Source organism: Vipera ursinii, assembly GCF_947247035.1.
Source record: "Vipera ursinii genome assembly, chromosome: 5".
In the NCBI taxonomy this organism is placed as follows: Eukaryota; Metazoa; Chordata; class Lepidosauria; order Squamata; family Viperidae; genus Vipera; species Vipera ursinii.
Genome location: NC_139518.1, coordinates 58,028,765 through 58,100,853, shown reverse-complemented (window position 1 = coordinate 58,100,853; position 72,089 = coordinate 58,028,765).

Below are 72,089 nucleotides of genomic sequence, written 5' to 3'. Positions count from 1 at the left end.
TTAATGCAGCCTAGCACTGTGTTGGCTTTTTTGGCAGCTACAGCACACTGCTGGCTCATATTTAAGTGATTGTCCACTAGGACTCCAAGATCCCTCTCACAGTTACTACTATTGAGCAAGGTACCACCTATACTATACCTGTGCATTTGGTTTTTCTTGCCTAAATGTAGAACCTTACTTTTTTCACCATTGAATTTCATTTTGTTAGATAGCGCCCAGTGTTCAAGTCTGTCCAGATCCTTCTGTATCTTAAGCCTATCTTCTGGAGTGTTGGCTATTCCTGCCAGCTTGGTGTCGTCTTCAAATTTGATGAGTTCCCCATCTGTCCCTTCTTCCAAATCATTGATGAAGATGTTGAAGAGCCCTGGGGGACCCCACTACATACTTCCCTCCATGTAGATGCAGTTCCATTGAGGACCACACGTTGAGTATGGCTGGTCAGCCAGCTACGAATCCATCAGGTGGTTATGTTGTCTAACCCACATTTTTCTATCTTATCAAGTAGTAGGTTGTGATCTACTTTATCAAATGCCTTACTGATGTCCAAGTAAATTATATCTACAGCATTCTTCTGGTCCACTAATTTTGTCACTTGGTCAAAGGAAGCAATAAGATTTGTCTGGCATAATCTGTTTTTGACAAACCCATGTTGGCTTTTAGTAATGACTTTGTTTGCCTCTAGGTGTTCGCTGATTCGTTTGTTTGATTATCTTTTCCAGAATCCTCCCAGGAATTGAGGTCAGACTGATAGGTTAGTAGTTTCCTGGATCTATTTTTTCCCCTTTTTTAAATATGGGAACTACATCAGCTCTTTTCCAGGCCTCTGGTAGTTCCCCAATGCTCCAGGATCTTTGAAAAATATAGTTCAGTGATTCTGAGATCACATCTGCCAGTTCCTTGAGAACCTTGGGGTGTAATCCATCTGGTCCTGGTGATTTGAACTCGTCTAGGCTGGACAGGTGCTCAGTTACCATTTTCTTGCCTATCTTAACTTGCGTTTCTATTCTGTTTTTATGGCACTGTTTTTGATAGGTTGGACTGTTTTTTCCCTTTGTGTAAAGACAGATGCAAAAAACGAGTTAAATAGTTCTGCTTTCTCCTTGTTGCTTGTCATCTTCTTGCCACTTTCCCCCACTAATGGACCAATCATTTCCTTAACTATATACAGGACTCATACTTACTGTAAGAATTACACATAAGCCAACCCTAACCCTAACCCTAACCCTTCAAAACATCCTAAGTAAACTCAATGCTCTAGCAACCCCAGAAGAAAAAGCAGGAGTCATCTACAACATTCAGTGTAAGAACTACAACAACCACTATGTAGGACAAACTGGCAGAAGACTGGCAGAAGACTATCCATGAACACCAACTGGCAGTCAAAAGGCATGACGAAAATTCTTTAATTTCACAACATAGAGACAGATTTAACCATAGTTTCAATTGGGAACGTGTGACAATCCTAGACCACCAGGCCAAATCTAAAAATGCCAGGGAATTTCTAGAAGCCTGGCATTCTGACAAATCAGCCATCAATAGACACATAGACATTAACAACATCTATAGATTATGCAAAAGAGACAGTCAACCAGCCCAAAAGAGAAAAAGACTCCAGCACCTCTCCACCAGCAATCAGCACTCAGATCAGCACAGATTTACTCCAAGGTCACCTTCAGACCAGCAATCAAGTAAGCAATACTCCAATCAAGAAACTTCCACAAAGCCATTAGTAAACAGCCCAACCAAAGAATCCCTAAGACCGCCCCCACCCACCCAAACAGGCAAGACACCAGAATATAAACAGACAGCAAACAGCACTCCTTACTAGCACTGATGATATTATCTAGTTAGGGTAATGAAATGTCTGCAAGAAAGCAAGAAAGCTCAGAGAGCACCAAGGCCCCTTCATTTCAAGATTTAAATGAGGACCCAGATTGTTGGGGGCAATTAAGCTGACTTTGTAATAATGCCGCTTGTGTGAAAGCCCTAATAAGCAGGCATATACATAGAATGAAGGCTACTGCTAAGCTTGTAAGCCGCCCTGAGTCTTCGGAGAAGGGCGGGATATAAATGGAATTTTAAAAAATCATTGTTTATAGTTATAATATTATTTATTTTTTATTAAATTTAGTATTAATGTGGGCCAAATATATACTACAACCCTTTTTCTTGCTACTTGCTTCCCACGCTGTCTCTACAGAGGAAGCATAAGGGAAAAATGGTGTGAGAAAAAAGAAAATTTATTATAGCAAAAATTCCAATTTTTGTTGATAACGTCATTTTCAAAGAAAAAAGGAAAGGACAATATCTCTTTTTTATTTTTTTTTCTTTGTCTCTTCCAAACAAGGGTACTGCATGTTCACCCCAAACTCTTAGTTAACTGATGGATTTCCCAAATTCTGCCAGCACGAAAGCACTCAAGAGAAACTTCCCAATTGTTTCCTAACCATTAGTTCTCATTGTAGAAACATCAGCCAGTCATTTGGGACTATTAACAAGCAATATGCCTGACAATCGAATGATTGCCCAACAGCTATAACAGTAAGAACAGAGCATGCAACATTCTCAAAAAGGTAATGAAGAAATAAACTTCTCAGCTGAGGGTTTTTATCAATTCAATGACAGAGAGCCAAGATCAGGACACTTCTACCTCCATTCTACTCACACTCGGGACACACAATAGGATCTACAAGTCCTGGGATACTTCCTTCTCATTCTAGGGAGCTAAGTAAGGATTTTCGCTAAATTAAACTGAACAAAGTTGTAGAACAACGTCTACAATTTTGTCAAACGTATTTCATTCAATGGGATGAAACAAGAATTATTTTCAGAAAGATCATTCCCCAGAAGAGTATAGCATTTCAATGAAATTCCTGTAGATAAAATATGACACCTGGACAGTGCCACACTAACACTGTTTCTGTTTGGTTCGAATTGACGAGGACTCAGAGTGGTTAACACTGAACGAGTTTATTGAATACACAAAGTCAACTGTCAAATGTCAAATGTTGCAACCCTTTTATAGAGAAAGCGTTTGAACTGTAACCAATACAAACTGTCTGTTTTCCCGCTCCTTGGTTGTGGCGTCCAATGATTGCACCTTATTTTCCCGCTTTAAACCTTGCAAAGCTGCACAGTGTTTGCAATATCTTCTATGGCTTATTGCTAACTATTTACATACACAACACCCCTTACCCCCCAGTTGGTGTCATTTCTTTACAAAGTCCTTTAGGTATTTTGGTGGCCTATGTATTCTAGAAGGGTATCTGTTACTTTGGCTGCTAGGGGCCCCTTTTCCTGGTTGACTGCTTGGCTGCTGGTTACTATGCTGGTTACTACTGGACCTGGGCTCAGGGTTACTGGCTTCAGATGTACTGCCTTGTGTATTAGGTTGTGTTTGGGATTCAGTTGTCACTGGCCTACTTCGCAGGGGTATTTCCCAATCAATTGGACTGAATTGTTGTTGATGGGCATCTGGAAATATGTCATCTTGCCCCACCACTACACCACTTTCAGGCCTAATGTTATCTGTACTGTTTGCCCTAACTGAGCTTTGGTCCCCCTCAGCTGGCACACACCCACTAGATCTTTTCCTCAGCTGGTCTATGTGTCTTTTACAGACCCTATTCCCTTCCCCCTCAATGATGTATGATAAGGGACCTAAGATTTCAGTTACCACCCCAGGAATCCACTTATCCCCTTGGGCGTAGTTCCTGGCCCAAATCAAGTCCCCCACTTCAAATGTTCTGTTAGGAATGTCAAATTCAATGTTTGGTTGGAGTCGGTCGGGGTGTAGTCTGTCCAACTTGGTCAAGATTTTTCTTCCCCACCTCATTTCAGCTGGACTTTTCCCTGTAGCCGAACAAGGGGTTGTGTGTTGGGCCAACAAGAACTCAGCTAGTCTCTGATGCCAGTCACCTCGAATAATTCTTTTAAGCGCGTCCTTCGTGGTCCTCACGTTCCTTTCAGCCAATCCGTTGGTGGAGGGGTGGAAGGGTGCAGAAGTCTTATGCTTAATCGAGTTGGCCTTGAGGAAATCCTGAAATTCAATAGATGTGAATTGTGGCCCGTTATCAGACACTATTAAATCCGGCAACCCATGAGTGGCAAAGAGGCCCCTTAATGCCTGTATTGTTCTGCCTGCCGTTACTGAACTGACCGGTACTACTTCTAGCCATCTAGAGTAGCTGTCGACCACTACAAGGAACGTTAACCCCTGGAAAGGTCCAGCGAAGTCAATATGAATCCTGGACCAAGGATTCCTAGCTAACTCCCATTTATGTGTGCGGATGTGTTGTTGTTCAGGCCTGGAACGTTGGCACAGATGGCAATTGGCAACGCATTCCTCAATGTCTTGGTCCAATCCTGGCCACCACAAGTGACTCCTAGCTAAGGCCTTCATCCTTACTATTCCAGGGTGTCCTTCATGCAATTCAAATAGAATAGCTGATTTGTGGATTCCTGGGATTACTACACGAGTTCCCCAAAGTAAGCAACCCATATGAACTGATAGTTCATCCTTCCTTCGGAAAAATGGACTGTATTTTACGTCTGGGTTGGCGTTGGGCCAACCGCTCATGACCCAGGCCATTACTCTCCTTAAGATGGGGTCCTTATTGGTTGCCTCCGCTATGTCTTTAGCAGTTAGGGGCAGATCAGGAATATCTTGTAGGGACATTACTTGTCCCACTGGGGCAGGGTCCTCCTCTGTTGTGCTAAGGGGCAATCTGCTAAGAGCGTCTGCATGACCCATGTCTTTACCTGGTCGGTATTGGAGGGAAAATGAATATGCTGAGAGGAAAATGGACCATCTCAGCATCCTGGGAGACATAATTTGGGGAGTCTGTTTATCTGTGGTAAACAGTCCCAGCAGGGGTTTGTGGTCTGTCAGGATTGTAAAGTTCCTGCCATACAGGTAGTCGTGGAACTTTTTAACTCCTGCCACTATGGCTAAAGCTTCCCGGTCAATTTGAGCATAGTTCCGCTCTGCCTTGGTTAGTGTGCGGGAGTAGTAAGCAATGGGTCTTTGCATTCCCTGGGTGTCTAAATGGCTGATTACTGCCCCGACGCCATAAGGCGAAGCATCGCACGCCAGGTAGATTGGTCTATTTTCTATAAAGTGGGTTACAGTTGAGCTACTGGAAAGGATATCTTTTAAGGTCTGGAAACTCACTTTGTGCTTGTCTTGCCAATGCCAAGGGGTCTTCTTATCTAAAAGCCTGTGCAGTGGTTCTGCAATGGCAGCCTTATGTGGCACAAAAGTGTGATAAAAATTTACCAAGCCTAGGAAGGCCTGTAGCTCAGCCTTGTTCCTTGGTTCAGGAGCCCCTTTTATTGCTTTAATTTTTTCAGGGGTAGGGTGGACCCCGCTTTTGTCAATCCTGAACCCCAAAAAATCAGTGGATTTAACCCCTATGCTACATTTTTCCTTTTTTAATTTTAATCCAGCCTTTCTAAATCTACCCAGTACCTGTTCCAGCCGCTCTACTAACATTCCTTCATCTTTTCCAGCTATTAGGACATCATCAAAGTAAGGGCATACTCCAGGTATGCCCTTTAAGGTCCTCTCCATCACTTCTTGGAAGATGCCTGGAGCAGCTGCAATCCCAAATTGCAGTCTGTGGACTCGGAACGCCCCCTTGTGGGTAACAATTGTTTGCGCCTCTGCAGCCTCTTTGGAAACAGTCAACTGTAAGTACGCATGCGCCAAGTCGAGCTTGGCGAAGATGGCGGCGTCCTGGATCGTGGCGAGGACCTGCTTCACCGTCGGGACCGGGTAAGCATGCTTTTTCATTCCAATGTTGAGGGTCGCTTTATAGTCGGCGCAGATCCTCACATCCCCATTGGGTTTGAGGGGTGTGACGATCGGCGTCTCCCATAAACCGCCCTCAACGGGTTCTAAAACTCCGAGGCCTACAAGCCGGTCGAGCTCGGCCTCGATTTTTTCTTTTAAGGCAAAAGGTACCCTCCGGGCCTTTAGCCTGATTGGATTTACTGAGGGGTCTAGGTTAAAATTAATGGGGGGCCCTTTGTACTTGCCTAGAGATCCATCGAATACGTCTGCAAATTCTTTGCAGACGGATTCGAGGGTCTTATTTTTAATCACAGAATTTATTCCCCCTATCCAAATTCCCAGGGCAGGAAACCAATTAAGCCCTATTAAGCTAGTCCTATTCCCCTCCGTAACTACCACATCTAAGACCCCCTTAAATCCCTTAAAATTAACTCTAAGGCTGGTCTTTCCCTTTACGATTATTGGACTTTTTTGGAAGTCCATTAATTGAATATTTGTTGGGCTAAGTGGAATTCTTTTTCCACTTAGTTGTTCAATTTTTTTCAGGGTTTCAGTGGAAATTATCGACACTGAAGCCCCAGAGTCGATTTCCATTCTGCAAGGAACCCCTTGCAGAAGGACTGTGATTTTTAATTTTCCGTCCGGAAAATTGTGCCCCCTTCCCTGCCTTTTCCGATTGACTCGGGCCACCTCCCCTGGGTTTGAAAATTTCGCCCGGGATCTAGGGGTCTCCTTGCCACTAGCATTGGGGGTTACCTTACCCTCTGGCCACACATCGACTTCATTCAGACGGGAGTCCCGGACGCGGTTTCTGCAGATGGCCTGGATGTGGCCGGTCTTGCCACAAGCCCTGCACTTGGCGGTGCGGAATCGGCAGGAAGCGCGGGGATGGTTGCCGCCACAGCTGCCGCATCGGTTCTGGGTGTCGTTGTCGCGCGGTCTGGTTGCGGTGTCCCGCCACGGTCGTTGTGCCCCGGTCGGTGGTCTCTGCGGTGTTGCGGGTTGTTGCCGGCGGCCGGGTTCGGGCCCTTCGCTTCTAAGTTGTCTGGGTGCCATCTTCCCAAATCGCCTGGAGACTTCGGCGATCTCTTCCTCCCACTGCTGATCCACCTCCCCGCAGTCCACATAGCCCTCTTGGTTAATTTCAGGTGCTGTCGCCATGCTACTGCGGGGGGGGTCGCGATACCCGGTAGACTCATACGTTAGGAGTTCGTCGAGCACTTCCTGTAAATCGCCAGTAGGTTTGGCGATTATTCTGTTTTGTAATTGTTCATCGCGTAAGCCTAGCACAACTCTGTCCCGAATCCTAATTTCTAAATTATCGTATTTGCAACGAACTGCGGCTTCCCTAACGGCAGCGACGAATTTCTGTATGGATTCCCCCGGTCTCTGATTTCTCTTCTCGAAGATGCGCCGCCAAAAAAGTTCGGACCTTCGGGGAGTAAAGTGCACCTTTAGTTTTGCAAGGAGGTCGGCATAGGGCACGCTGGAGACTGGTTGTGGCTGGCACAGCCCGACAGCGACTCTGTAGACCGGTGTGCCGCAAATTGTCAAAAGTGCCGCCGCTTTTTTTCGGTCGTCGGTGATTCCGTTCACTAACAGGAATCCTTCGACCTGACCAATATATTCTTCCCAATCTTCGGGGAAGTTAGGGTCAAATTCCTTCAATGACCCGATTTGCGCCATTCGGAGAATTTTTTTCCTATTCTGCCGCGGCCGCTCGGTTGACTGTGACTCGCTCAGACTTTGCCGCCTTCACGACAATTCTTCCTAATCTCTGGTCTTCTGTCAATCCCACCTTCGTCGCCAGTTGTTTGGTTCGAATTGACGAGGACTCAGAGTGGTTAACACTGAACGAGTTTATTGAATACACAAAGTCAACTGTCAAATGTCAAATGTTGCAACCCTTTTATAGAGAAAGCGTTTGAACTGTAACCAATACAAACTGTCTGTTTTCCCGCTCCTTGGTTGTGGCGTCCAATGATTGCACCTTATTTTCCCGCTTTAAACCTTGCAAAGCTGCACAGTGTTTGCAATATCTTCTATGGCTTATTGCTAACTATTTACATACACAACAGTTTCCATTCCATCACAGACTTTCCAAGATGATGAACCTTGATTATCATTATTGCCACTAGCCTCACAATCTTGAGAACAAGAAGCAGAGTGTAGCCACTCTATCCCATGCTGTTAGAGGTCATGGAAAACCAAAAAAGGATCCCTTCGTCTCCACTACAAACAAAAACGAAATACAATAAGTTGCTTGCATTCCTCTTCCGCCCGCCTTCTTATTCCATGCTGTATATGTTTGTCTTATCATAGATTAAATCATACCAAATGGTTGTTCTGAAAGCTGCAAAGCTGTTAAAGCATCTTTCTCCTTGAAAAGAACTATTACAGTGGCAGATACCTAAAAACTCAGGGAAATGCACAAATATTTAAAATTCAGGGAACTTTTGCAAATGGAGAAATGGAACAACCTGGGAACATCCCACAAAGAAAATATAAATTGTACTCTGATTGAAATAAACTGCAATTTTAGCCAGGAGCGTGAGATAGGGATTGCATCTCTGATAAAAGGCAATTGCAGAGATCTGGACAAATTTCCTAACTAAAAGGAAAGTTGGGAGATTGCCATGTGTCATCTTGGGAGGCTACCATATGTCATTTTCACAATTTCCTATTCTATCCAGCGATCTACAGGCTCCTTAACTTCCCATTCTTCCATTAAATCCTGAAAGAAAGGAGCATAAGGCAATTTTTCCTCTGGGGCTTTTTTAGATCAAGAAGCATTATTAGTCAGAGGGATTGAAGAGAAATAAACTCATGTAGCAGAAAATCAATAACAACAAAGGGAGGGGGAAGCATCTTATGTCAGCTTGTCATAACAAAGTAGTCAGTTCAAAATGCCACCCAAAGAAATTAAATAAAAAGACACGTCAAAAGAGATTGAAAACTAGTTCAAAGGCACCATTCTCTTTTGTGCCATCTACAGTTATTGGGAGTTTTGCAGCTCAACTTTGGTAGCCCTACCCAACTCTTAAGAAATAGTTTCATATAAATCTTTACAATGATAAGACTATGATGTGGTACTGCAGATGTAGAGTTGATTCAAGAATGGCATAAATGCTGCATGGCAGGCACCCCTAGAAACCAATTCTGACCAGTTCAAGATAGACTCAGCCTTCCATCTTTCCAAGGTCTATAAAATGAGGATCTAGATTGTTGGGGGCAATATACTGACTCTGTAAAACCCCTTAGAGAGAGCTGTAGAGCACTGTGAAGCAGTATATAAGTCTAAGTGCTATTACTGTTGCTATTCAGTGGAATATTGAAGAGCAAAAGAAATTTGAAAAGAAGTTTTCCTTCCAGTGTTAGGAATAAATTTCAGTGTCTTCATTTTTCACATTTTTCATTGTAATCAAACTATCCTTAGATTAATCAAAATGGGTATATTCTACAATGTCGTGGCAACTAGGAACAATAAATGAAATAAATTTCATATAGTTATTGGTTACATTTTCACAAGGGCTTGTCTGAATAGCACTTTAAGCCCAAAGTGGTTTCTCTCTGACCTAGAAGAAGGGCTTTTTTTCTCATAGAAGGCTCAGAACTGCGTTCCGGCACCTTTTTTTTTTGCAAAAAAAACAACAACCCAGCTCCCTTATTGGTTTTCCTAAGCCTATTATTGCAGGGCTAGCAATCTTGGCTCTTTTTTATGACTCATAGACTTCAACTCCCAGAAATCCTGAGCCAGCTATGCTGAGGGGAAAGGGAGAGGTTTCCAAGCTGAGCCATGCTGGCTCAGGAATTCTGGGAGTTGAAGTCCTTGAGTCATAAAAAAGAGCCAAGATTGCTAGCCTGCACTAGAGGAGGTCGTTATTTACAGGATTACCTCTTTAGGAACTAAACTTTTAGAATCTAAAACAGCTAATTCAGAAAAGCCAACAGGAAAGAACCTCACATTTTTCATCTGCTTCTGTCTTTTGGAAGGTAAAATTAGATAACAAAATATATTTCTTATGTTAACATCTCTGCAATGAAATCAAAGGTAACAGGAAAGAAATGAGAAACATTTTTCTCAATGTAATATGTCTAATTTAGCTGATTCTAAAAAAATAGTATCTTTTGTACACTCTTGAGAACTATTTTGAATCTAAACAATTCTTAAGAATGAAATATTCTTAATTTGGACTTTACTTTTACTGTTTGGACTGTTGTGTGTTTTGAAAAATAGATTATTTAAAATCTAGTTATGTTGCACTTCAGTCTTTAAATAATTAACCTAGTATATACATAACAATATATGATGTTTTCCCTGGTGAGCTTAACATCAATAACAACATTTATTAAAAAGGCTAAAATAATTTCTGGGGGTATTATCTGTATAGTAAAATTTTGGACAAGCAGTGATCATGTTACATATGTGCATAAGCATAGTCAGAAGCATATGCCTTTTTAAAAATATCAAACATGCAAAGAAAGAAAAATAAGTCCAAAATATCTGTATTACATCCAGAAATGCCAACTTTGCAACCAATATTTCTCACTCATAACTATGGCACCCTAAGGATACCTGCATACATGCAAATGTTTCTTTGGGATCAGTAACACAACCGGGATTGCTTTTTCCTTCCAGTAACATATACCTAAAACCAGTTTATTGCATTTGGCAATTTTACTAAAAAAATCTCATTCATTTAATTTGAAATCAAGTGAAAAATTGATTTAAATTATTTTATTAAAACAAATTAATGGCAATTCTTTTATAAAAAGTTGCCTCAAACAAAATGAGTTTGACATGCCTGCTCTAGATAGTTGAATGGTCCAAAATAAATTCTAGACCAGGCCTGTACATGCAGCCTACCAAGCACCCTTGGACAGAGCACAGACTTTTTTTTTAAAGTAATAAAATCACCACCACTGCCCTGAAAGTCATGTTGCCTAGTGCCTCCATGGCTTACCATGACCACAAGCTCCAACACTGTAGATGCTCCTCTAGTCACCAAATCATTGATTAGCCCACCAGCATTCCTTTGCAGACCACAAAGATTTTTAATTCATCAGTGTGGGCCTTTCCTTTCTACAAGTTAATAATAACAATAACAATAATAATAATAATTTGGAAGGGACCTTGGAGGTCATCTAGTCCAACTCCCTGCTCAGGCAGGAAACACTATACCATTTCAGACAAATGGCTGTTCAGTCTCTTCTTAAAAACTTCCAGTGTTGGAGCATTCACCACTTCTGGAGGCAGGTTTTTCCACTGGTTAATTGTTTTAACTGTCAGGAAATTTCTCCTTAGTTCTAGGTTGCTTCTCTCCTTGACTAGTTTCCATCCGTTGCTTCTTGTTTTGCTTTCAGGTGCTTTGGAGAATAGCTTGACTCCCTCTTCTTTCTGGCAGCCCCTGAGATATTGGAACACTGCTATCATGTCACCCCTCACCCTTCTCTTAGTTAAACTACACATACCCAAATCCAGCAACCATTCCCTATACGTTTTAGCCTCCAGTCCCCAAATCATCTTTGTTGCTCTTCTCTGTACTCTTTCTAGAGTCTCGACATCTTTTTTACATCGTGGTGACCAAAACTGGATGCAATATTCCAGGTGTGGCCTTACCAAGGCATTGTAAAGTGGTATTAGTACTTCACGTGATCTTGATTCTATCCCTCTGTTAATGCAGCCTAGCACTGTGTTGGCTTTTTTGGCAGCTGCAGCACACTGCTGGCTCATATTGAAGTGATTGTCCACTAGGACTCCGAGATCTCTCTCACAGTTACTACTATTGAGCAAGGTACCACCTATATTATACCTGTGCATTTGATTTTTCCTGTCTATATGTAGAACCTTACTTTTTTCACCATTGAATTTCATTTTGTTAGATAGTGCCCAGTGTTCGAGTCTGTCCAGATCCTCCTGTATCTTAAGCCTATCTTCTGGAGTATTAGCTATTCCTGCCAGTTTGGTGTTGTCTACAAATTTGATGAGTTCCCCATCTATCCCCTCATCCAAATCGTTGATGAAGATGTTGAAGAGCTGCACAGACCTCTTCTAGATTTTCCTCTTGCCTTTCCAAGTTAACTCCTTGGTCTATCATTGAGCAAGAATTGACTTTGTAGGGAAGCATATTATCATTTGATCTACATTTAACATATGTTCTACCTTTATTTACCAATTATATAATATTTGTATGCAATCCACATGGTGAGGTTTGGGGAAACTTACAATAGAAAAAATATATTTTTAAAATCATCAGATTAAACCATCGCCTGGCCCGTACTGCCTCTGCTGCCCGCATTGCGCAGCCCCACCATATAGAGTGGGCTTTGCTGCTCCCACAGCACCAGCCGTGCCGGCTCCAGCCCCTGGGAGAGGAGCCCGCTGCCAACACCCTTCACACCTGTGACTGCAGCAGCACCGCCCCCCACTCCCCTGCCTCCTGCGCCCGCCAAGATGAGAGTTCCGGCACCTTTTTTTTTAGAAAAAAAGCACTGCCTAGAACAATGAGTAAAACTAGGAATTGTAATTTGTAGATAGTAGTTTATGAGTTAGGAACAAAATATGCAAATTTATCCAGGAACAATGGTGATAAAAACACTTTAGTGTAATGTGAGGATCTAGACAATGTACTTTTTCATAAGTATTCTATTATAAATTTAGTAATTTCCATTATTTATGAGATCATTCTATTTGAAAGCCAGGTGCAAGATCAATATGCAGCATAAATGTGTGTATTTTCATTTTTCAAAATTGGAGAGAAAATATCATTTTTATTATAATATAGAACAATGTAAGATAAGTTTTTAGAGTTGAGTCTGAAAGTTGAAGAGGATAAAAATTCCTTGAATTCAATAAATTATGGATACCGTGGCCATGTTTTTAAACTGTGATTTATTTGTCTCACCATACATCTTTTACAACATTATAAATGTTCTTGGTTTCCTGATAATAAACCAGCAAGATATTACTGTCTGTGTATACCTGAGAAGAATTCAAAAAGGTCAGCATCTTATCTCCAGTGCTTTTACTATAATAAAATCTTGATTAATTTTATCTACACATTAAATAAGTGCTACGGATGTTCTACCCACTTTGATATTCTCTAGAAATATTGGATTACAGTTGCTATCATCCCCAAATGGGGATATATGGAAATCATTATGTAATTCAAATCTATTCTAAAGTTATGTTTTCCTTAAAGATTCACATGAAAGCAGATTGCAAGATATCCATGTTTAAATTCATCATTAAAAAGGAGTTTTGGGAGGCAGAGTTGAAATGTTTAACTATGGCAACCCCCAATCGGCATCTCGGGTTAACCAGATCATTCTACCTTTAACGATGGGGGGTGAGGTGTTACTCCCCGTTGATAGGGCTCGCAACTTGGGCGTCCTCCTTGACTCCCGGCTCAATTTTGAAGACCACATAGGAGCCGTGACCAGGGGGGCTTTTGCTCAGGTTCGCCTGGTGCGCCAGTTGCGACCCTACCTGGACCAAGATGCCCTACGCACAGTCACTCATGCGCTTGTGTCCTCCCGTTTAGACTACTGCAACGCTCTCTACATGGGGCTGCCCTTGAGGACCACTCGGAGGCTTCAGCTGGTGCAGTATATTACTTTATATTATTTGGTAGAGGGGGAGTCACTTTTTCTGTTTCTGCACTAACCCTTTTAAGTACATGTCCAAACATGCACATCAAATTACGTTCCCATATGCTCTAGGTTTCTGTAGTTAATATATTTTCAGTCAGCTGTAGAACAACTGCATTAAAAATTAATATCTACCTTTGAACTGTCTCAAATAGGATGAGTTTAATTGAGGCTATGAATTTAACTTATATTGTTCAACACACTGACTGTATTTCCCACACTGCAAATATTGTAGCACTGAGGAAGCTGGACACTATCATGCATGCAAACCCTATAATGTCCTTTTCAACTCTCACAAAGTTTTTCTTCTCAATTGCAGTACAATTGGCTGACATTGGCAAGTTCTTATGAAATCATTATAGCCCTTCACTCCTAAATATAATGAAAGTAAAGGCACTTCCAACACAGTGTTTTTAATTAAAATTGCTGTTCAGTGGTTGATGATATTACTCTAAACATCAACTTTATCTCAAACTGACTCCTAGACATTGGCTTATCTTAGTCTAAGGCAGGGGTGTCAAACTGCCGGGTGCATCATGGCAAAACTGTGCCACTCCATTCCCGCAATGGAAAAAAAGTCACAATACTTCGCAACACATCACATGACATTGCAAGTTTGACACCCCTAGTCTAAGGTGTGTGAAAGTAAATGTGTTCGCTTTCATTTTTGATTGACATGACAAAAATGTGTGTGTGTGTGTTTATGTGCTTCAAAATATTCAGGATATTTTCCCATCAAAAAGCTACTGTCCCTTCAAATTCTTTTGATAAAGTAATATACTTTTGTAAAAATTATGAGTTCTTACAGCATTCTGATGACTAGTGACATGATTTATCCGGGGCATTGCGCACACCTTGCAGGTCTAATAAATCTCTATAATAGTGAACAAGAATTGTTGAATGGAATAAGCCAGAAAAGTGCAAAATGCAGGCATTTTAAATGTGTAAGTGGGTAAAGTGGATTTCACCACTGGAGCAGAATGTAAAAGGGCAAAAGTCATTTCAATTGGCTGAATAAATAACAACCGCATGACTCTACACACTTAAGCTAAATTAAAAAGATTTGGTTCTCACCCTATGTATATTTTTTCCTAAATTAATTGATTTGGCTTTGCTATGCCTACAACTTAAATAATATTGAAAATCAATCCTTGTTTTAGAAATTGCATTTCTCTAACTTACATACCGGTATTTAAAAAAAATAAACATAACACAGAAAATAGAGAAAAGATATAATACTCCTTTAATGGTGAAAGAAATCCTTGAATTGACTAAGAAAACATATGCATTGCTGGAATTGAAGTATCATATCCCTTCCTAATGGATTATTTTTCCATTAATGACTTACAGCATCTTCTAGATTTTCCATCAGACCTTGAGATGATATAAAGCTGTCCTCATTACTACTATTTAGACACAGTAATTATTGGTTATTGAGGGCAATAGAAGAAGGGGACGACAGAGAATGAGGTGGCTGGATGGAGTCACTGAAGCAGTAGGCGTGAGCTTAAATGGACTCCAGAAGATGGTAGAGGACAGGAAAGCCTGGAGGAACATTGTCCATAGGGTCGCGATGGGTCGGACACGACTTTGCAACTAACAACAACAACAATTATTGGTTGAAGATGCTATAAGCTACAATAGGAATCCTGGATAGAGTTGAGTGGGCCAATTATTTTTTTCAGAAGAGGGGCTGATGGCTGCTATGGGTCTGATTAGAGACACAATTTAGTGCAAACATTGATTTGAGAATGTAGCTTGAGATTGTATTTTATTTGGTTTCAGATTGCATCTGCCAAGAACAAATGCATGAATAAGACTTTCACTCATCCATGTCCATCCTTATGTAAGTCATTTCTCACAAAAATATTAGGAATGTTAGGAATCTTGGAAGTGGGGCATCTTTACCGTGGATGCATAGAGCATGAGGGAGTTGGCACATGGTATAAAGTTTATGAGTTTTTAGACATATACTATATTTATCTGTAGACCCTTTTTCAAAAAAATTCCAACCAGGAGCTATGGATTTCTTTTTTGTCCACACAACATTATACTCAGTTCAATTAGATGAATTAGACTGATAATAATTGGGTCAATAGAGCTTCATGACTGAAAAAAGTCAGATAGTAGGTTAAAATCTAATCCCAGTACCATTTATATCCATCAGTTTTACAGTGGTTCTCCTCCTATCTCCAGGGATGCTCGCAGTCGGTGTTGACAGGGGGGCAGAGGTCGACCGCGAGGTCTCTCGTTTGTGGAGTTCCTCAGGGGTCGGTCCTCTCGCCTCTCCTGTTCAACATCTATATGAAACCGCTGGGTGAGATCATTCGTGGCTTTGGAGTTGGGTATCATCAGTACGCTGATGATACCCAGCTTTTTCTTTCCACCCCAAACCACCCCAGTGATGCCCTCGCCGTGATGTCCCGTTGCCTGGAGGCGGTTCGGGTCTGGATGGGGAGGAACAGACTTCAACTCAACCCCGACAAGACCGAGTGGCTTTGCATACCTTCATCCCGGGTTTAATCGGACATTCCACCTCTCGTTATGGGGGGCGAATTATTACCCCCCGTAGATAGGGCTCGCAACTTGGGAGTCCTCCTGGATTCACGGCTCACCCTGGAAGACCATATAGGAGCTGTGACTAGGGGGGCTTTCGCCCAGGTTCGCCTGGTGCGCCAGTTGCGGCCCTATCTAAGCCGGGATGATCTATGCACGGTCACTCACGCGCTCGTGACCTCTCGCCTAGACTACTGCAACGCTCTCTACATGGGGCTTCCCTTGAGGACCACCCGGAGGCTCCAACTGGTACAGAATGCAGCCGCGAGAGTTGTGTTGGGAGTCTCCCGATACTCCCATGTGACACCTCTGCTCCGTGAGCTGCATTGGTTACCAGTTGTCTTCCGGGTGAGATTCAAGGTGCTAGTAATGGTATTCAAAGCCCTCCATGGCATGGGGCCGGAGTACCTCAGGGAACATCTGCTGCCGGCATCAAGCGCCCTGCGCCCTGTGCGTTCCCACAGAGAGGGTCTCCTCAGGGTGCCACCGGTCAGAGAATGTCGACTGGTGACCCCCAGGGGAAGATCCTTCTCTGTGGGCGCCCTGGAGCTATGGAACCAGCTACCGGTTGAGCTCCGGACGGCGCCCGATCTGCGCTCCTTTCGCCGCGATCTGAAAACATACTTATTCGATCAAGCCGGCCTGGCCTGAGGGGGGATAGGTGGGGTTTTTATCACTTTTATTGGGGTTTTTATTATGTATCAATTGTATTAATCGGGCATGTATTTAATTATCTTTTAATTTTTGTAAATTCTGTGTTTTATTCTTGCCCTGTACACCGCCCTGAGTCCTTCGGGAGAAGGGCGGTATAGAAATATTAATAAATTAAATTAAATTAAATTAAATCAGCATAGTATCTTCCATCCTGTTCAAAATGACATACACAATTAACATTTCTATTTTTCTTCCACAATTAGAACTTCATGAGGCAAAGAATAGGGATACCAACTTTTATCCAGGGGGAAATCTGGGTTCACTTTCATACTGTTGCACAGTAGAAATATTAGCAGATAAATCTTTTTTTTTTCTGATTGTTCAACATGGATAAAAGAACTTTATGGGTTTCACAGTCAGATCTGGACTGCAAAAATACAGAAAGCTACTACATGGCACTGAAGAGACTAGAAAGCGATTATTGTCATTTGGTGATCATAGATGTCTGCAATCTAGATCTGGTAGCCCAAGGAAAACTTATTCCATTGAAATTATTCTCTCCCTGAAAAGATACTAGCCAAATACTTATGTAGTTATATCAATCCCCCAAATAATTATAATTCTGATTATGAGGTTAAAAACAAATTCTGGTAATAGAATATGATACTTTATAAAGAAAGCAAAACACAGTAATTCATATGAGCCTACAAAATTAAAATCAGATCGTGCATACCTGTGAGTTTACGGATTAAACAGTAGCTATATTGTCCAGATGTAAATTTGGCAGAGAACAAAAAAAAATCTAAGTGCAAAGTTAACTCCCAACCTAATAAACCGTGATTAACTTTATTGCAACATTGTAATTTATTATATATACTTTCTTGATATGAAGAAATAAACATTGAAAGTATAAACGAAATGTTAATTAAATAAATAAATAAAACAATTCTGTATACCAACAGTACAAAAAGTAAATATAAGTAAAATAAAAAATAAATAAATAAAGTAGCTGAAGGGAAATATTATAAAATTTTTCTATCTCTGGACCACAATTATCTTCAAATAATAAGAATGAGGGGTAGTGAAGATAATTACATAAATATAGAGAATATTCCATCCCTGATTCTTTGGTTTCAGAACTTATATAATGGTACCTCACTAATATGTCAGTTGATAATTTCTAACAAGCAGAAAAAAATATTTTGTTGAAAGGTATCATGGCAACGTGGTCCTCCTTTGACTGTCACAATCCATATCCTTTATATAACATTAAACTTTTGCAACTCAAGAATTCATAAATGAGAACATTCTAACTGTCAATGAAGAAAGACTGAATATTCATTTTTTACAAAGACAGATTATTACCCTGACACCAAATTCTGGCTATCATTTGATATTTCCATGTTTCTGGACACAAGTTGTCATACTTTGGTATGTCACAATGAATACATTTATCACTCTCAACACTTTGTAACATATATACAGCAAATTCCCGTCATTGTGTCTTTCTTTAATTGTCAAGGGAATTTAAATTCTAAATTTCTTTACAGTGTAAGATTTATGTATAGTGGACTGTGCTGACAGAGTTACTCATGAGTGACTGAATAAAATTAAGCCACAGGGGAATAAAATGGTTGTCCCACATGAATATAAATAAATCTAGTATTTGAAAAAAGATGGTGCTCCATTTGATATATATACTTCCACCACCTTGAAAAACGTATTGGGGAATATTAGCGCTTAAGAATAGATATTCTTACCAATGAAGAAAAAAACAGACTGCTAAATTTGGTTTGGCAGTAACAATTTACTCTGGCTTTATATTTTATCATTGTGTTTGTATTCATCCAGCTTTCCCTCCATGCTCCACGTAGTCCAATAAAGTATACGAATCTCAAATACATAAAAGGGCTTTCTCAAGCCTACCTGCTTTAGCCTTGGATTTGTCACTGAGTGTTATCACCAAGTTCTTTTCTCCTCCTAAGCATGCTGTACATTTAAAAAAGGAAAGGATGATATTTCAAAGCTGGCAGGCCACAGGAAAGAACATGTGTTCCAGCTTTGGAGAGCTATTCTTAAATAAGCTCAGCTGACCCCTATCTTATACAGTTCTAATGCATCATTCATCCCAGCATTTTAATTTGAATTTCCTCTCAACCTTTCAAAATGAAACAATCCTTGAAGTCTACTAATTTGTAATAAATGAAAAACTGCCATTCCACATTTATCTTAATGCTACTAGTGGTAGGGATAATGGTACCTCCATCCATTTTCTTTCTGAAGTCACATAAACAAATACTGTGCAACTACTTTACCAGCACCTCAGGACCTGTTGGAACTAATGAAATGTAAGATGTGTTGAACTGCTACGATAAACATAGTGACTGCTTGTCCTGGGAAATAAATGCTTATTTTTTCTAATTATGCAGCTGCTACCCAAGATCTGTCTATATTCAAATACACATTTAATCTTACTTACCTCCTGTTTTAGTTTTACTGTTCAAAGCAAAATGCCCCACAGAAAAAGAATCTCTCAAATAAATAATCACTATTTTTATTCACACTATACATCAGAGAGTCTGTTTTCAAAAATTAGATCTGCCTGTGTCAAAAGTTAACACTGTACCATCCTATTTAGTTATGGTCTGTAGTTCAGAACTAATTCAAGCAAAAGAAAGAGGCAAGATCAAATAAATTCATTTTGTAGTTTTATATGTGAGGAGCAATTTTTTTTCATTTCAGGTCCAGTATAAGGAAATTAACAAGACATGCAAACACGCTCACCAACACACATATGATAGAAGCATGTAGGAGATAATTATGACTTGCAATTGCTCTTACTGTATCATTTCTGTGGCTGCTCTTATTATAGAAACAATACAGACCACCAAATTGTTTCCCATTGTACATATATATTCATACACATTAGACCTCTTCTACACTAGAAAGGACTGGCCAAAGATGGTACACAGAGGTGGCCTATTCCAAAATACATGTCAGGAAAATATTATTACCTGTAGTAGTTTCTGTCAAGATCCCACTACTCCAGGTATATACACAGCCTAGCCGCTGCATTGTTATAGATAGATTGTATAGATATAGATGACATATAAATATAGATAGTCATTGTCTGTTAACTTCATAAATGTACATATTGTCTAAACTTAGTACAAGAAATTTGCAAATGCAAAATCATTTATGTACAGCACCTGGAGTCATTCACATTATCTCTCATTTGATGGCACGCTCTACTAGTACAATAAAATAAACAAAACTAGGCTGAATGTCTTGAAGCCACCCAGGTCTCGTGGCACAGTTAGCTACATAGAGGTCAGAAAGTGGTAAAGGCATGCAATTTGTACTGCCATGCCCATTTTTGCAGCTACTGCTGACATCCCCGATTTTACAGAGATCCCATGAGTTTCTGCAGGCCAAAGTTTGACATTTTTCCTTCTTGGCCAAGCTGGTTTTCACAATATGCTTCAAGATACTTTAGACAAGTAAACTGCATTTAAAAATCAATAGTACCGCAGACACATTCAAAGTCTTGAACGTAAAACTCATTCTCTGCAGGGAAACCAGAGGGAGTATAGGAAGTCCTAACAGAGAGCGCAAAGAGGTTGTGGTCAGATGGTTACAGCTGGTATTTGACAACACTAGCATTTTAGTCAAGAGAAAAGGTCAGCCATCAAAGGTCAGATTCATTTTCACTGTCACCAAACCTCCATAATTTACACCTACCTAAAAACAAAATATAAATGAAATATATTTCATATTTCTATGTTTGAATAATGGAGTTGTCCCACAGTTAAAGCTAGATTCAAGTACGCAGTTATCTAGGGGTAAACTCTATCGAATTTAACTGGACATTTCTTTGGAAATATATAAAGATTGCAATTCATCACACTTAGTAGTGATTCATTCCTTCCCAGTACAAGCCGGGACTGTTAACATTATATACTTTCATTTAGTCCATGTATGTGGGTTCCTATAGACTGCCAGTTCAACATAGACTAGAGCACATAAGCTAGTTCTCTTTATCCAAGAGCTGATGCTGATGAGGAAGGAAGGAAGTTGTTAAGTTAATAACATGGTTGTTAAGTGAATCTGACTTTCCCATTGACTTGAATTTTGAACTATGAGGATGCTGCAAGAGTCGTAAGTGAAAAAAGTCATTTTTTTTAGTGCCATTGTAAGTTCAATGAGCTGTTGTAAGTCAAGGGCTAACTGCGCTTGCCAGTATCTTCCAATAATGAAACTGCAGATGCCTTGCAATAGGAAAATGCAACTCTGTTTTTTATTTATCCTGAAAAGAAGGTTGTCCAACCAGTAAAATCTCTACCCAGATTTTAAATCCTATCATCTGAATCTAAACAGAATCTAAGGGCTATTAACCCCATTTGGCACAGTGTGCATTTCACAAACAAATAAACATAAAACATTTTCAAAGCCATTAAACTCTCCCGCACAAAGGCATTTTACAAATATGTCCTTTCTCAAATAGTTGCATTTTAAAGTATTTTACTGAGCTTCTAGAATAGTTACCAGCATGCTTTCATCTCCTTACCTGCTGACAATATACAGTAAAATTTGCAGTATTTAAATGTACAGTTCTTAGTTCACAGTTCTTTGGCTTTGTTCAGATTCAAAGTTGGGAGAGTTTTTATTTCAGTAATGTCTGCTCATTTGAGGGAATTGCTTCTTCATTTTAAGATAACAATAAGCTGCTGAGTATGTGGTACATTTTCTTCTTTTCTTGATGGACTGAACCTTACTGTGACTTTGGTTAACCTTTTATTATTAACTGAGTAGTGAGACATCATTTAATCATGAATTTTATAATGAATGTAGCCTAAAAAACTCAGAAGCAATTAAATATTTACCAGTTTATGCTGTTTCAATATAGATGAGGGAAGCAGGTCTCAAAATCTATTTTATGTGTATTTCTCCTTGGCTTTCACACTTAAGACAGTGCTTTTGATTTCTTTTTCTTGCTTCTATACCTTTATCATTTAGAAAGGCTTCAGACCTCCAAGGTAATTTACAGTTTTTATAATATTAATATTATACAAAAAGAAAAAGGCGTTAAAAACATTATTGAAATGCAGATTTTTTTACATGGTCCTCAGTCAATTATCCAAATGTGCTTTTTGTGTCTGCATTCAAAGTTCAGAAAAATGGCCAATTGAAATCTGAAATAATAAACTAATGACAGATCTATCATTAGTTTGTTATTTCAGGTTTTAATTGGCCATTTCCCCTTCCCATTCTTTCCAGAGATTAACATAAAATCAAAAAAGCAGGCTTTTATAGCTATCCACTATAAGTTTTTATTTTTATTATTCAACATGTTAAGGAAAATCACAGGAATGTATATTATTTGTTGTGACTGGGCAACATGACAACTAGGATTGAGGTCCATGCTAGATTTCCTCAAATCTCTCTTGTGAGTCTTGCTGATCAGCAGAAACCTTTAATAGCAAATGCACCGCTGTGATTGTTGCTTCTTTGGTTTTAAACATGCTGCTGTGTTCCATTTGCACTATCAGCCAAAAGACATTGAGAAGTCTTCTTTACTTTACTTTTTTTTTTCACCTAGTGATAAAAAAAGATGAAGAAAATAAAAGTCTACCAAGAGCTCTCCAGCTCCTCATAAAATTCTGTGGCTAAGGTAGGGTGATCTCTCCAAAAATCCCTACTAAAAAAAAATCACACGCAGAGAGACAAAAATCTATTGCTGGTATGACCTTATGGCAATTCTTTTTCTACGTATTTATGGATGATGTGTCTGCAGTGAATGCTTATGGGTATAGATGGCGAATCCTGAAATATCTAATGATGCAAGTTTTTTGGCTTCCTTGCATATTCTCCTGATGCTGTGTGCAACTGTCTAATTTGAATATTGCCAGCGTATTCATAGGAGATATCTCAGCATTTTCTTATAATGAGACAAGCTGACATCTAATCCAGTTCTCTGTAATGCTCTGTGAATAGCAATCATTAGGAAAGGCACCTGTGGCCTTAGCTGAGCTTTAAAATGCCTCAACAACAGATTGGGGCTTTTCTGTCTTGTTGGCATGAGTCAAAATACTCCATCTTGGAGCAAGTTGACAGCCATAATTTCTTATTTTGGCACAGGGGAGAAAGGGTCACTAATCTATTAGCAATTGCCTCATAGCTGCCAAATACTCCAACATCTTTGATTCACATTCTAGAACGTGCTTCAGTTAGAAGGAAAAAGGAAAGTGGAAAAGAGAACAATGACATTGTCAGGACCCACCCCAAACCACGTCTTAGGAAGACAAAAACTCTTGGAGCCAGGGTTTTAGTCCAAAAGAAATCTTTACTATGACATGCTCGGTTGTAGGAAATGAGACAGGGCTTAATATTTCCACGATGTAAATCCTTATAAAGAGTTCCCGGTTTAACCCCCCCTTAATCCCCATTTGGTCAGTCCCCCCATCCTTCCTCTCGTATCATCCATCTCGTGGGAAAGAGGAAGTTAGGACCCTTTTGTTTATTGCTGTCTACCGTGACAAAAGCCAGATGCTAGCCCCCCCTTTTGTTTCCCCAGTTCAAAAGGCTTCTCCTTTCCTTTGAAATGCCTATTGCCGGTTCAATACACATCTATCCTCTTCTCTTCGGGAGATGACAGAATCCATGGGATAATGTTTGAAACATTCCATTTATGAATATGATATAAATGGATTCTGACAGACATTTTAATACACGGACTATGAATCTTGTTGACTTGTTTCCTTTATTTATTGTAGAACTCGTTCCCCAAATATACATAGTACATATTATGTACATATAATACATACAGGTAGTCCTTGGTTTACAATAGCTCATTTAGTGACCATTCAAAGTCACAGCGCTGAAAAAAGTGACTTATGATCATTTTTCACACTTACAACCGTGGCAGCATCCCCATGGTCACATGATCAAAATTCAGATGCTTGGCAACTAACCCATTTTTATGAGGGTTGCATTATCCCAGGGATCGCTTTTTGTAATTTTCTGACAAGCAGTCAATGGGAAGCCAGATTCGTTTAACAACCAATTTATTAACCTGACAACTGCAGTCATTCACTTAACAACTGAGGCAAGAAAGGTTGTAAAATGGGGCAAAACTCAGTGTCTCGCTTAGCAAAAGCAATTTTGGGCTCACTTTTGGCCATAAATCAAGGACTACCATTATTAGGCTATTTTTATGTAGCAATACATGTAATATTTCAATAATCTTTGCAACATTTCTGCAGGGAGATAATTATTATTGGATACTTAAATGGCTTCTGTTCAGAGGTCTTTTCAAATTAATTGTAGTAAAATGCAAATTATTATAATTAATCATAATAATAAAGGGTAAAATATTTGAGGAATGTCTTCATGCATTCATACATAATATGCAAATCAATTTCTATTAATCATGGCTTGCTAATCAAATCATTACATTACATTACATTACATTCACCCACAATGTTGAGACATAATAGGTCATACATACAACAAGCCCAAAACAAACCAGCCATGTGATCTCATAGTTGCATGGGAAGGAATGGCTTTATTCATGCAATATGTATAACCAGGTCAGTCGAAGACCTTGCAAAAACAAAAAGAAGTTGCAAAAAATCCTAAGTTTGATTAGTGCTAACCTTGTTAGGTGTTTTGAGACTTAGCAGATTGCAGAAAGGCAGTTAAAATCTAAAAAATTAGCAATGCTTTTGTTTAATTTATTTAAATGTTCCCATAGAGTGAACACGGTCTTTAGGAAACATGGGAGCTGTGAATATAAGACTTACTTTCACTGTGAATATAAGACTTACTTTCACTGTGAATATAAGACTTACTTTCACTGTGAATATAAGACTTACTTTATCTAGCAGAAAAATTGACATCTTTCTCCAACTTGGCAACATATAGATGTGTTTGAGTGGGACTACTGAGAATGTTTTTTGATCAGATTGGGGGAAGCAGCTGCTTTGTATATTATTGTTACCATGGTATTTATTAGATTTTTATTTTTCTGTTTCTGAAAGCAGACCTAAATAGGTAGATAAATGTACTGTATATCTGGTAAAGCTCCTTGGTTGTGAATGCAAATGTCTCCCACAAGTCATCTGCTTTTATTTATTTTTTTAGCAATTAGAACTTTTGTGCACAGTAGTTTATGAAGTTTTCATTGAAAAGTATTATTTCAAAGAACTATTTTTAATTGAAATGTTCTGGCTGTATTATTTTTGGGGCATCAATTAGTCAAAGTTTATTTTCAGTCTGGAACCAGATGCAAGAAAAAGAATAACAATACAGTAAATACATTAAAAGATTTTAAAAATGCAAGAAAATCCTCAGATAATTAACAACTAACAATTAATAGCATGAAAGTGACTTCAGGGAACTATAACAATTGACAGAGTTTTTGCCATCTTCTTGGGGGTTTCTGAAAAGTGATCACCCAGTAGAAGGGTAGAGGCATTCTTGTCACAATGACAATTATAGTTATTAACAACTGGAAATATTAAGTTCAGTCACCATTGGGTGTGGAACAGGCATTTTTAATAGCACATCGTAAACATATTCTCCACATCTGAACAAAAACATGGTAATGATCTGTCAGCTCCTCAAGAAGTCATCACTGAACTCAAAAGTATTAGATAATTTTCATCCTTCTTCCCTTTTTAGGGAATATTGTTTAGAGGGTTCTGGAGGAAGCTGATTATATGAAACTCTTTCTGGTGGCATTTGTGGATTATTTCTGGTTGGATCAGGATGCTATTTATATTTTATTTCTTTACTAGATTTATATGCCGCCCACATCACATATTCTGGATAGCTAAATCAAATACAATATGCAACAAATAACACAACAAATAAGAAAGTGTAACAAATAGAACATAACAAATAACAAAAGAAAAATTACTACCAAGAATAAAACAATCAATAATAAAATTGTTATATCTTCAAAGTAACAGTTTCCCGCCCAGAACCTAATTATCAGCCTGGAGACAGCAAGTCAGGCTTTCAGTAGCAGCAACCATTACATAACACAGAAATCTAGGTCAAATATTAAGCAAGTGATCAGACATTAACCAAGTGATTTAAAACAGTTATGGCCAATACATTACAAAATCGCTCGGATTCGGACCGGTCTGGACTCTTGACTGGGCAGAGTCTGACGATCAGGACGCGGGTGGTCTTGTCGATATTACCTGGGAGGAGTTTGATTCTGTGACTCCGGAGGAAGTGGACAGGATTATGGGGAGGCTGAGCTCCACCACATGTTTATTGGACCCGTGCCCTTCCTGGCTGGTTTATGCAGCCCGGGAGAGGACGCGCAGCTGGTTCCAGGCAGTTATATCGGCTTCTTTGAGTGAGGGTAGCTTCCCTGCCGTCTTGAAAGAGGCGGTGGTGAGGCCTCTCCTCAAGAAACCTGCCTTGGACCCAGCTGTATTGAACAACTTTCGTCCGGTCTCCAACCTTCGCTTCCTTGCGAAGGTTGTTGAGAGTGTGGTGGCGCATCAGCTCCCTCTGGTCCTGGATGAAGTGGATTATCTAGACCCGTACCAATCGGGTTTCAGGCCCGGGTACAGCACGGAGACGGCATTGGTCGCGCTGGTGAATGATCTCTGGAGGGCTCGGGACAAGGGATATTCCTCTGTTCTAGTCCTATTAGACCTCTCAGCGGCTTTCGATACCATCGACCATGGTATCTTGCTGCGGCGTCTCAGGGGATTTGGAGTGGGAGGCACGGTTTTACAGTGGTTCTCCTCCTATCTCCAGGGACGTTCGCAGTCGGTGTTGACAGGAGGGCAGAGGTCGACCGCGAGGTCTCTCGTTTGTGGAGTTCCTCAGGGGTCGGTCCTCTCGCCTCTCCTGTTCAACATCTACATGAAACCGCTGGGTGAGATCATTCGTGGTTTTGGAGTTGGGTATCATCAGTATGCTGATGATACCCAGCTTTTTCTTTCTACCCCAAACCACCCCAGTGATGCCCTCAACATGATGTCCCGTTGCCTGGAGGCGGTCCGGGTCTGGATGGGGAGGAACAGACTTCAACTCAACCCCGACAAAACTGAGTGGCTTTGCATACCTTCATCTCGGGTCTATTCGGATATTCCATCTCTTTCTAGGGGGGGGGTGAATTATTACCCCCTGTAGATAGGGCTCGCAACTTGGGAGTCCTCCTAGATTCACGGCTCACCTTGGAAGACCACATAGTGGCTGTGACTAGGGGGGCTTTCGCCCAGGTCCGCCTGGTGTGCCACTTGCGGCCCTATCTAAGCCGGGATGATTTATGCACAGTCACTCATGCGCTCGTGACCTCTTGTCTAGACTACTGCAACGCTCTCTACATGGGGCTGCCCTTGAGGACCACCCGGAGGCTCCAACTGGTACAGAATGCAGCCGCGAGAGTTGTGTTCGGAGTCTCCCGATACTCCCATGTTACACCTCTGCTCCATGAGCTGCATTGGTTACCAGTTGTCTTCCGGGTGAGATTCAAGGTACTAGTAATGGTGTTTAAAGCCCTACATGGCAGGGGTCCGGAGTACCTCAGGGAACACCTGCTGCCGGCATCAACCTCCCTGCGCCCTGTGTGTTCCCACAGAGAGGGCCTCCTCAGGGTGCCACCGATCAGAGAATGTCGATTGGTGGCCCCCAGGGGGAGATCCTTCTCTGTGGGCGCTCCGGAACTATGGAATCAGTTACCGGTAGAGCTCCGGATGGCGCCCGATCTTCGCTCCTTTCGCCGCGATCTGAAGACGTTTTTGTTTGCACAAGCCGGCCTGGCCTGATGGGGGATTGGTGGGGTTTTTATTTTTGTATTTTTATTGTTGTATCTTTGGGGTTTTATAAATGTAGCATATTAATTGTTTTAAAATCGGGCAATTATTTAATCTCCTTTTAATATTTGTAACTTTGTATTTTATTCTTCCCCTGTGAACCACCCTGAGTCCTTCGGGAGAAGGGCGGTATAGAAATATTAATAAAATAAAATAAAAAATAAAACTCATTCAGTTTCATGGACTGATCTTCCACAAAAAGCCAACAAATGCTAGTTATGAAGTGGCCATTTTACCATTGTGTTCTTTAAATTCAGGAAAAGAATTGTATCTGTTAGGCATTTTAGGCATTTAACGATAATCTCAGCATCAGTTTTGTTAATTGGTACCATTTATTATATCTATAATGATAAATATTATATTGTACTAAATATGACATTGTACTGTAATAATTTTGCTTGCATTCCATTTCTATTCTGTTCGTATTTCATGTAATAAATTTTAAAAGTTGTAAAAGTTATGGATTATGAGTGAGGTCAGAAAAATGAATTTATACCAGTATCTCTGGGTATATCTAAAGAATTCATACAACAAAAATCTAGATGACCATTGCATGACCTTTTTTTTCCTTTTCTTCCATCTAGTGTTCATCCAGATCTTTGTAACCATACCTGGTTACCTTAGCCCCTAGAGCAAACTATGCAATTTCTCGTAAGATTTATACTATGTTTTCCTAGATCTCTGCCTGGAGTAAATGAAGGAAACATAGGGAGAACAAATGATAAAATATTACTATACTCTGAGCTGCAGCAGAATGAAATCAAAGTACATTCTTTTTTTTAAAATTTCCATAGTCCCTTTATGGATTTTGTGGGAATATTCTCTTAGGCATCACAGCAAAGATAAAGAAACTTTCTGAATCCTGTCAAATTGTACAGGCAGAAGATACAACTAACACTAGACATACAGTTATATTTTACTTAATTAATTATTTAGAGCTAGGTCGGTTCTTTTAATACTTTATTCTAGCTTTAAGGCAATATGTCTTCTACCTACTTTCTACATTTACCACTGGTGAATAATAATTCTAACCATAGGTTGTTGTTTTTTATCCCTTCTCAGTTGCTGTATACCTTCTGTGAAACATACAGCAGAGAAGGAGGAGGAGGAGGAGGACAGGGAAAAGGGAAAATTACATTCTCTTTGATTCTATCAAAGGATAGAAGAAATTCATCAATCAATTCCCTCATGTTGTGTTTCCTTTCTTCCTTAGCTGTTGTTTACATTTCATTGGGTAATAAAAGAAAGATACTCACTGAAGGTGTCATGTTGAAACTTTAGAACAGAGCAATATCCTTCTTTAACATTAGGTTGTCAGAGAATATCTCTCTTTAGTTGCACAATGAAATGTAAACCAGTGAAGGAAGAAAAGAAATATAAAATGGAAGCATTGATTCATGAATCTCTTAAATCGTTTGAAAAAAATCAAAGAGGATAGTGTCATGTCTTAAACTTGTATTTGAACTATAATGTATGCCAAACTGAGCTAGATAGTTTTAAGCCTGTACAGATGTTACAGCTAATGACAGAACATTTACTAAGACAGAAGCCACCCAGTGCTAGGAGAAAAGCAACTGATAAAGAAAGAATTACATCCTAACACTATTCCCATAAAAATAGCCAAGAATATTTTGATGTGAAGAAGAAACCCCAAATCTGTTGGTCAAGGTGGACAGCCTAAGCAGACTCTAGAGCAGCTAGTTAGAGAAAAGTTTAACTCTTAATCCATATAATGTATTGTGCACCACTCAGGGCCACTTTCCATGAAATAGGTTGCTATATAAATTTGATTAATATAAATAAATAAATAATCCAAATAGAACTCCCTTCCCTGAAGATAATTTGGGACTTTTCCGCTACATTCAATTGGGTCATAAGGTTAAGTGATGGCTAGAACTTTTTAAACAAGACTGCTTTATTCCGACACTTAAACATATCTTCCTGCCTTCTTATTTTCTGATATGAACAAGACTAGGCCAAAGGAAGTAGTGTTTTTCCAGCTACAATCTATGTCTCATTGCATCAACTTATGAACAGATTCATTTGGACAAGGCAGAATCAGAAGCTATAGTTGAAGCTAATAAATATAAGAAAATATTACTTTAATTTCCAATTTGGTTTTTGTTTTATTTTATTTTATTTTTTTCAGAATATAACCTCAGCAAGCTACTCAGAACAAAATGCACTAAATGTAGCTCTCAGCCTGGAAAAAGTTTTAAATCTCTGCTCAGAGGCAACCATCAAAGGGTCAGATGATGAAAGTAGCATCACATGATTGTGCCAAAGCATCCTTCTCATAAATGTGTTGTGATATTGCACACACCTGAGAAAGGAGAGTGGTTAATGGCACAATGCAAAAAGCACTTTTGGGACAGCCATGATCTGGATGGCTGAGAATTTCCATAGACATAATTGTTGCATTAAACAGAAAGCAACAATTAGCAAGAACCAGCATGGATTTATCACAAAGTTATGCCTGATGAACCATAGCCCCCTTTACCTTTAAAGGTAGGAAAATGGTGATGATAGATATATTTTGACCTCATCAAATGATTCAACAGAGTTATTTACAGTGCTTTTTTTGTAAAAGAAAAAGGTGCTGGAACTCACACATGTCATACAACCCGCCTTGCCTACTCTACAAGATTCCATCCAAAAAAGGTGCCGGAACTCCGTTCTGAGCGTTCTATGAGAAAAAAAGCCCTGGTTATTTATATATTTATTTTTCACATTTTTCATTCTATCTTTCCCCTTGTGGATTACTGCCTTGTCGTGGCGAAGGGGCTTGCGTAATTCAATGAAGCTATGAGCTATGCCGTGCAGGGCCACCCAAGACGGACAGGTCATAGCAGAGAGTTCTGACAAAACGTGATCCACTGGAGAAGGAAATGGCAAACCACTCCAGTATCTTTGCCATGAAAACCCTATGGACAGTACCAAAAGGCAAAACGATATGACGCTGGAAGATGAGCCCCTCAGGTCGGAAGGCGTCCAATATGCTACTGGGGAAGAGCAGAGGGCTAGTACTAGTAGCGCCAGAAAGAATGAAGCGACTGGCCCAAACCCGAAAGGACGCTCAGCTGTGGATATGTCTGGTGGTGAAAGGAAAGTCCGATGCTGTAAAGATTCTTTCTCCATAGGAACCTGGAATGTAAGATCCATGAATCAAGGAAAGCTGGACGTGGTCAAACAAGAGATGACAAGACTAGACATCGACATCTTAGGTATCAGCGAACTAAAATGGACAGGAATGGGTGAATTTAATTCAGATGACCATCAGGTATACTACTGCGGGCAAGAATCCCTCAGAAGAAATGGAGTAGCCTTCATAGTCAATAAAAAAGTAGGAAAAGCAATACTGGGATACAACCCTCAAAATGACAGAATGATCTCAGTTCGAATCCAAGGCAAACCATTCAATATCACAGTAGTCCAAGTCTATGCCCCAACCACCAGTGCTGAAGAGGATGAAATTGACCGGTTCTATGAAGCCCTACAGCACCTTCTAGAACTAACACCCAAAAATGATGTCCTTATCATCATGGGGGATTGGAATGCTAAAGTAGGAAGCCAAAAGATAACTGGAATAACAGTCAAGTTTGGCCTTGGAGTACAAAATGAAGCAGGGCACAGGCTGATAGAATTTTGTCAAGAGAATACGATGGTCATAGCAAACACTCTTTTCCAACAACCCAAGAGACGGCTTTACACATGGACATCACCAGACGGTCAACACAGAAATCAGATTGACTATATGCTCTGCAGCCAAAGATGGAGAAGCTCTATACAGTCAGTAAAAACAAGACCAGGAGCTGACTGTGGCTCAGACCATGAGCTTCTTGTTGCAAAGTTTAGGCTTAAATTAAAGAAAGTAGGGAAAAGCGCTAGGCCAGTCAGGTACGAATTAAATCATATCCCTGTTGAATATACAGTAGAGGTGACAAATAGATTTAAAGAATTAGATCTGATAGACAGAGTGCCTGAAGAACTATGGGCAGAGGTTCGCAACATTGTACAACAGGTAGCAACCAAAACCATCCCAAAGAAAAAGAAATGCAAGAAAGCAAAATGGCTGTCTGAGGAAGCTTTGCAAATAGCTGAGGAAAGGAGGGAAGCGAAAGGCAAGGGAGAAAAAGAAAGATATGCCCAATTAAATGCAGAATTCCAAAGAATAGCTAGAAGAGATAAGAATGCCTTCTTAAATGAACAATTGAAAGAAATAGAAGAAAACAATAGAATAGGGAGGACCAGAGATCTTTTCAAGAAAATTGGAGAGATGAAGGGAACGTTTCATGCAAAAATGGGCATGATAAAGGACCAAAATGGCAGGGACCTAACAGAGGCAGGAGAGATTAAGAAGAGGTGGCAAAATTACACAGAAGAACTATACAAGAATGAGCTTAACGTCCCTGATAATCACAATGAGGTGGTCACTGACCTCGAGCCAGACATCCTAGAATGTGAAGTGAAGTGGGCCTTAGAAAAGCTGAACAACAACAAAGCTAGTGGAGGTGACAGTATTCCAGCTGAGCTATTCAAAATCTTAAAAGACGATGCAGTAAAAGTGCTACACTCAATTTGCCAGCAAATTTGGAAAACTCAAGAGTGGCCACAGGACTGGAAAAGATCAGTTTACATTCCAATTCCAAAGAAAGGCAGTGCCAAAGAATGTTCAAACTATCGCACCATTGCACTCATTTCTCATGCTAGTAAAGTTATGCTTAAAATTCTACAAGCTAGACTCCAGCAGTATGTGGATCGAGAACTACCAGAAGTACAGGCAGGATTTCGAAGAGGCAGAGGAACTAGAGATCAAATTGCTAACATACGCTGGATCATGGAGAAAGCTAGAGAGTTCCAGAAAAACATCTACTTCTGCTTCATTGACTATGCTAAAGCCTTTGATTGTGTGGATCATAACAAACTGTGGCAAGTCCTTAAAGAGACCATCTTATTCGTCTCTTGAGAAACCTATATGCGGGCCAAGAAGCAACAGTGAGAACTGGACACGGAACCACTGATTGGTTCAAAATTGGGAAAGGAGTCCGGCAAGGCTGTATACTGTCGCCTTGCCTATTTAACTAATATGCAGAGCACATCATGAGAAAGGCAGGGCATCAAAAGTTGGAATTAAGATTGCCAGAAGAAACATCAACAACCTAAGATATGCAGATGATACCACTCTAATGGCAGAAAGTGAAGAGGAACTAAAGAGCCTCTTGTTGCGAGTGAAGAAGGAGAGTGCAAAACTTGGGTTGAAACTAAACATTAAGAAAACCAAGATCATGGCATCCGGCCCTCTCAATTCCTGGCAAATAGATGGGGAAGAAATGGAGGTAGTGACAGATTTTATTTTCCTGGGCTCCAAGATCACAGCAGATGGGGACTGTAGCCAAGAAATTAAAAGACGCTTGCTCCGGGGGAGGAAAGCCATGGCAAATCTAGACAGCACACTAAAAAGCAGAGACATCACCCTGTCAACAAAAGTGCGTATAGTCAAGGCTATGGTCTTCCCAGTTGCAATGTATGGCAGTGAAAGCTGGACCATACGAAAGGCTGAGCGCCAAAGAATTGATGCCTTTGAACTATGGTGCTGGAGAAGACTCCTGCGAGTCCCTTGGACTGCAAGGCGATCAAACCGGTCAGTCCTAGAGGAGATCAACCCTGACTGCTCTTTAGAAGGCCAGATCCTGAAGCTAAAACTCAAATACTTTGGCCACCTAATGAGAAGGAAGGACTCACTGGAGAAGAGCCTAATGCTGGGAAAGATTGAGGGCAATAGAAGAAGGGGACGACAGAGAATGAGGTGGCTGGATGGAGTCACTGAAGCAGTAGGCGTGAGCTTAAATGGACTCCAGAAGATGGTAGAGGACAGGAAGGCCTGGAGGAACATTGTCCATAGGGTCGCGATGGGTCGGACACGACTTCGCAACTAACAACAACAAATTCTATCTTTATTGCATTATAAGTAGCTCAAGGTTGTAAATGTATATAATACTCCTTTCTCCTATCTTCCCCACAACAACAACCCTGTGGGTGTACAGAGCTCAGAGAGAATGACTGGCCCAAAGTCACCCAGGACTAGAACTCACAGTGTCCTGGGTTCTAACTACCAGACCAAACCAACTTTCTAACCAACTGTTATAGTAACAGACTCTTGAAAGTCTGACTGTATTCTCCTTTCGTTCGTCTTATATTCCAGTGAATTAGATAGAGTTTAGTGTAAACTTTTTCTTGTATTGCCTTTGTTTCCAGGGCTTAATACATGCTTTTGTTTTTATAACTGGTTCTGAATAGTTTTTCTAAAGTTCTCTCTCTGGCATTTTATATCTGTAGTCACAATGCACTTGAATATTGTTGTCAGCTCTGAGCACTGCAATCTAAAACTGGAACAACAAATTGGAACAAGTTCAGAAGAGGGCTAACAAAATGGTAAAGGATTAGGAAGTGGAAGTCATATGCTTAAAGAAACTGATTACATTTATTCTGTAGGAAAGAAGGTAGAAGAGAGGTATGATAACAATCTTCAAACATATAAACAAATATCTTCAAATATGTTGAAATTTCGGACAAGTGCATTAAAATTAAATGTTAGGCGTAATTTAATAAAGTCAGGAACTGTCAAACATTGGAACAGGTTGCCTCATGAAGTAGAAAGAAAGTTCCTCTTCACTGAAGACATTTATTTATTTATTTATTTATTATTTATTTAATTTCTATACCGTCCTTCTCCCGAAGGACTCAGGGCGGTGTACAGGGCAATAAAAATACAAGATACAAAAATTAAAAATAAGATTAAATCAATCTAGCCCTAACAATAAATAATTAAAAATTAAAAATACCCCAAACCCATTAGACCAGGCCGGCTTGTTCAAATAAGTAAGTTTTCAGATCACGGCGGAAAGAGCGAAGGTCGGGAGCCATCCGGAGCTCAACCGGTAATTGATTCCAGAGGGCAGGCGCGCCCACCGAGAATGCTCTCCCCCTGGGGGCCGCAAGCCGACACTCTCTGACCGACGGCACCCTGAGGAGGCCCTCTCTGTGGGAGCGCACAGGACGAAGGGAAGTTGACGCTGGCAGCAGGTGCTCCCATAAGTAATTCAGACCCATGCCATTTAGGGCCTTATAGGTAATCATCAGCACCTTGAATCTCACCCGGAAGGCAACTGGAAGCCAATGCAGCTTGCGGAGTAGAGGTGTTACATGGGAGTATCGGGAGACCCCCATCACAACTCGTGCGGCCGCATTCTGCACCAGCTGAAGCCTCTGAGTGGTCCTCAAGGGCAGCCCCATGTACAGAGCATTGCAGTAGTCTGCGAGAGGTCACGAGTGCATGAGTGACTGTACACAGGGCATCCTGGTCCAGATAGGGTCGCAACTGGCACACCAGGCGAACCTGGGCAAAAGCCCCCCTGGTCACAGCTCCAATATGATCTTCCAAACTGAGCTGTGAATCCAGGAGGACACCCAAGTTGCGAGCCCTATCTATGGGGGCTAACACCTCACCCCCCATGGTTAAAGATGGAATGGTCTGAATTTCCCAAGATGCCGGCACGTACAACCACTCAGACTTGTCAGGATTGAGCCGAAGCCTGTTCCTCCCCATCTAGACCCGAACCGCCTCCAGGCAACGGGACATCACATCGAGGGCATCACTGGGGTGATTTGGGGTAGAGATGAAAAGCTGGGTATCATCAGCATACTGATGATACCCAACTCCAAAACCATGAATGATCTCACCCAGCGGCTTCATATAGATGTTGAACAGGAGAGGCGAGAGGACCGACCCCTGAGGAACTCCACAAACGAGAGGCCTCGAGGCCGACCTCTGCCCTCCTGCCAGCACCGACTGTGAACATCCCAGGAGGTAGGAGGAGAACCACTGAAGAACAGTGCCCCCCACTCCCAACCCCCTGAGACGCTGCAGTAAGATACCATGGTCGATGGTATCGAAAGCCGCTGAGAGGTCTAATAGGACTAGGACAGAGGAACAACCCCTGTCCCGAGCCCACCAGAGATCATTCACCAGCGCGACCAACACATATTTAAATTGTGAAAATCATTAGCACAAGATATAGCATTGGCTATCAAATAGGATGAATACAGTAAAATACAATCAAATCATGATGAAAATATATTACCAGGGCGTTTTTTGTCATAGAACGCACCAGAACGGAATGCACATAGAACACACATTTTTTTCGATGGATTTTTCAGAGTTGCATTCTTTTCTTATAGTTTCCCTTCCTATCCTCATTTGTTTTTGAAAATGCCCTGCTGGCTTTACGGTGTGAGAGGGGTCCCCTCCAGTGCTGTCTGCCTCCTCTAGGAGGAGCCATGAAGTGCTGGAGCACTACAGCCAGAGTGTGGCTTGATTGGCTGGGTCGGACCATGTGGTGTGGATGATGGCGGTGGGAGACACATAAACATGGAGGCCATCTTTCACTAGAGGGCGAGCCAGCCTTTTGCCTTCCCTTACAGAAGGTGGGGTGTGAGGTTAAAAAGAGGCAAAGCAAGAGTAAAGAAAGGCAGCTGGCGTGCAAGCTTGCCCAACAGCAAAACTTTGTTGTTTCAGTTCTTTGGGTAGTTCCAAGGCTAGAATGTCTACAAAAATCTTTTTTTAGTCTTTTATACTTTATATTCAAACTGCAGAGGGGAAGAATGAATAAAGCCAATGTCTTGGGATTTGGAGGTATTATTATTATTAATATATAGATATTAATTATGTAAGGGACGTGGTGGCTCAGTGGGTTAGGATGCTGAGCTTGTCGATCAGAAGGTCGGCAGTTTGGCGGGTTGAATCCCGAGTGCCGCGTAGCAGAGTGAGCGCCTGTTACTCGTTCCCAGCTTCTGCCAACCTAGCAGTTCGAAAGCACGTAAAAATGCAAGTAGAAAAATAGGGGCCACTACGGTGGGAATGTAACAGCGTTCCGTGCGCCTTTGGCGTCTAGTCATGCCGGCCACATGACCACGGAGACGTCCTTGGACAAGCGCTGGCTCTTCGGCTTTGAAATGGAGATGAGCACCGGCCCCTAGAGTTGGAAACGACTAGCACGCATGTGCGGGGGAACCTTTACCTTTTTATTAATTATGTATTGGTCCAGATGTAAAGGTAGACCTACAGTATGAGGTTTAATCAGATCTATTTATTAAATTGAGTTTAACTTAAAGGTAAGTTAAAAGTAATCTGCTCACTGACAAAGTTTCAACTTTAATTTGTTTCAAGTAAATATCCATATTAAACTCCAAATGTAAATTTTTCCACCTTGTTTGACAACTTCTTAAAAATAATTCAACCTTTTACAAGCCACCAAATTTTGCTTTATTGGGCCAATTTCATTCCACATAGAAAGCTGACATTTCCACTCATTAAACTAAATGGGTATGCCAATGGTAAATGTCCCAAAAGATTAATAAAATGCCTTCTTGTAATTTAAAGCCACACAGTGCATGGTAACATTAATAGTATTAACTTACCTTGAACAAAATCCTAGTCTTTTAGATACACTAAAAATTAAATTTGAAATGATACCATAAATTTTCTGAGGTATAATCTGAGAACACATCAATAATAACCTAATTTACTGAGATACATTTCATGGCACCAAAAATAAATGTTGGCTAACACCAGAAGAAAGACATAATTCCAACAATATCAGATTGGGAAAGTAAACTTGGAGAATATTCAGGAGTGGCAAAATTAAAAATATCTGTTTACAACAGAAGTTTAACAGAATTTAAGCAAAACTGGTTCCCATACGTACAATCTGTTATGCACCACAGCAAATGTAAACTCTTACACTTTGGCTTCTAATTGGGCTTAAAGTTTGCAAATGCTACAATTTGGTAGGGACACAAAAAAGGGTAAGTTAGAAAATAAATAGCCTTTTTTATCTCTTAGATTCTTGTGTGGTGGTTTCCTTTGCTTTCTTTTTTCCCCCCTTTGATATGTACAAACAATAATAAATACAACAGAGACCTTAGTATTACATATTCAGCTTAAAATAAAAAAAAACTTCATACCAAATATTTTGATGCAATTTACAGTTATTTGTTAATGTTATAGTTTTGGATGCTTATTAAGATCAACATTTCAAATCATAGTTCATATTGATATAAAACTCTTATTTTCTTTTTCTTTAAAAATTGAAGTTATCTAAATATTAGAGTGTTAATAGTCTCTAGTGAATGCTATGTAAATATAACTGCGTTAAAATAATATAAAGTATTGCTTCTGTTATAATAATGTAAAAAAGAAAATCAAATTTATAAAAGCATCCTGGGTGGTAGGCCTTTTCTTGTGTTTCAACAGTTCTTATTCTGTTCTTTCATCGAGCAGTTCATGTGGCAAGAATGATACTGAATTGTTATTTTGTATAGGCAAAATCCCAGGTTCAGTTCCTGGCATGTACGGTGATGTACTCCAAATGAAAATATGAAAGAAACAAGTATTATTTAATATATTTGTTTTCCACAATAAATAATCTCAACATGCATAATTCCCAGCCTGCTTGTCCAGCCTGCTGAACAGACAATAAACAGTAGAGCGGTATGTTCTGACTCAATATAATTTAGTTTTCTTATATTCCATCACTATGTAGGAAACAGTGGTTGAATTTTTTAAGTACGTACAGTACATATTTTATATATGCAATTATGATTTTTTTCCTGGAAGAACAGCCATTGATACGTAAAACTAGAACAGAGACATGGAGTATTTTTAAAATCCTATATTAAAAATGTCCTAAAGGACTTAGCTAATACTTCCCCAAGCTCAAGGGTGAGGGCAACTATTTGTGAAATAAATGGGCACTGGTAGACTGGATGTGGAACTGTGTTAATGAAACTGCTAAGTGACCAAACTTGTATTGCTCACAGTGCATGATACATATTACATATATGCAGTGCTTTTTTTCTTTAAAAAAAAAGGTGCCAGAATTCACACGTCATACAACCCGCCTTGCCTACCCTGCAAGGTTCCATCCAAAAAAGGCGCCGGAACTCCATTCTGGGTGTTCTATGACAAAAAAAAACCCCTGCATATTTGTGTGTGTGTATGTGTGTACTGATTTTGTATGATCGAAGCCCAACAACAACAAAAGTCTTAAATGATTTATTTGGGGAAAAAATAACTGAATTATAGCAATATCCTATGATAAAAAATTGAAAACTTATATATTTTTTCCTTTATCTGGATAAATTAAAGGCCTAGATAATTTACTTAACTGTGATGCTTATTCCTAAATGTGTGTTTGTGCATTTGTCTGTGGGTTTGTGTGCATGTATGTGTACATGTGTATGTGTTAGTGCTTAATGTATATGTGTGTGTGTATTCTGTGTATAAAACAGAATATTGAACAGAAATATTTATATTTGTGCAAATTTTATAGGATACTCTGATAGGTACATTAGATCATTTAGTAAATGATAGATTTATATCTTCAGCCAAAATATGACAAATGACTGATCTTAAATTAAAGGAAGATTTATGGAAAAGTTTATTTTAATTAAAAAATATTCTGAAGATTTTTTGATAGAATATTTAATTAGGTATTTCAGATATCTCTTTTAAAATATGAAATAAACATAAGTAATATAGCACTGGAGCCCACTTATTTAGGGGAAAAAAATATACGGGGGTTGGAAATGTTTTTTATACAAAGAGGCCTGAAGTATGTCCACTTCATATCATTTGTCCTGCATAAACGTCCAGTTTAGCCGACGCATCAGAAATCCTCTGTGTATGCTAAATTCACTAGAGTAGTCACGGGTAGAAACTTTCCTACAAAAATAAATTATGAGATGAGAAGACAGATCATGTTTGTAAACAAGTTTTAAGACAAGAAGCAAGTGCTTGAATTAGAGAAACATTTTTAACATGGAGAAAAGTAGGCATAAAAGTCTGCGGGAATCTTTGTGTGGGAAGACAATGAATGATAGAATTTTTTTTTAAAAAAGGTACCTATTTCATTTCATACAACAGGAATAAAGTTTTGTTACAGCACAGTGTAAAATTGACTGAAGAAAAAGAGAGAAAAACAACTTAAATGAAGACAGATTTAGAACACCTTTTTTGAAAACAACCCAGAGTAATAAATTTCTCAATGGCCAATAGCTACAACAGGGGTGTCAAACTCAATTTCACTGAGGGCCGCATCAGCATTGTGGTTGCCCTCAGGGGGCCAGGTGGGTGTGGCCAGGGTGGGTGTGGCCTACTGGGTGGGTGTGGCTAGAGTGCGTATGGCCTACTGGGTGGGCGTGGCCAGCTCTACATCATTCGCATCAAGGGTGCCTATGGGGGCCTGGGCAGGAGTGGGAGAGATCTGAGGGTCTCTGGCAGAAGGAGGGTCTCTGGGCCAGGGCCAAGGCAGCGGGGGCCGTTCCCTCACTGTTTCCAGGAAGGCTTCGCGGGCCACATGAAACCACTTCGCGGGCCGGATCTGGGCCCTGGGCCTTGTGTTTGACATGTCTGAGCTACAATAAATGAAACCAGCAAAAACTGGAACATAGACCACGGCAAAGCTGTGCTGCAGCTTGGCAAAACTGCAGTCAGCTATGATATTCTCTCAAAGAGTCTGTACCATTTTATCCTCCTTTTCCTTTTCGGTGCTCCCCCACCCACCCTCTAAATGTTAATTTCTATTCTACGGCTAGTAAGTGCGATGAGTCTTCACTGCAGTTTTAGCTTTTTGTGTGTTAACATTTTAATTCCTAAAAAATTTTTTTTGTTCACACTTCAGCCAAGCCTCTTATTCTCTCAAAGTTGGGCGTACAGGTAGTCTTCCACTTACGACCACAATTGAGCCCAAAATTTATGTTGCTAAGTGAGACGTTTGTTAAGTGAGTTTTGCCCCATTTGATCACCTTTCTTGCCACAGTTGTTAAGTGAATCAATGCAGTTGTTAAGTTAGTAACCCGGTTGTTAAGTGAATCCAGCTTCCCCACTGACTTTGCTGGTGAGAAGGTCGCAAGAGTTGACCACATGACACCCCCCACCCCCACCCTGGGACATGGCAACCATCATAAATATGAACCAGTTACTAAGCATCTGAATTTTGATCACATGGCCACAGGGATGCTGCAATGGGCATAAGTGTGAAAAAATGGTCATAAGTCATTTTTTCCGGTGCTGTTGTAATTTTGAATGGTCACTAAATGAAGTCTTGTAAGTCAACAACCACCTGTACTTCCTTGGTAAACAGATGTAATGTATGTAATGAGCTGTATTCTGAGACTGCATGCAGTGTTGGTATACAGTGGAGACACAGGATCTGTCCACAGATCTGATCCTGTCATCAAAATGACAAAAGTGGTATGGTGTTGTGCCATTCACTGGAGAAACCTCTTGGATGAGAAACGAAATGTCTTCAAGAAAAAAACCAAAGAAAGTCCCGTTGCCTTTTGAAAAAGCACCTTTGGGACCACTCTCATGTATACTATTTAATAATATGCTTAGGGATCTTACTGAATAGGCCAAAACAAGATAAAAGATCTTTAATGTTCTGAGTTTTCCCCTGTTTGAAGAAGGTCATGACTTTTGCTCTTTCAGACTTCTGGGAGCTCACTAGTTCTCCATGGATTCCCCAAAAATATACATTTAATGGCTCTGCAATCATTTCTGCTACTTCCTTCGGTTCCCTAGGACGTAATATATTTCCCCTGAAGACTTGAATTTATTTAAATTAGTAAGGTATACTTTTACTGTCTTATGTCAAACTGCTTGTTCCAAGATTGATATAAACAAAATCACATATTCTGAAATATTTGTTCACAGTTTATTCAACAACGTTTCAGTCATTTTGCAAAAGTCTGTATATTTGTGACTCTAGTTTGGTTCGTTTTTATGATCCTTTCTGGCTTGGAGTTTCACCATTACAGTGTGGCTAGATTCTATGGTCAGAATATATGGAATATAGCACCCATTTAATCCCGTTCATTGTTAACTGCTCCTTCCACAAATCCCGTTGGTTTTACCCACCTGTAACCAAAACATGTTTCAATGACATTTTCTATATTTGATTCATTGATATGCTCATCCCAGTAATTAAATTGTGCAGGTGGTATTTCAACAATCGTAAAGCATTTTTTTTAAAAAAAAAAGAGGAAGAAGCACTCTTCTTTAGCAATGACATTTTTCTAAAGACTTGCTTATTTAAAAAAAACAATTTATGCAAAGTAGATTGTGATTTTTTTTTTGATCCATCCTGGATTCCATTTTAATATTGATCTTCCCTTAGGTACCATGGAAGCTTGAAGCCTTAAATTAATTAATTAATTAATTATGAGAAGCAATCTCACATTTGAGGCAAATCATATCTGGAATCTGTAGAGGCAGAAGTAGTTATAGTGAACAAAGAACAAAAGAGACAAAACTCACACCTCCTGCAATAGAGCTATTAATTGTTAGCCAAATCTGGCCCTAGGTTCTGCCTCATTTTACCTTTTTCAATAAGCAACTGAGTTATTAGAGTACTCTGATATAGTGGGGTCTCCCTATGAAAAGGGGGAACCCAGAAACATGGCTTATATTTACTTTATAGTTAGCACAACAAATAATTTTAAAGCAAAAATTGATTGGTTTAGAAATGGTCATCCGTTCAGTTACATCAGAAAAACTAAAGCACAGAACAGAACGGAACAGAACAGAGCAGAATAGAATAACAGAGTTGGAAGGTCCTCTAGTCCAAGCCCCTGCTCAGGTAGGAATCCCTAAACCATTTCAGACAAATGGTCCAATCTCTTCTTAAAAACTTCCAGTGTTGGAGCATTCACAACTTCTGAAGCTAAGTTGCTCCACTGATTAATTGTTCTAACTGTCAGGAAATTTTTCTTAGTTCTAGGTTGCTTCTCTCCTTGATTAGTTTTCATCCACTGCTTCTTGTCCCGCCTTTAGGTGATTTGGAGAATATTATTATTATTATTTATGAATAATAATAATAATAGTTTGACTCCTCTTCTTTGTGGCAACCCCTGAGATATTGGAAGATTGCTGTCATGTCAGCCCTAGTCCTTCTTCTCATTAAACTAGACATACCCAATTCCAGCAACCATTCTTTATAAGTTTTAGCCTCCAGTCTCCAGATCATCTTTGTTGCTCTTCTCTGTACTCTTTCTAGAGTCACAACATATTTTTCTACATCGTGACAAGCAAAATTGGATGCAGTATTCCAAGTGTGGTCTTACCAAGGCATTATAAAGTGGTATTAATCTTGATTCTATCCTTCTGTTAATGCAGCCTAGAATTGTGTTGGCTTTTTTGGCAGCTGCAGCATGATGCTGGCTCATATTGAAGTGATTGTCCACTAGGATTCCAAGATCCCTCTCACAGTTACTACTATACTTTATCTGTGCATTTGGTTTTTCTTACCTAAGTATAGAACTTAACTTTCTCACCAATGAATTTCATTTTGTTAGATAGCACTCAATGTTCAAGTCTGTCAAGCTCCTTCTATATCTTAGACCTATATACTGGAGTGTTGGCTAGTCCTGCCAGCTTGGTGTCATCTGTATATTTGATGAGTTCTCCATATATCCCCTCATCCAAATCATTGATGGTGATCAATAATATGTGAGCATAGCCATAGAAAAGAGCATTGTGTTCTGAGTAAAAGTAAAAGAAACATTTGCAAAGGAAAAACATCAAAACAGGTATGGTAGGACATGTTCTCAGAGCTTCCCAAGTTTGAGCTTGAATATTTGCTTTGCTCATGAGGGCTTGAGAACAGCTAAAAATGAAACAGTTATCTACAATGTATCCAATGCTCTCCTGCCAGTCTTGGGAGGCTTTTTCTGGAAAATTAAGGCTTATGGCAAATGTATTAGTAATACATTTAACAAAGAAAAAATAAAATATAAGAAAACCCATGCTGATTAGCCAGTGCAACAGTACTGGAAAAACTATTTGCAAGTATTGCAAAGTCCATCTGTGAGGGCCTCATAATGGTGGAGGAATCTTCTAGGTCATTGTCTAGGCCACGGGTGTCAAACTTGCAATGTCACGTGACGTGTCGAGATGTATCGTGACTTATTTCCCATTGCTGGCAATGGGGTGGGCACCGTTTTGGCATGACACATCCAGCTCACGGGCCAGCAGTTTGACACCCCTGGTCTAGAGTCTATATGATCAGGCAGAATGAATCCCATTGATTAAACAATGTCATCTGTGGGACTCAAAAAGAGTGCATTTCCAGTTGCAGAACCTGGCTCCCACCCTGACGGTGTTTAAGAAGTCCCTGAAAACCTCCTGATCCATCAGCCTTGGGTAATGGTCCATATTGAGCCTTGTATAGGATCTTATCAATTAGTAGGAATTGCTTTTTCTGGAGAGAATAAGGTTATTGTCTTGTTTTTAATGCTTTTATTACTTTTAATATTGCATACTGCCAGGAGTATTATGGACTTGGATGACATATTTTAATAAATAAGCAAACAAAACAAAGTGCCTTTTCTATTTTTAATTATGACCTTGCGTTTTATTTGCATCTTTTGCTCTTCACCTTCTTGAGAATTCATTTTTTAGTCTGTGAAAAGACAGGTTAGACATTCAAGGTACCAATAAATGTTTAAAGATGCTGGGTTACTGCTGTCTGGTATCTGCTGAGCCAAAAACAAACGAAAACAACAACACAAAAACAAAAACACAATGAGGTGAAGGCTATATATATTCAGCTGCTTACCAAGTAATATAAAAATAAAATGGCTGTGGGCTCGTATGAGCCACACTGAGCTCTTTCAGAAAGGTAGGAACGGGAGCAAAATAATGAAGAAATAAACTTGGCACATTTAAAAAGGCTGTCTCAAAACCACTTGTTTATGGAAAACGGCCTTCTTGCTCTAGCAGTTTAATCTAAAGGAATGAAAAATGGACCCAATCAATTCAAACTTATGCAATTAAATTTATAGAAGCAATTTGTAGATGTATGATTCCTCCAAATAATAGTATAATAGACTGAATGAGGAAGCAAAGTCACATATGTTGTAAAGAAAAGACAAGAAATAAGAAAAGGGAGCTGCAGTCCAACACAGAAGAGTCCACTGGAATGGATATTAAAGCGACAAATGCAGTCCATTGCCCACCTATGGTTATAAAAGTCTGGGAAAATAACGATCAGTTAATTATCATTCTTGCGACGTACACGTTTGCTGTCAATAGTTGAATCACTTTGCCTAATGGCAGGGCTAGATCTAACCTGAAAGATTGTAATGTAGGTTACACAGATGTACTTGTGTCCCTTATTTGCAAAGTTTTATAAAAGCCAACATAAACATAAAATTATTTATTTATTTATTATTGGGACTTATATGCCGCCCTATCTCCCGAAGGACTCAGGGCGGCTAACAACAATAAAATACAACGATACAAAAGTTAAAAAGAATTAAATTAACAGCCCCAATAGAATAAATTAAAATTGAAGTTAAAAATTAAAAAACATTTTAAAATCCCTGTCTTCAGTCCAGGTCAGCCTGATGGAAAAGAAGTGTTTTAAGGCCGCAGCGAAAGGACCGGAGATCCGGGGCCATCTGAAGCTCATGGGGGAGCTGGTTCCATAGGGCTGGCACTCCCACAGAGAAGACCCTCCCCCTGGGGGTCGCCAGCCGACATTGTCTAGCCGACGGCACCCTGAGGAGGCCTTCTCTGTGTGAGTGTACTGGGCGATGGGAGATTAATCACTTGTTCCTTTATTTTGACATAAAGTCTTAATGAGAACCAAAGATTATGAAATTTTTATCGATGATATGAATATTGTAGCTTCATGTTATAGCTGGCAAACGTTTGTTTCCTGGCAAAACAGGTAAAATCATACAGGAAAGCTTTTTTTCCATTTGTTTTGTTTTATTAATTCAGAATCCATTAATAAAATTCCTGTAATTACTAAATTGTTGGCTTTAAAACAAAACAGTAAAAGAGCATCCACTGTGCTTAAGATTTAAAGCTAGTATGTTTACACTACATGGATCATATGTGAAAAGCAAAACCCAAAATATAATATACTGCATACTTGGGCACTTTCTGGCTATCTCTATACATTAACATTCTAATGTCTCAGAGATCTTCACTCTTTGATCTTATTGGTCTGAATTTGGAATTGGATTGGAATTGGAAGCCATTGCACAAACTGCAATTCTATTTTGTGATAATAATTAATGACCTGCTATCAGAAAGCCTAACCGTTGAGATAATATGGATATGACCAGCAGTTGACAGTACAATTTCCCCTATTTGTAAAGTATTGACTCTGCTGAGTAAATCAAGGAAGTAGTAAGTTTTAAAACAGGACAAAGAAAGGATTAAGAGAGAGCAAGGCAGGACTATAGGCTTTTGATTAAGTATTATTTTATAGCCATCCAGGATGGAAATGAAGGCAATAATTGAAATCAACATATTCTGGTAGATCAAACAAGCACAAATCTAAAGGATAAACTACCCTATTGGTTGTACGGGAGAAAAAGAGGTCAAATTTGTTGTTAGTAAGTTTAAAACCCAATATCTGCTTTATCTACGAAGACTTGCAATTTTTATGACACAAGTGTATCTGAAAGGCCTCCTTATTAGTTCAATAAAATATGTCCCATAAATAAATAAGCACTCTTTCAATATTTCATTATAAAACAGCCTGCGATTGCTCAAGCTTGGGACTTTGAATAAGACAGTAAAATACTTTATGAAGTTAACAAATGCCGACTCAAGTTTAAATAAACAAGCATACAAATAAATGGAACTGAATGAGAAGATGTGTGCTAGTCTTTTTTGTATGAAAAGATTCAAAGGAAATATACTGAGGCAACCAGATTGGTGTTCTGGATAAGAAAGATGATGTTATGGTTCCGACAGATGAAACTCTTCAAAAAAACTTTGCGGCATTGTTTACTTAAAGAATCTTTATTTGTGAAGCATCGGCACAAACATAATCGGAGCCAAAATGTGAGTTCCCCTTCCCTGAGCCCATAGTATCAAAGCACAATTCCCTCCCCCAGTTAACACTCATAAATCACATTCCCCAATTAGTTTAAAGCTTGGGCTTCCCCTCCAGCTCTCCAGCCTGCCAGTTCTTTATCATCTCTTATTTCAACAACCTTGGTTCTCACACTAGATTCAGTGATATTATGTCTAGCTAGACTCCCATGCACATTCCTCCCCTCTCCCCAGCATCGTCTAACTCTAAAAGCAAAAAGAAGAAAATGGCTGCATTTCCATCTGTCGTCAATGCAAAAACATCCAAGGTTAGCAGCATTGACAGATGAACTGAAACTAGCAAAAGTGAGCTTCTTCAATGGAGATAGTCAAAGAGAAAGGTAAGTGTTACCTCTATTTTATTCTTTTAATTTCATGATCTCTTTTCTCTAGAATTCTTCAGGTGCTTTTTGTGTGTGGATTCTCTGCTTTCTTTTCCTATACTTTCTTGAGCTATCAGATTCCTCTAAGAAAGGGGTGTCAAACTCAATTTCATTGAGGGCCGCATCAGCATTGCGGGTGCCCTTAGGGGGCCGGGTGGGTGTGGCCTGGATGGGCGTGGCCTACTGGGTGGGCGTGGCTAAAGTACGTATGGCCTACTGGGTGGGCATGGCCAGCTCTACATTGTTTGCATCAAGGGTGCCTATGGGGGACAGATCTGAGTGGGACAGATCTGAGGGTGGGACAGATCTGAGGGTCTCTGGCAGAAGGAGGGTCTCTGGGCCAGGGCCAAGGCAATGGGGGCCGTTCCCTCACTGTTTCCAGGATGGCTTCGCGGGCCGCATGAAACCACATTGCGGGCCGGATCTGGCCCCCGGGCCTTGTGTTTGACATGTCTGCTTCTAAGACCAATGTAGCTACTTGTACACCTGTGGGAGTTAGCTCTTGGGTCAAATGAAAACCTCCTGGAATTTCAGTTGATTTCTCTGAAACAACAAAATGTCTAGAGCAGACACCACTTACCTGCATTTCTCATTCTTCCAAGAGTAAATAACAATGCACAATGTTTTCATTTTGGAAATTGTATTCATTTATCACACCACTGTATATTCCTGTCTCTGCATGCTTGGCTTCATTAGCCCAGGCTAATCCATGACGATCCATATTCATTACAAAATATTAATATGTATATATATTCAGTAGTCTGACTTCATGAGCTACATTGAGTGCAACAGAAGTTAAGCACACATCAACAAATGAAGCACAATTTACAGAGGACATTGTTCTCAAGCCTATGCACTTGATACAAAAATTAGGAACTTGAAGACATTTCTCAGAAAAGAAAGCTGAATTTCTGTAGGCAGTAGCCTAGAAGGTTAAAAAAGTTAATGAAAAGCAAGTGGAAGATGGAGTACTGAGCTCAGTATGGATTAGCATCTTCAGTGATCTTGCAAAGGCTAATAATGTTTGATAGAACATGTTAAAAACCAGCCAACTGGAACTCATCAGTTCAGTGGCATTCTAAAAAGCAATCCATGCTGAGTTCAGCATTTGTTACTAGGCTGCTCAGCTATGTCACTGGATCTGGAATTCAGTACTTTTCTTTTTCTTATGCCGCTCTATATTGAGTAGGTTTGGGCTATCAATAACTGACTGTTGAAGATACCCAACCACAATATCTGTTCTTCTTGGAGTGTTCCTAGCCTTTTTTTTTTTTAGTCCATTGCGAAGTATGGAATGGACAATTCTGCAATCATTCTTCAGATTGTTATTAGGGAAAGCAGGCTAATTATATGCACATTGCAGCAAGCTTCAACTTGTCATTCTCCTATTATAGGAATTATGATCCACTAAAACACTGAAAGGAAATTACCAAATAAGCACAGCTAAAAAGATTAGGAATAAATTTTATTCAGTTAAAAAAATAATCTAGGCCAGGGCTTTTCAACCGGTGGTACGCATACAAGCACCTGGCTGGTGGTATGCGGCGTCGCCTTCCTCCCCCCCATCTCCCCCCACCTCCTTCTCCCTCCCCCCCGCACTCTGCTCCTTCCCAGCTCACTTGCTGCCAGTAAGCATGCTGCTTGGCAGCGGCCTGCAGGAACCCTATAGAGGGTGCAAGCAGGCGCAGAATGAGGCCCCGCCCTCCCCAGGGACTCGTTGTGCAGCAACAAGATTGACTTCTGATCGGCACTTCTTCGGGGCACACATAGCTGGGAAGGCATGTTGGAGTCCCAGGAAATGGTAAGGCGATCGGCCTGCTCCTCCCCCATTGTCCACAGGCCCCAGGAGAGCCCCAAGCAAGCACCTCACCAGCCGCCGAACTCTGCCTTTTGAGCAGAAGCGGCCTTTCCCTGCTTGCCCTTGGCTTCCTCCATGGGTGCCACTCTAATGCGCCAGCCCAGGAGAGCCCCGTGCAAGCACCTCGCCGGCTGCCGAACCCTGCCTTTTGAGCAGGAGTGGCCTTCGCCTGCTTGCCCTTGGCTGCCTCCGTGGGTGCCACTCTAGCGCAGAGAGGGGGAGGTTGGTCCTGCTCAAAAGCACCAGCACTCCCAGCTGACTGGCGGCCCCAAGAGAAGGTTGCCAATGCTCCTGGCTGTTTGGCAGCATCGGGACCACCTGCCGGGGCTTCCAGCTGGCCAGTGGCATCGGATCCAGAGTCCCAGCCTCCCATCTGATCAGCGGTGCTCTCCTCTGGTCAGTGGCTCAAATCCGGAGTCTAGCGTCCCAGCTGATCGGCGGAGCAATGAGTGGCTGGCAGGCCAGGTAGCCAAATTGCTGCATGGATTCCCCCCCCCCGGTTGATTGTCGAGCCTGGGGCTTGATAGTGGCCTTGCCCTGCTTGCCCTTGGCTGGCACCGTGAGCAGCAGCCACCGCCCGCCCCGCTTTTTGCAAGCCCCGTTATGCCACCGCTGCAGGCTTCCAGCAGTGGGAGGCTCCGGGACGAGCTTTGGTGCGTCTTCCCTGCACTGCACTCTGTCTGCAGGGGCCACCCTGGGAAAGGTGGAAGCACAGCTGTGGTCCAGGATGATCAACCACTCTGAGCCCTGTCTGGCCGGCTTTGGGCCTCCATTCCCCAAGGGCAGCTGGTTGTGAGTTGCTGCTATGTGCTTCCCCGAGTGCGCCTCAGCCCCAGATCTCCCCACACCAAGGATTCCGGCCGCATCTGCAGAAGGCAGCGGGGCAAAGGGCGCTTTGGCATGTCTTCCATTGCCCCCCCCATGTGAAGGGCGCCTTCCTGCCCCGTGGTCCACAGCAGCATTGTTGTCGTGCATGGGTCGACTGTGAGTGAATGCGAGGTGTTTCTGTTGCTGGAATAAAGCTTATTAAATGAGCTGGCAACCTCTGAGTATCGTTGATAGATCTTCCCCAACTTTCATCTGGTGTTCATAAAGAGTTAAGTGGGAATCAGGTTTCTTGGTAAAAAATGTAGAAAGAAGGGAGGGAGGGAGGGAGGGAGGGAGGAAGGAAGGAAGGAAGGAAATGACAATGGGAGGGAAGGAGGGATGGAGAAAAGGACAGGGAGGGAAGGAAGAAAGGAAGGAAAGAAGGAAGGGACAATGGGAGAGAGGGACAGAGGGAGAGAAATAGAGAGAGGGAGAGAAAAAGAAGGAGAGAAAGAGAAAGAGGGAGGGAGAGAGAGAGGGAGAGGGAGAAAGAGGGAGAGAGAGAAGGAGAGAGAAAGAAAGGGAAGGAGAGAGAGAAAAAGAGAGAGGGAGAGAAAGAAAGGGAGGGAGAGAAATAGAGAGAGGGAGAGAGAGAAATAGAGGGAGAGAGAGATGAAGAGAGAAATAGAGGGAGAGAAAAAAGGGAGGGAGGGAGAGAGAAATAGAGAGAGGGAGAGAGAGAAAGAGAGAGGGGGAGAGAGAGAAGGAAAGAAAGAGAGGGAGAGAGAGAGATTAAATTAGTAACATGGTGGTTAAGTGAATATGGTTTCCCCACTAACTTTGCTTGTCAGAAGGTTGCAAAAGGCGATCACATGACCCTGGAACAATGTGACCATCATAAATATGATTCAGTTGCGAAGCATCCGAATGTAAATCACATGACATGAACAGTCACTAAGTGAATTGTTGTAAGTCGAGGACTACCTGTACTTTATCAATTTTTTTTTCATTTTTCGGGGGTGTGTGTCAAGTCTTTGACACCTTGCTGGGCAACTGGTGGTACTCGGACATTGCCTTATCCTAAAAGTGGTACAATGGGTGAAAAGGTTGAAAAGCCCTGATCTAGGCTATCCTATTTTTTGTGCAGCACGCCTAGGATCTGCATAGTAAGAAAGTGAGAGTCTGCCTTCTGAGTCTTAATAACCGCAATCACTGTAACAGCGGAACAAGTCACTGAAAAATACATTGATGGATTGCTTGATGAGAGCATTAATATACAATAATACTTTCAGAAAAATGGCATGGCGCTGATTTCTCGAAAAGTGGGTTGGAACCCTTCCCGCAAATGATCCAAGCAACTTAGAGAGGATTGAAGAAATTTTAGAATCCTGACCAGACAAATAAAGCAGGAATATTCTCTAGACTCACTCTAGTCTAGGCACTGCTCCTACTTTCCCTGGCAGACAGTTGTAGTACTGTAATATTTGAGGGCTCCTGTCATGTAAATATTAAAAATCTTGTTCTATAGTGCACTTTTGTGTTTCTTAATAAAGCTAAAGAAATAAAGCTAAGAAATCATTAGTTTTCCTCATGGTGAGGAGAGTTCCATTTATTGCTTTAGGGATCCCAGTATCAAAATGTTTGTAAGGCTTTACTGTAGTACATAAAATGACTGAGAATATTAATTCAGCCTCTTTTTTCTTTATTGAACATTTAATGCTAATCATATCCATTGAAAGTTTTAATTCTTTCTTAGCTGTTTTTGGAGGTGTTTATGTGATATTTGATTATTTCCACTGCATAAAGAAAGGCACTTTCAGATCAGTTAAACTGTAGGGGTGCCTTTGATCCTTGTTTTTTAGATGCCAGCTCCTTCCAGCCTCCATTCATTTGTGCTGATAATAGTGCTACTTAGATTCCACTGGACAATAATTCTGGCAATTTAGATGTTACTAAGGATTAAATCCATCAGGGATAGAGTTTACACAAGTTAATTCTGTGTAGGATTGCACCTTTTTAATTTGAAGGATAACAAACATAGGGAAATTGGCATTAAAACCATGATTTGTCAGCCAAGTTCAATTATAATAAAATCCTTGACATTTCAGATTCATGTTGGAATTTAAGTGTCAGGAGAAATAACGTTCTTAGATCCGGCCACTGAGCATTCAAACTTGGATTAGTTTCAACTACCTTCTTAGCTTACTGTTCTGTTCTATTCTAGATGATCACGAGAGGTAGAAGTTGGCTCTTCGAAAAGGCTAAAACAATTTTGTTTTCTTCTGGTCAGTGTGCAGAAATGAGAAGTACTCATGGAGAATTCAAGTGACATTTATCAGTTTATATAAAAGCCTTGTAGGGTGTGATTGCTTAAAAGTATTTAATTTTTATTATTTTGCAGAGTGATGTGGCAGTTAGTGGAATTTACTCTAGAAGTAAATTTTTGGCATACTGTGACCCAGTGGTGGGATTCAGCCAGTTTGCACCACTTCAGCAAAATTGGTAGCTAATTTTTTGTTGCCCAGGCCCTGAATGGACTTTTGGAAGCAGCATCCACACAGAGAAGCAGTTGTTCACATATTTGAATCCCACACTGCTGTAACTCCAACCATAAGTGTTTGTTCCTAATCTCAGTGATGCCAAAATCATGAAATGGAGATCACTGCAGAGATCACAGGGAATGGCCTTGAAGGATAGGAGGAAGAAGTGCTACCAAGGCAATGAGCAGAGTTAAGTCCATTCTAAGCAACTAAAGAGAAGAGCCTAAGACTGTAGATGTTCCAGTAAAAGTAGTTGTAGATCTATATGGCATTGGTTTATTAATCTGGTCCACCCTAATGTGCTGCAATTGTGAGTTCAACACTTTCAGCCTTGGTTGTGCAGTGGTTAGAATACAGCATTGCAGGCAAACTCTGTGGACAGTCCAGAGTTCGATCCTGACAGGCTCAAGGTTGACTCAGCCTTCCATCCTTCCGAATGAGGACCCAGATCATTGGAGGCAATATGCTGATTATGTAAACAACTCAGAGAGTACTGTAAAGCATTATGGGACAATATATAAGTGCTATTGCTATTCATACTTGAGTGGGACAACTCAGGCAAATACATAATAAGGTGGAGATTACATTGCAATGCACTTTTTCTTACATGGCCCCTTACTGTTTGCCCACCCCATAAAACTTTTACATTAAGTATATTTATCTGGGAGTAAATCACACAAAAAACAATGGGAACAGAGAAGACTTACGTAGCTTCATTTGAAGGATCTGCTAGCATCAACCACCTTCCTATTGATGCCAAAATTAGAAAGGCATATATTAGTGCTGAAAGATGCATAATCTTGATTCAGTCTTAGAGAAAGACTGCCTAGTTGTATGCAGCTGACAAAATGTATAATACATTAATATTTTGTACATTTCAATAAGGTTTTCAAAAAATAATTTGACCTTGCTTTTAATTGTTGATCGTTAAAATTTTGATTTAAATTTTTTACATTTTGATTCTGCTGTATATTTTTATTTTAAATAGGAAAAAATTAAAAGCTTTATACAGGAATATATACATAAGTGTCTTATTAATTGATAATCACTGTTGATTTCTTTGACATAATCATAAGTTAATGGTAGTTCAATTAATTGTTTTGAATTTCTTTAAGAAAAAGTAATGCAAAAAATAAAAACATAACTAAAATGCAATCAATAGCTGCAGAAGCTGCAAAAGAATCTAAGTTAAACTTGCAAAGATATATTTAAGTAGACAGATCTTTCTATTATTTCTGCACTTTCACCATGGCAATGGAACGAGCTGCGAGCATTAAAATGAACTATCCACAGTGTAATATGTTTTGCATCTGCAGGTGCCGTGTGGTATAGGAAACAATGTAATATATTTGCATAAATCATGGCCTGGGGAATGTTACACAGTCAATATGGGATTGCCAAGCCATTCAGTGATGCTATAATGGACTAATGAATAAAGGCTTACTGTGCATAGAACTGTAGTTCTAGCGAGATAATTTTTTTTTTAATTGAAAAGTTTTACGGTACATTTTTAAATACAAAACCCCTCCCCTCCCCCTCCCCTCTCCCCCCTCCCCGACTTCCCAGAGCTAAATACAGGGTATAAAAATACAAACAAACATAATCTAAAATATGCAAACAACAATAAAATATTAAATTCTATCACACTTTAACTCTTAATAAAATAACTACAAGCTAGTTATACATCATATAAATCCACTACTTATTCAAATACTAAGTGAAACTTTTTAGTCCCATATTTATTCTGGATATAATCAATCCATCTTCTCCACTCCACAATATATCTCTGTTGCGATTGGTCTTTCAAATAAGCTGAAATCTTTGCCATTTCCGCCAAATTGGAAACTTTTAAAGTCCATTCTTCTATAGTCGGCAGTTCTTCCTTCTTCCAATATTGCGCTACTAAAAGTCTCACTGCCGTAATTAAATTCAACATCAGCTTAGTGTCCACAACGGTAGTATCTGTGATAGCCAGATAAAATTAAAGTGGAAGAGAAAAGGGCTGTAGGTAAGCAAATCCCTCATTATGTGTATGTATGTATGTATGTGTATGTATGGAGGATATCTTTGTGTTGTAAGAAATAACAAAAAAACTTTGGGGCATAAGAGTTGCTTGAACTGTGAGATGGGTGGCTAATAAATTTGATGAGTAAATAAATAAATAAGCTGGCTTTAAAATTAATAACCAAACAATGAAGGTGTCAACAAAGAATATGATAATGATAAATCAAGTGAAACTGGTAGAAAAAACTAATTCAGATACAGAAAAAAATGCATTACATGGGCATATTATTTATTTGTTTGTTTGTTTGTTTATTAATTAAACAAATATATATGGCTGCTCACTTCACATGGTAGCTTGAGCAGTGTGGTGGCCTAGAGGTCAAGACCTTCGCCTTCCAACTTGGAAGGTTCAGAGTTCAATCCTAGACATTGACAAATGTTTATTTATCAGGACGCAGAGAAAATATCTGCTGCGAACTCCACATAGGTGTCAGGAAGGGCATCCGGCCAGTAAAAGCTCAGCTCCATTCACTCACCCTGACTCCACCCAAATGAAAGGGATAACAGGGTCGTAGAAAGAAAAACTGGCTGCCCAGTTCACACAAAGTTGACTCAGGGTGGCTTATAAAATTACAGTGTTATTGTGACTAATAGGTCTTATGTTATTTCAGAACAATTAAGTTAAGACATAGAATGAAATCAAGAAGGATAACTTAAAGTGGGAGAGATTACAATTGTTACTGGGGAGAATCTCTGTGATAAAAACGAATGTACTGCCTAGAATTATGGTTTTGAAAAATACATAAAAACTATTTTACAACGGGTGCACCATTTAAGCAATGGCAGAAAGATACTTCTAGGTTTGTATAGCAAAGGAAAAAGTCAAAGGTTAAACACCAAGTCCTCCAGGATGCAGAGAAATTAAGATTTCCTAATCTGAAGTTGTATTTTGCAGCTAGCTGTTCGATTTGGATGAAAGAGTGGGTGCTGCTGAGAAATAAAAAAAATAAGAATTAGAAGACAACCATATGAAATTTGATGGTATGGTTTTCCTACAGTACAATAAAGCTAAGGTTAATATATATAAATTTAATAAATCTCAATCACTCAATATATTTAAAAATCACAACCATGAAATATTATTTTTTAATTTTTAATTTTTAATATGATCACTCTAGCGAGACTTCTAGATGCACAAAAATGGAAATATCACAACAGAGAAATGGTTTGGTGAATAGAACAGAACTAGCAGAGATGGCAAAATTGACTTGTTTGATGGTAAGGTAAATAAGGCAAGGCAAGGCAAGACAAGACAAGACAAGATAAGATAACCTTATTGTCATTTTTTGCTGTGGGCACACTGGCACATATATACACACACACACACACACACAAGCTTGAGAGTGCACAAGGTTAATACTGTATGGAACAAAACTGTGACTGAATCTGGATGTTCTGCTTCAGATACCACAGATCCTCCTCCCAGAAGGTAACAAGGAAAACAGCTCGTGAAGAGGGTGTGTAGCGTCCCAGACAATCCTGCAGACCCTGCTCAAGCATCGTTTATATCAGGGGTCTTCAAACTTGGCCCTTTTTATGACTTGTGGACTTCAATTCCCAGAATTCCTCAGCCAGCATGCCTGGCTGAGGAATTCTGGGAGTTGAAGTCCACAAGTCATAAAAGGGCCAAGTTTGAAGACCCCTGGTTTATATGCTATGTCCTGAATAGAAGGAAGTGAACTACAAATAATCTTTTCTGCCAGAACAGAAAATGTGAACTTAGCATCCTTTAAAAGTCTTGGTCTTTATGGCGGTCATTGCTTCTGCTTTCTCAGAGAAATTTTCCATTCACCAAATTTTCCCACGAAGCTCAAGAGAGAAATTTTATGGATAAAGCTAGTCTTAGACTGATATTATGTGGGCTTGAGTTACTTCTGGGGGGAAAAAATCTATTAACATTAGGCAAAATTAGGGTTTCAGGTGATCTATGTTTAGAATTAATAATAGGTTTAACATTGGGATAAGTATTTCTTAGTAGTCTTACATTCAGGTTATGGAAGGAATTGTCTGCCAGGATAATGGTTAGGGTAGAAAATTGTTATCTGCAGTAGGACAAATATAAACTTCCTACTGGAAAGTAGGAAGTAGGCTTCCTTGAGATCTGGATTCACTTTGGAATAGGGCTAGCTTGTTAATAACAAGTGCTTATTGGTGTAGCTAATTATTCCTGGATCTCTTCCAGTACACTTCAATCTCCTTGTCCTTGATTGGGTGGCCTTGGGGAGCATTATCAGTTTAAAATGCTGGTGTTTACTTTTTGGGCTATATATACAGGTAACATCCCATTATTTGAAAAACCTGATTAGAATTAATGTTCCTCTGTTCAATAGTGTAATCAAGGTTAATCAGTTTTCCCTTGTGTTAAAATTGTACTTCACTTTTTAGGATTTCTTTGCCATTTAGTTCTTCCTTTCTGGAATTGAATTCTCCTTGAGTTATCTGGAGTTCTATCTAAAAAGTTTTTAAAAGCCTTTAAAATACTTTTCAGTGGACATTTATAAAACTGGAAGAACCTTATTTCTCATTTTTTGATGTAGATGTGTATTAAAGTGTCCTTGTATCAGGAATTATTTATACTGATTATTGCACTATATTACATTGATTATGATATTATTTTATTTTATCGTGATACTGATTTATATTCTGTATAATTTTTATTTATCTACCTTTCATTTAGTTGTAAATGAACTCATTATTTCTCTAAGATTTTTTTAAATATAAAATTATAGGGAGAAAGACGCTCAGGGAAAGATATATACGGTATATATATATATATATATATATATATATATATATATATATATATATATATATATATATATATATATATATATATATGTATGTATAATTTTGCTGAAAATATCAGTTTCTGGACTAGTGAGAGGTTTTGGAAATTGTTCTTGATGAGCAACGGGCTCTAATTTAATTAAGCAAGTTCAAAAATTAATCTTTTAAGTAGTTTTTTATTGGTTTCTTAAAAGTCTTTAAATAGAGTTTTTGATTTGTTTTTAAGATATTTGGTTTTGATTTTAATTGTTATACTGTAAACTGTGGAAAGAGTTTGGTAGACCTTATATAACTTAAAAGTTTAAAAAGTAAGCAGAAATAAATAATATCTTTCATACACTTCTAAAAGCAATTCCCCTTCTTCAAGGATACAGCAATCCAACATATATTTGAATCTTGACTTCAAGGTGTGAAATATATTAGCTATTTATTATGTTTGAGTTGCTCAAGGTAAATGTTTCTACACTGCCTGTCCATAAAAAAGAATATTTGGGGAAATTTAATGAGAAAGATTTAACTATTTTAACATAATATTATTTTACTGACTTTATTATTGATTTTAAGAAGATTTTTCATAGCTTCATGCTCTTATTATCAGTCACTGAAATCTTTACTTTATATGTTTGTCTCAGCCTGCTCTCTATGTCCTCACTGCCACCTTGATTTAATTGTAACCAGGACAATGTGTCATCTTATATTCTGGTTCAAATGTCTGCATTTCATCATTTAAGTTTAACATGGGTTTATTTGTTAACTTTGGTTACTGTCCTGCTTCTCCTGATTCTTTCATGCCATCATCCTAATTACAATCATTCAGTTTTCTATTTTTCATTATATAAGCATTCTTATGCTTATTCTTCTCTTCCCCCAAAAGAGAAAAACAATTATTTCCCACAATCTGGGCTTGATCCCATTAATGCACTCTAAGGTACCATTTTAGCAGCTGCATCACACTGCTAGCTTATGCTTTACTTGTGGTCAACAATAACACTCAGGCTTCCGGTTTGCGTGCTCGGCGCTGGTGGATGTGCACAGAGAGCTCCTCTCCCCGCCGCCCAGTTTTCCTCCATTGGAAGACCCTGAAAAGGGTCTAAAGTCACCCTGGAGGGGTGACAACCATGAGGAGGCCCTCTGATTGATTGTGGAGGGCCAGCAGCCCCTCCATTTGATCCAGAGCAGTTCCTCTGGAAAAAGACCTGCCATCAACATGGCCGATCATCAAGCTATACCAGCCAAAAGCATTAACAAGCACAACAAAAGCAACATGGAGGAATTAAGTGAGACCCTACTTTTCTCTTTTCCCCAACTACCTTTCTGTGAGAGCTTTTTGAAAATTCCCCTCCTCCTTTGGAACAGCGGCATCAGCCTACTTGAGGATCTAGGATATTTGAGGTCCCAAAAAGTCTTTATGCCTAGGAGGACCTACTACCCTATTCATTTGTTAAGCTGGAAGATTTTATATGCTACTAAGGACATCTTGTGGCGAAGCCTGGTATAGCAAGGAAATTAATTTTTACTGTGAGACCTGGCTACAGTCTAGCTGTTCTTGACATTATCTAAACGATAAGAATTTGAAACAGCTGGTGAAAAAAAACTCCCAGGAATAGTGGAGGTAGACATTTACTGATTTCTATTAAAAATAGCCTCCACTAAAGATCTATCCCTAAACAACTTAGAAATGGAGGAATATTATCCACAAATTAACTATAAACTCATACTTGAAACAATCCTTGCATTTACTGAGCTCACGAAATCCAGACTCAAAGACAAAGGTGCCAGCTTCAATTTACAAAATGAAGTCCTGATTTCAACCAATGAATCTACAATCCAAAAAGCAATAGAAGAGGAAGAAATTAATACTAAGACAGAGGATTCTAAAGAACAAGTACAATCTATTGAGAACTTCGATAGCCAAACCTTGATCTCAACTACAGAACCTGCAATTCAAAAAAACAACACAAACTGAAGAAAACAACACCAAGATGGAGGGTTCTAATGACTTACAACTACAACACATTGAAAACCTAGACAACCATACAACAACTACAACACGAGACATGACCTCTCACCCAAGCCAGATGAAACTGGAAGAAGACCAGACTGAAGAAGACCAGACTGAACTGATGACAAACATACTGATTCAAACATGGAGATCTGAACTATTACAGCAACAATTTAATGACTACAAAGGGGCCAGTTCCTTTGAAAAATTGACAACTAGATGGTCTCCCTTGACTCAAATAATACATGTAGGAATGAAGGGAGATACAGTTGAGGATTTAAAGGCACTGCTGTGGAAGCCTGTTTGGCACAAAAAGAAAGCCAGAGTTAGACTTAAAAAAATGGTTTTGTTTTTTCTTTCTTTTATCTATAATGGAAGAGCCTAAAATTTTACTTAATGGGTCAAGGGGAGACTTTAAAAGATATTATTTGATTTAATATTTAAGATTTAGACTTATAAGGGAATTTAAAATTATTCATTAGAACATAGTTCTGAATTATAATATGGAAGTTGGATTGAGATAATAAAGGATATTGGTACTAGGATGATAAACAGAATATATTTGTGAAATATATTTGTGAAATAAAATAATGTATTTAATTATGCAATATGTGTATCTTAGATATGACAATTATTATGTAATGGAACAGGGGAAATTTGGGCTACCCAAAACTTAAATACTATATGGATCTTAAAGGCTAAATTGGAGCACTGTAATTGAAAATGGATAAAATCTTAAAAACAGGACATGATTACTATAACTAAAAATATATTGATAAATACTTTAACTGACTGTGTTTTAACTAGTAATGTAGTAACTTGATTGTGATATAGTAACTAGGGGAAACAGAGAGGAAATTTTTAGATGAGTTAACCTGAGATAGGCACAAATGATTTTGTTACTGCACTATTGTTTACCCAATCACCACTTTGCTTCCTAAACACTTTGATATTTTGATGTAAAATTGGAAAATTAATAAAACTTGTTTTTTTTAAAAAAAAACAATAACACCCAGATCCTTTCCCACCCATCTGCCAATTCAGTCCCCCCCCATATTATCCTTATGCCTTTTTTTGTTTTCTTACCAAGGTGGAGAATATTACATTTTCCCCCAAGCAGCCCATTGAACAAGCTTTAGTGTACATGTATACTACTCTGTTTTAGCGTCTGTGTCCTCCTTTTAAGATAAAGGAAGAAATTTATGGCAAAAGTTCTTTTTTTACCATTTCCTCTCTCTCTCTCTGATGATTTGGCAATTGGTTTTTCTCTAGATGGTAGATTCCATCTTCTGTTCCATAATCTGCTGGCATCCTTCAATATTGTTCTGCATTAGTGGTTGTCCTCAGTCCTCTTCAGTCTATTCTGGTCTTCAGCACACTTTTAAAAATCTTGGTCTGTTCTGCAACATGGACTTCAGACCCCTCTGAAACCAATGAGCCTTCAGCGGTATAAATATTATCCAGTCTCTTTTGTGACTACCAATTTTTTCTTTCTTTCCTAAAACTAATCATCTCTTTATAGCAGCCAGTGGTATCTGTTCTATTTCAGTTGTTAGCTATTTTCCAAATCTCCAGTTATCTTTCTAGGATTCTGTATGATATATTAAATAATATTACCCTTGACACCGACTCAATCCAGTTGCCCCACCTTCTTTGGGGAATTTAAATTAGCACCTGCTTTCAGCATCTTGTTATTAGAAAGTTAGCCTGACAATGTGGAACGTGAGCGTTGGACATGTCATGAGCTTATGAGGAAACATGGTGGCTGTAGTGCATCACATATCCTATTTCTTTCTTGCCTATCCAGCTGCAGAAGATGAGTGGAGCAAAGATTAAGATAACTGTGTGTCATATTGATTACTCCCAATGGTGGGATATAAGAAACCTATATTTTATATGTGCATGCAAACACAAACACACACACACACACACACGTGTACATATGCATATATACACACATTTACACATATGATATCTCTACAGATATTCAGAATTAGGAATCTGCTTTTTATATATAGCTAACTATTCCAATGTAGGCAACGTGCCAGTCAATCACTTAGGAAAAATAAGCTTGGGTTTGTCAAATGTTCTGGAAATATACATGCAAATTGCAATTCCACCATCATAGCACTGCAGTAATTTTGCTGCATTTATTATAAATCAGGAGACAGCAAAAAGGGTTGGCCACCATCCGGCACAGAGTGATAGATATCTTCTCACATCCACAGCATTTCTGTCATTCATACCAGCTGGGGAGTGTTGCTCAGAAAAGAATGATAGCCTCAGCGTGAGCCCATGATCTAATGTTAGAAATTAATTCCAAAAAAGAAAGTGTTGACATAAGACAAAAACAAAGCATTACATAGCATCTTAATGTGCTTTTGAGGCAAGTAACTTTCATATGTACCTCTAAGTTGTAAAACTAGGAACTGCTGCAGTGTTGTGGATTTCTATCACATTGAAGAGAGCACTCTCTTTTCTTTTTCCTTCGGGAAAGGGCGGTATATAAATCTAATAAAATTAAAATTAAATTAATTCATTAAAGAGGTACAAACATCCTTTCTGTCTTTGCCACAACCCATATACAAATACTCCCATGATGGGGGCATTGATTACAAGTAGTGCTTAATCAATGGGAGCGTTCACCTAAAACCACAAACCCAGGTCTGATGGTTAAAAACAAGAAAACATTATTATCGTAGAATTAAAATCAATCTAACCATTCAAAATGTTGAATCTATATTTACATCTCTATATATTGGCCTTTGCAACAGTTATATGATATATTAAATATGTATTTGGCTGAGCTTCAAACAGTATGAAGTTAAAATGATGACTAATTATTCATAAAGTGAATTAATGATTATATCTGTGGTGGGGCTTCCAGAATAAAATCTGTACTCAGAATGTATCCATCTTTTTCTGTTGATTTTAGGCTAATTCATTCAATGCTTATCATGTTTTTCTTATGCCTCCTTCTTTTTTTCAAGATGGCCTCATATCTCAGCAGATGAAATAAATCATTGAAGGAAATGGAAGACGTTTGGCAAAACACTGTTGACCGGGAATTAGGAGACAGCATAGGAAGTATCAGTTGTGAATATGTGCAGATGGCCCTGGTGTCTTTGGGTACTTGCAGAGTCATGGATGCAGGGTCATGAAAGGACAGCAAGCAAAACACGCAATGTCCTAACACACCCAACATACAATGTCTTTAGGGAAACACCCAAAAGGGAACATTTTTAGTTACTTCTGTTTTCTCCCTTCTTATCTACAGTGTGCCAGACTTACTGTACTGGGTGAAATCTTTATCTTATGTGTGTCAGCTTTGCTGGGTGGAATGCTTATATAATCAGAAAGAATAAATGCAAGGATTTCTTGTCATTCAGGGCTTCTCTCTTTTAGAGGAGCCCGTTTTTGTTCAGCTGAATAAAAACGTAAAACTTAAAGGCAACTTCTGTTTTCCTGTATTTTTTTATCAAGCAAAACCTCAGAACCTGCACAGCAACACTGTCAAATAACATTGGTAAAAATGCTGCCAAACACCACCTGGGAGGCTAAACCCAGTCCAACAGGACTTTAATAATGGTTATACCCTGCACATATTCACAACTGATACTTCCTATGCTGTCTCCTAATTCCCGGTCAACAGTGTTTTGCCAAATTGTATTACGTCTTCCATTTCCTTCAATGATTTATTTCATCTGCTGAGATATGAGGCCATCTTGAAAAAAAGAAGGAGGCATAAGAAAAACATGATAAGCATTGAATGAATTAGCCTAAAATCAACAGAAAAAGATGGATACATTCTGAGTACAGATTTTATTCTGGAAGCCCCACCACAGATATAATCATTAATTCACTTTATGAATAATTAGTCATCATTTTAACTTCATACTGTTTGAAGCTCAGCCAAATACATATTTAATATATCATATAACTGTTGCAAAGGCCAATATATAGAGATGTAAATATAGATTCAACATTTTGAATGGTTAGATTGATTTTAATTCTACGATAATAATGTTTTCTTGTTTTTAACCATCAGACCTGGGTTTGTGGTTTTAGGTGAACGCTCCCATTGATTAAGCACTACTTGTAATCAATGCCCCCATCATGGGAGTATTTGTATATGGGTTGTGGCAAAGCATCAACATTTTCCACTACTGAAATTTTGACTCCCTATATGATCAGGTCCATCTCAATATAAGATTAAGATATGTGAAAAACTTGCACAAGAAGGTCCTACAACCATAGGCCTCTACATTTCTGATATTAATTGCATGGTATGTTTAGTATCAGAGCCTAGATATGTTTGTATTCTTGCTCTTTGGTAACCTCATGAAGTGTGATTTGTACAATTAATAGGTGAAAAGGAATGCTGTCACTATGTGAGGTGTCAATATGGGTTTTTTGAAGGGTTTGGGACAAACAAATCAATGTGTAGGAGACCCGCGGTCAGTACTTCCTATGGAACTGTCAATATCTATTTCATGGTTATAATCTGAATTTATAGATGCTTTCATAATAAATCTTTGTTTTAAACTTCAGCACTACTATTGTCCATGACATTGACACATAATCACATGATGTCACTCTTTGAAATATCTGTGTTTAATGTATATTGAACAGCCATGTATACAAGGCCATGCTGGCATTTCTTCAACACTTTATTTATACTTTCATTGACAACTCTTCACTACTGCTAGAAGGTTGAAAAGAGTACAGACAACAGCTTTGAAAAAGAATAGTATACAGTATTCTAGCACATTCCAGCAATTCCTGAGTGGCTTCATTGGCTTCAGGCCACTAATTATTTTTATCTGTCTTGTACCATTTGGGAAACTGATTCACAACTGTAAAAAAGTGGTATTGTATCAAGTTATTATATTATGGACTGAATGATCACTGCTTTGTTTATGGCTGTCCAGGATTGTATTGTGTACGTGTTGTAAAAGCACCAGGGACAGAAGAGAAGCTTCAATCTCATTTTCCTTCCTTAGGATTTTTTTTATACATTACAGGTAGTCCTCGACTTACGACCACAGTTGAGCCCCAAATTTCTGTTGCTAAGTGAGAGATTTGTTAAGTGAATTTTGCCCCATTCTATGACCTTTCTTGCCACGTTTGTTAAGTGAATCACTGAAGTTGTTAATTTGGCAACATGGTTGTTAAGTGAATCTGACTTCTCCATTGACTTTGCTTGTCAGAAGGTCATAAAAGGGGATTACATGACTCCAGGACATTGCAACCTTCATAAGTATGAGTCAGTTGCCAACCACCAGAATTCTGACTGCATGTCCATGGGCCTGGGCGAATTACTTCTCTTCTCAGATAATGCAGTTGGGAATTGTTCTCATTTTCCTAATGTCATTTAAAGGACAGGAGCCTAAGGAAGGGGTTTCTGTCCTGTCCTCTCTCCAATCTGTCCAGATTCCCAACAGCAGTAGCAAATTCATCCATTGTTTTTTAAAGAACAATGTTAGAATTCATGGCAAGATTGTCCAATGGATTTTTGTGGAAAAAAAGATGGAACAAAAGCAGAAGGGGCATGTTACTAAGCCAAGATGCAATGATCGTTTTGGTTAAATTAGAATTAGAGCTCATTCCAAAACTCCTAGTACAATTATGCAAATGCCTAATAGCCTCATTAAGTTAGCTCATTTAATCAACATTTTTAGCCATGTTTTTCCTAGTTCATTTCCAGGTGGTTATTTGTGCAAAGTATTTTGTGAATTATATCCTGCTGCTCTTTTATTTTCTTCTTAAAATGTGTGCCAGGTTTGAAAGTTTGTCTGGTGTATTTTGCATGGCTCCTTAGATGATGCTCCTTAGATTTAATTAAGCATTGGTAATCACTGGCACACATTCACAAGCACCAATTTTTTTTTATGATTGCAGCTTTTCCCCAAATGGTGCTAATTAGATGTGTTGTGGTTAGAATATGATCTGGAAGAAATCAAATTGGGAAAGGCTGAATTAAAGAACAGCCAATAAGATATTTTAAAACTGCAACAACCAATAGCTTTTACTGGGGGGATGTTCTTGACACAAAGATGGATTATTCTAATTGTCTTTGCTCTCTGTGTTCTGCAGCTGGTAGGGATTTTTCTGATGCAGAAAACAACAGAGAAAGGCTGCACAAATTAAGATGAGAAACATGGGAATGGCAACTGCAAGCAATGTTCAGCTTGCCAGCCCTTCTTACAATGCTGTAAATCACTAACAAAAACTGACATTTAGAGAATTAATTCAGAAAGATTTATTCGAAGAATACTCCAGAGAGTTTCAGACAGAGTTTTCAATTCCTCTTTCAATGTGGATAGGCCTATGTAAGAAAGCAATCCAATAATAATAATAATAATAATAATAATAATAATAATAATAATAATAATAATAATAATAATAATAATAATAATAATAATAATAATTTTATTTATATACCGCCCTTCTCCCGAAGGACTCAGGGCGGTGAACAGGGCAGATATATAAAAAATACAAAAATACAAAAGTTAAAAGAAAATTAAACATATGCCCAACTAAAAACAGTAAATACAGATGTTAAAAATGACCATAAAAACCCAACCCATCCCCCTTCAGGCCAGGCCGGCTTGTTCAAATAAGAATGTCTTCAGATCGCGACAGAAGGAGCGAAGGTCGGGCGCCATCCGGCGCCATCTAGATGTATCCTTGTGTGTTTGCTTGTTGCATGCTCTCTTTTCTGCCTAACAGTAAAGAAATTAGCAGATTAGTTTTGACAGAAAACCTAGATCTGGTTAGTATTTTGTTTGTCATATTTCTTGCCCACTTAGTCTATTCAAGTGTGGGCAAGACTTCAGAACAGTTGTGGAAGATGGCCATTAGTAGGAAAAGTGGAACATAATGATAAATAGAGTCATGTTGTTCTGGTTTACCCTATTTCGCTTCCTTGCAGTGGGGAGATTTGCAGTTAAGATTTAATATTGTGACCTAAGAGACAATTACTCAGAAGACATGGTTCCTCTGCACCTACACCCCTGCCCATGAAAGCCGAGTAGTATGTACTACTTGTGTATTTTGAAATGAGCTTTAGCATGAATTGGGCTTATAAGTGAAGTTTATTTAAGACCGTCCAGACATGATCCAAGCAAATATTGTATTCTGGAGTCACAGAAATTTCCCATAACAGTTTCAGAGGCAGTTGTATGTTACATTGCATTGCAGTCATCCCAGCCATACGTTATTAAAGCTTAGAGAATTATTTCTGTTTGGAAGAGACTGCATATGATTATTTTGTCTGAAGCCGAAGCTCTCTGTATAAAATTAGTGGGCATTAAGTGCAAGCATTAAAATCCAGAAAGAAAGAATTAGTCTCAATTCCCCTCTTTTTTTTTAAACAAAACAAAACATGGAGCATTAAAACCTGTGAAAAATACATATTTCTATTTTTACCCATCTTTGAACCTCAGATAAATCCAGAAAGATACATGCTCATCTCACCAAGGATTATAACGTTATAGAATTTATGAGCTAATCAAATCAACAAACTGGGAAGATTGGCCCTTTTTTTTAAAGGAAAATGAATATTGAATAAAAAAGGTACAATTTCAGCTGTGATTAAGATGCAGGATTCTTAGTGATCTGCTTTAACATTTAGCATTTTGGAATGTTAATTACCTATTCCAAAAACAGCTGAACTCTGGGTTTCTCTGAAAGCAATTGCTGTTCTGCTGTTCTGGGTTGACTCCACACAGTGTTGTGAAAATTGTGTGGAAAGGCTAACTCAATTTTGCTTTTACTGTTCTACAGCTGCAGTAGTGGGTCAAAGAGAGGGGTACTTTCCCACTGGTGGAAGTTGTTACCTGCTTTGCGGTCCCTCTGCTTGCTTCCTTCTCCACTGGTGTTTAGGGACTCCAAGAAATCTTTTTGGTGTGAGTAGCCAAGGTATTTTTTTTATTTGCTAAGAGAACACATGCACAAAATTATGGTGCTATTGGCTAATTGGAGGGAATCCTAGTCTGCCCATGAACAGTTTGTGGCATTGAAAATGTAAACTCGTTTGTGAGGGTTTGGAGAATGAAAGTATGAGTATGAAAATACCATTTATCAACAATTCTATAATCAGATCAATTGAATTCTGCATGCACCTAAGAAAGACAAATACACTCAGTTTAATACAGTAGAGGGTTACTGTTGAGAAAACAAGGATCAAGTTGTTTGGCAAAGGTCCCATAAACAATTAGACTGGCAAACCCTCTTCAGAATCGAACATTAAATTATGATTTATGTAACCATGAGTCAGTCACAGCTGGGTTCATACAATAGAAGCCATAAATCATAACTTAGAGACAATAAAGGTTTGGTTTGCATAAAACACTAAGAGCCAAAGAAAGCATATTTTGGCATAGTGCTATGTACAGCTTTGGCCACTGACTCTCACTTCAAATTTATAATATAAATTATGATATTTTATTAAGGTAGATACAGCATGAAGATACAGAGAAATTAATTTATTTTACTCAGTTAATATAATTTATTCTCCCTGCATTTTAGAAAAGCTTTAGCATGCTTAGATAAGACCTGGAATGTGACATCTTCTGAAAGCATGATTTAATCATTAAATAAGAAATCTTTGAATCACGTGTTTGCATTATCCAAGTGTGCTTTTAAAGGATAACACGTTTAATCATGGGAGGCTTCCTTTCCCTTCACTGATAGATAGATGCATATTTGAATAACAAAACAATATTGTATATACCATAAATACCTTGTAAATTAGCCAATAAACTATTTAGAAGAGAGGCAACCAGAGACAACTTGATTTTAATGACAATCCAAACTTACTGCAAGAATGTAGGTTTTATTCAATCAGCAGATTTTGATATATAACTGTTAAGAGTCAATAAATGAATATTTGTAGAAATTGCCAGGAAAATCAGAACAGCCGTAGCTGATTTTTAAAGGAGAAATGTTTCAATCCTGAGAACACATATTTAAAAATGTATTTGAAAAGGTAAGTCAAATCTTTCCTGAAAAAGAACAGTTGGGCACATTTTCCCTAGCCTTATACAATGATATGGTATCTACGGAAGAAGAGGTCCTATTTCAAACTAATAAAACTTATGACAATGTAGCCAATGGTGAGCATAAAGACAAAAGTTATCAATTCATTCTCTTTCTTTTTATGAATATATATTCTGGGCAAATGCAATAAACCATGGAAATCAATTAAATCATATGTATACTACAATATATGATATACAACAAGATTTTCTTCCATAAAATCAAACTGCATAGTCATGCAATATATTTGATGTGGGCTTCATCACTTATATAAAGGTGATTATGTTGTTGTTTGATTAGCAGAGGCTCTAGACAGGACACCTCTAATGCTGTTCCAGACAGCTGAAATTTGGTTAGCTTCTACTAGTCTCCATATTTAATATTCTATTTTTTTTCTTCCAAATTTAGATAAACTGATTTGAAGGTCAACGAAAGTAAACGTACACTAGGATGTGATGATCATACATAAAAGACTAATGATGAATGCTTATGTCTTTATTCCTTTTACCATTTCCTCAATGTTTATTTATATCTGTATAGTTGTTAGACTGTTTCCAACTTTTTTTCAAAAAATCTGGACATAAATATTTATTTATTTATTTATTTATTTATTTATTTATTTAATAATATTTCTATACCGCCCTTCTCCCCAAGGACTCAGGGCGGTGAACAGGGCAAGAATAAAAATACAGAATTACAAAAATAAAAAAAGGATTAAATACATGCCCACTAAAAACAGTCAATACAATATTAAAACCCCAATAAAACAACAGTAAAAAAAACCCCACCAATCCCCCATCAGGCCAGGCCGGCTTGTTCGAATAAGAATGTTTTTAGATCGCGGCGAAAGGAGCGAAGATCGGGCGCCATCCGGAGCTCAACCGGTAACTGATTCCATAGCTCCGGGGCGCCCACAGAGAAGGATCTCCCCCTGGGGGCCACCAATCGACATTCTCTGATCGGTGGCACCCTGAGGAGGCCCTCTCTGTGGGAACGCACAGGGCGAAGGGAGGTTGATGCCGGCAGCAGGTGTTCCCTAAGGTACTCCGGACCCCTGCCATGTAGGGCTTTAAACACCATTACTAGTACCTTGAATCTCACCCGAAAGACAACTGGTAACCAATGCAGCTCACGGAGCAGAGGTGTAACATGGGAGTATCGGGAGACTCCCAACACAACTCTCGCGGCTGCATTCTGTACCAGTTGGAGCCTCCGGGTGGTCCTCAAGGGCAGCCCCATGTAGAGAGCATTGCAGTAGTCCAGACGAGAGGTCACGAGCGCGTGAGTGACCATGCATAAGTCATCCCGGCCTAGATAGGGCCGCAACTGGTGCACCAGGCGAACCTGGGCGAAAGCCCCCCTAGTCACAGCCACTATGTGATCTTCCAAGGTGAGCTGTGAATCTAGGAGGACTCCCAAGTTGCGAGCCCTATCTACAGGGGGTAATAGTTCACCCCCCATAGAGAGAGATGGAATATCCGAATTGACCTGGGATGAAGGTATGCAAAGCCACTCAGTCTTGTCGGGGTTGAGTTGAAGTCTGTTCCATTTATCCATTTATATTGTTGGTTGCATAAATTGTGTATCCCTGTTTTGGAGCTATGAACACATTTGGATTTATCAAGGATATTGCTATGAAATGGTTGTAGGTTGTGCAACATATTTGTCTCTTATATTTATAATATCTAATGTATTACTAATTACTAAAACTCTCATATCTGCTTGATTGTTTGTAACCATCAATTGGGCAAAATGGTGCATCATGGGGCCACCATTTTTGAATGACATACCTCAAATGGACTAACTTATAGAATGTGTCCAAATTCCAGGATCCATGACTCCCATGGGATTGAAATTTGGCAAAGTTGTGGCGGCTGCTGTGCTGCTGTGCTGCAATCAGCCATGGTCATATTTTTGTAATTTGCAATACAGCCTGCCAACTTTCTACAAGGAAAACGGGACGATATTAGGAAGTTGGAAATTGCTCACATTCCATTGACATAGAAATGTCTATATTTTCTGAAGCCTATTTCCCTCACCAAGAAAAAGTGCAGTTCATATTGGTGTCTCTGATGCACTAATAGATTTTTTTCATTTATAGTCATATTTTCTGTTTAGTTGAAATCCCTGAGCTAAAATCATACAAATCAAAATTTGAGCTAACAATAGTAGATTGAATAATTATAAAAACTGCTCCCCAAAGTTAGAACTTGATTTCTTATTGATCATAAATTTATATTCCTCTAACCTGTGGCCATGTACATAATTTCACTAGAGTACTGAAAATGGGTTATGCAAAACATTTATTTCAACAGTTCTTTGTTTCTGTATTTCTGTTTCATATTTCTGTTGGAAACGGATAGGACAAGACTTAAATTTCTCCAGTTGTTAGGATAGTTTTGATGTTAGTAGTTGGCGTACAATTTAGAACTAAATTTTGACTGACTTTCAAAAAGAAGTATTCACATTTGGATTTCAAAATTTAATTAAATCTATATACCACTGTACAAGAAAATGGTCTGGTATAGGGATTGACTTGATGTGTTGCGTATTTTTTTGCTATTTTGGGATTTAGATCTGGTTGTTATATTTGAGAACTGCAACAATTCTTTTCCCAATTGGTCAAATTAGCTATGGCTGAAGAGTTTATTCATTTATTCATTTATTTTTGCCTTTCACAGCAGCATGATTTTAAGTCCTCTAAACTGCTTCATCTCTAACTTTCTCCTTTGAAAACAACTTTTACAAAATACAGTTTTTAAGATAGGCAGCTATATAAAGGTGATAAATAGAAACAAGAGGTCAAATATTTTCATTCTTTATTATACAGCCATTTTAATTATTACATTATGTTTCGTGATGCATTTCATATGGTCCTAAATGTTGCTTTATTATCTAATGTTACATATTTCCCATTGTTTTTATTTTTTATATTTCCTTTGTTTTCCATTTGACAAATCAGATCTCTCAAAAATTAGATGAATAGACAAGGCCAAATGTTATGCAATCTTACAACTTAGCTATTACCTAAAATATTACATTTTGGATGAAATAGATAGTGGGCCTATTATAGATTGTATTATCTATTTTTGTACTGAACATCATTATATATTTTTGTGAAAACATTCATTCATACATTCTTCAAAGTCATAAAAATTAAGGAAGCATGGATTATTCAGCTTTTTATTATTGCTTTTCTGCCTTAAGCTGTTTGGAGACTAGTTTCCATAAAGCCAGATTGGATGAGGTTTGCAAGACTCTCTCTCAATGATGAACAAGCATTACTTGGTGAAATGATTAGTCATTTGAGTTTTAAACATTTTATACACGTTTTTAGATCCAAAACTTTAAAAAATATTAACCCCAAACTCCTTTAATTCTCTGCAAGTGAAACCATACACACACACACACACACACACACACACACACACACATATATATATACATATACACATACACACACACACACACACACACACACACACACACACACACACACACACACACACATATATATATATATATATATATATATATATATATATATATATATATATATATATATATATATTCCAAATGAATGATTCTGTTAACCAAAAGAAAATCTTAAAAAAGGTAATAAAATAAAAAATGGTACTTGGCCTTAGGGTAGAACTAGCCTTGACTGTCATCCATTTCTGTAATCCACATTCAATATTCTTTAGACTTTGAAAGCATGTAAATGTACAATGCTATGTGTAATATCATCACAAGGAAAAGGCCCTCCTTTATATCCCCTGAATATACCCTATTTAAGGGAGAACAAATAAAAATGTGTGTGTAAGCCAGAATCTTGATTGGATAGAGTCAGTTGTCAATAAGCAAATTATGTTTTCTCTGTGGTTTCATAGATCATATTTACATTTTCAACTGTGACTTGTCAAATCCTGTGCCAAAACTTAAAAGTGAAATTTGCTGAATCAGGGCATTCCCAACACTTGGCATTCTGAGACACATTTGGAATTCTGAAAATGTATTACAGATACGGCTATAATGTGCTGTGAGGAAGCTGTTTCTAAAATGGCTGCCACAGGAACATAACCAGTTACAAAGCAGCAATTCACCCAGAATGCTACCGGCCTTCTCCATCTACAGGATATTTCCCATTATTCCTTTTTCT